This window comes from Sycon ciliatum, chromosome 13 (assembly GCF_964019385.1).
Source record: "Sycon ciliatum chromosome 13, ocSycCili1.1, whole genome shotgun sequence".
Taxonomy (NCBI): Eukaryota; Metazoa; Porifera; class Calcarea; order Leucosolenida; family Sycettidae; genus Sycon; species Sycon ciliatum.
In genome coordinates this window covers 24,649,043-24,721,131 of record NC_088655.1, presented here as the reverse complement: position 1 = coordinate 24,721,131, position 72,089 = coordinate 24,649,043, and the positions used below count along the sequence as shown (strand labels likewise).

The window sequence follows — 72,089 nt, the reverse complement described above, 5'->3', positions numbered from 1 at the left end:
GCCAAGCTCAACTTCTGCGATGGCCTGCGATGGCCCAGTTGCGGCAGTTGCGTGGGGTGCGACAAGGCTGCGATTTGGGGTTTTCCCAGGTTCGCGCCTGTTGCATCGCGTGTCGCATCGCAAAAAAGCTTCTGTGAATCCCGCTTAAGGCACTGGTCATGATTACTTCCGGCATTCCGTGCTCCGATCATAGGGTAGAATATGAATCAGTGGCATAGCATCGTTGGCAGATCTCAATCTGGAGGGAAAGGTTCAAGGACGCATTGGCCGAGTACTAGTATGCAAATTAAATTCGCATATCAGGGAAAATCTCCATTATGGAGAGGTTCATGCATTCAGTGACTTGTTTGCTTCATACGAAACAAGCCAATGGGTGCAGTCTCGTCTCGTGAAAATCTCGTACGATCGGATTTGTTTACTCGAGTCTGGGCAGTTTGATTTGTGAGTAGCGCCGAGATTGCACTGCCCCAAATAAAGTTGCGTGCCGGTAGAGCAAGAATTACGATCTGCAATCTGTTTGTAGTACTTGCAAGAATGTGCTGTACATGTATCGTATATTCTCTGTTGTTGTTTCAGTTGCCGTAATGTTGCTAAAGAAAGGTTCAGTGACTCATTTCTTTCATAAAAGACGAGTCAATGGTTTGGTCTGGCTTCGAATCTTTCGCTGCAGAAGAAATCTATTCGTGTCTCTATTGGAGAAATAATTGTATTCACTCGTTATAAAAATTAATAGGGTTAAGACAAACTCACAGAGCAAATGCCATCGGTCCCTTGATGTTCGTCCTAAAGAGGTTTGACTGGATATCATTCATACTCCCCCGAAGTCGTGTAACATGTTATTATTATGGTGTGCCTTGTTTATCTCTCAGTACCTCCAACGATATATCCTTGCCCCTTATATTCTATATATATTTCCATTGCTATCAGGTTCGGCCTCATTTCCTCTGTGCTGCGCTGATGAGTTCACAAAGAACAAAACAGCATGCTGTCCGCAGATTGAGTATATATACTGCAATGTATTTGTTTACATTTTAATACATGTTTATTGTTCCTATTTTGCTGTGTTGTTTTAGACAATCGTGGACTTGTAACACTTTGAAGTCATTGAACTGCTTCCAAAAAATTTATCGACATCAACAGGATTACGATTTCAGTACAATATGATGCCGGATGACCGTATCACGACAACCCATGACTACAATTATAAACACAGAATCAACAAAAACATCTGCGGCACGCACCTTGTTACAATTCTCTAGTAAATGTGATTTCGGGTGTGGACACCTGAATTTTCTGAAAGACAAGACAATTTTATGACAGAGTCATGAAATTCTGCAACATCCACAGAATGACCTGCGTATAAAAAAAGTATCACCGACACTACCCATATGATTCCCCTGCAGAAGAACATGAATACATGTATGCAAGACTAGTTCCATTTTCTGCAAGAAAAGGCTTGCACATCAATGCGTATACTACGGTATTGAATTTGATATGATACACGTACATAGGGGCTCCCGTAAGAAGACCATAGGTCTGTGAGAAACACCCTAGTAAAACAAAACGAGAGAGCTTGGAAGCTCAGGGCCCTACGCTATGCTTTTTTTGCCTTGATGACCTAGACAAAAAAAAGCATAGGGATGTTATAAATTCTTTAAATTCCTTTTTTTAAGACATAACCTGGGATTCGAACCCGCACTATCGCGCGCCCTGCATGCATCCCCCGGTACACTTCGAACCCGCACTATCGCCCTACATGCATTCCCCCATACACTTCGCATTCATACCCATTCTTCCAAGTTGTTTTACGTTATTATCTTGCGTTTGAAAGCCCTATTTGGATATTGCGGGCAGCTGTATGTGGCCAGCCGTCTTTGATGGCACGGTACGGTAGGGGATAGGTACGGGGCAGGTATGATCGAGGGTAATACGACACCGTCTCCCGTACCGTACCATCAAACACAGCTGGCCACATACAGCTGCCCACAATATTCAAATAGGGCTTTCAAACGCAAGATAATAACGTAAAGCAACTTGGAAGAATGGGTATGAATGCGAAGTGTATGGGGGAATGCATGTAGGGCGATAGTGCGGGTTCGAATCCCAGGATGTGCCTGAAAAAAAAAGGAGAATTGACAAATTTATAACATCCTATGCTTTTTTGCCGTCATATACGGATAGCGCCAGGCGTAACACAAACAAACACACAAACAAACACCAAATTAAAGCTGTGTGGACCCTGGCTAGAGCCAGACGTTACTGAAGTAACGTCTTCTGCATAGCTACGGGAATAATAATAATAACATGTAGAGGCGCTACATGTAGGCCATCATTTATTTGGGCATTCCATTGGTGACACAATTATATCCTTTAGCCAAAAAAACAAAAGAAATTATAGCAATAAAAACTGCTTTATGGCAGTTTTCTAAAAAAAGTTATTGTGTTCTAGTCCATGGACCCCGTCTAAAAAAGAAATTAACGAAATGTGATAGCCGAAAATTAAAATTTCACACAAAACCTCACAATAATCACACACAGAATGCGAGACGACCTTTTCCCCTCGTGGTCCTCTTTCATATGCATGTTCTTGTACAAGTACAAGTGTCGGAATAAACAAGTGTTGAAAGTGTCGTGATTATTGTGAGGTTTTGTGTGAAATTTTAATTTTCGGCTATCACATTTCGTTAATTTCTTACTTTTTAGACGGGGTCCATGGACTAGAACACAATAACCTTTTTTAGAAAACTGCCATAAAGCAGTTTTTATTGCTATATTATAAGTAAGTATCCGTCTCCCAACTACTGGGTGCGTCTGGAAGTGTGCTAATCTGAGGGGCTGAGCCGCTGAGGTGGCTGGGGCGGTACAACTTTTTTGGGAAATTTTTGACTGCATTTTTGAGATTATCGGCAAGGCAGAGATGAAATTCGAGAATATTTTCTGGTGAATCTCGGGAGAATACCCTTCTCTAGCTTCCTGTAGTTTTATTTTTACTTTTGGACAAAATTTGAAAACGTTTTATGAAAGGTTCGTGTTATTTTTTCACGGACCTTTCATAAAACTTTTTCAAATTTTGTCCAAAAGTAAAAGTAAAACTATAGGAGGCTAGAGAAAGCTCTTCTCCAGAGATTCACCAGAAAACATTTTCAAATTTCATCTCCACCTTGCCGATAAACTCAAAAATGCAGTCAAAATGTGATCAAAATGACCCTAAAAAGTTGAGGTTAAGTTACACGTTTTTTGTCCTTTTTCAAAACGCGGTGCAAATCTCACGTTACGTGTAATTTTTAGAGGTTAAGTTACACGTGCGACGTGACGTGAAATTTTGCCTGGCAGGATTCGGGTTTAGTTCGCACAAATATCAAATCTTCCAACAAACTTGATAAATCTCGATAAAATTCCGGAAACCCACACAAATTCGGTCGGGATAACCAAGCGAAACTTCCAAAAACTCACGTCATGAACTTACGTGCGGGACAGTCAACTCACGTAAAACACGTCAAATTTTACGTGAGTTTTTTCACTTTTGACGTAAAGGTTCACGGACGGAAGACTTTTACTTGAAACTTAACCTCTTTATTATTGGTTCAATACCCGAGTTTCATATTAATCTATCATACTATTATATTTTTCATCGTAGCCTAGGAGCTGTGGCATCATTTATGATCCACAGCAAGAAGGCAGCAATGCCTGTACCTATGGTAAAGTAAAATAAAGGTTACATAACATATTTATATGTAAATTGTGTGTGAATTATAATTATACTTTCGTGACATATGAGGAATAGGGTTTTTGAGGTTAGTGAGTGTATCAGTACAGCGCGAGTGTGTGTTGGTCAGGGGGGATGCCAGGAAAGGAGTTTTCTTCCTTAGTGTCACAGCCATTCGTATGTGTACGTTACTCCAGCGTCAAGGTTCATGCTTGGCTGTCTTCCTTTGATCAGGAATGCCTCAGTGTACTTGCGTAATGCAAGTTGGGGTACTAGTATTGGGCGAAGGATGATGGGATTTGCCCAATCAATTGCATGTCCAGTATCCAGGACGTGTTTGGCCACACCATTGTCTACTTTTCTGTTGTGGACGTCCCGTTGGTGTTCCTCCAGTCGTTTCTGTTAACCGCCTCCCTGTCTCTCCCACGTACTCAGCTCCACAGGTGGAGCAGTTCAGGGCATAAACTACACCGTGTTGGTCCTTGGTGGATTTTTTTATTTTATTATTTACTTGAAAAAGCACATAACCACCAGGAAAGCTGACAAAGAAAAAAGAGTAAGAAAAGACAGATAAAAAGAGAGCTGAGAGAGAGAGTTGGGGTACGGTTAGGGCCTATAGGGGAGGACGAGACATTGAATGGTGGTCGCCACAGTCACAGATAGTAGCAGTGCTGGTGAGGCTACAGGCACTCCACTGACCATTAGGTTTCAGTATCGCCATGGATGGAGGCGCCATGGATGGAGGCGCCATGGATGGGGGGTTCTTCCTTGTGAGCAGGTTCTTCAAGGTGGTGGATCGTCGGTGGACCATACGGAACGGTGCGTTCTTCGTTTTTTGTTTGATTTTCTCAGAGAGCCCACGGACATAGGGTAGTGAGAGCGGTCGGTATGTGTAACGGGAGGCCGGTCTTGGTTGATGATGTTGTTGTTGTTTGAAATCTTTGTTCTCACGATAGCCATTGGCAAAAATTAAAATTTCACCAGTTGTAGTCTTCGGGGTGCTGAGTCGAATGGTCGTGGTCTGAGGAAGCTGAGACGCTCCCTTCCTACTTGAATCCCAATCGAACTCGCGCACTTCCACCGAAACTGGGTGACTGCGCCCTACTAGATGGGGATTTGTATGCAAAATGTCACTAAAAGCGCCATTTCCTTCTTGTAAAAGCACGGATGACCGCGATTGGCCCATATATTGTAGTCTTTTGGACGCTGAGTCGATTGGTTTTGGTCCGAAAAGGCTGCAATGCAGCGTTCCTCCTTTATTTCCAATCGAATATGGTTGAACAAGCGGTCACGTGCTGCTGCGTACGCCAGTCACCTGGTCACCGTGCCTGCAGGGTACAACTTACAAGCCTGTTTGACCTTCTTTGGGTGCTGTCCTGTCACTCGAGTTGAACTCGAGTTGAACCTTGGTGTGAAAGTTGTCGCCTGCTGGCGTGGTGACCAGGTGATTTGGGCACCCAGGAGCACGTGACCGCTTGTTCAACCACGTTCGATTGGGAATAAAGGAGGAACGCTGCATCGCAGCCTTTTCGGACCAAAACCAGTCGACTCAGCGTCCAAAAGACTACAACATAATTGGCCAATCGCGGTCATCCGTGCTTTTATAAGAACGAAATGGCGCTTTTAGTGACATTTTGCATACAAATTTGTAACAGTATAGACTTGATTGATTGGAGAATTCGTCGAATGATGTTCAAACCAGAGGTTATAAAGCAAAGGAATGGCGATAACCGCAGGAGTGAGAATAGTAGGAGCACAAGGTGTTACCATAAGACAAGCAAGAAGTGTCAAGGTAAAACTATTACACTCTCCCGGCCCCATAGGAAACCCAAGGTTCTATTAGATAACACAATCCAGTTAGGAGATGCAATTTTGGAAAGGGGAATATCAAATAATCACTCATGCACATGCGTAACCACATTGAAGTGTAATCCAACTCAACTCCATCACTCTCACAAGGAGATGACGCAAAACTATATCAGTCTATACCATAATATTAACTATCGCAGTAAGGCCCCTTGCACACTACATAGAAAATCCCATTTTTGTTGCGTTCCTGTAAAAGTTACCATGCAAACGGTCTGCTTTTCGCGGGAAACCTATAATGTTGCGCAAACGTATTCAGCAAACTCCAGACGGGTATACAAAGGTACGTTTATGTTTTATTTGCATTTCTGGACCGAAGTTTGCTTTGCACCTGTCCTTCCGTGAGACTTCTTGAGTCTTGTCGTCAGCTCTTTTTTCCTTTCGATTTGTTCCTTGTTTTGAGTAATTGCACGTTGTTTGTTTCCTTCTGTCGCGTTGAAGCTAGTTTGAGAAGATGAAGTTCAGCATGCCGAAAGTTGTGTTCAATGATGAGATGGAGGGGAAGTTGATCGAGCTGTGGGCACACTACCAGCGGGAGAAAAGTGGAACGATGAAGAAGAGGTCACAGAAGGAAAAAGAGATCGCTGAAGACCTCAATCTGTATGCTAGGAGTGTTGGCCTGGACATGGCATTCGATGGGAAGTCGCAGATCCATGTCGAAGTGATAGCATTTCACCAACACTCGACAAACATTTCTGCAGACCAAGCTCGGAGAGAAAAGTTTGAAAAATTTAAAATTTCCCGCACTATCTCCATGCAGCACCGGTGAGGCGGCAGTTGCCATAGAAAATTTTATGAGTATTTTATTAATACGAAAATGTCTTTTCAAGTGTGCAATGCAACTGATCGGGACTTGCTTGAAAGTGACGCATACGCTAAAAAGCAACTTTTTACTTGTACGTAGTGTGCAAGGGGCCTAAGAGATGCATATGGCTCAGCCCAGTTAGATCAAGGCTGCTGTCGTTGTGAGGCAAGATAGTTCTGCAGCGGTTTAATATTCCGACAAGACTCATCACATAGGTTGCCAGCGGGCTCCCACGTAGCTTCGCTGCTGGGGTAACCCTTCCAATGCACCAGGAAGTGTTGCTCACCACTGCGGTGTCGGTGATTCAAAACGGCTTCGACAACATAGCGTGTGTGTCCATCTAGATCTGTGAAGGACGGAGGCGGGGGTTGGTGTCTTCCAGGAATCGTGTTCTCTTCGTAGCGTTTAAGAGCAGTGACATTAAACACGGGATGACAGCGAAGTTCACGGGGTAGTTCCAAGCGAAAAGCATTCGCTCCAATCTTAGCCTGGATACGATACGGACCAAACCACTTGGGTTGCAACTTCCGAGAGGGCTGGCCACGAGCTTCCGTGGTCAGTAGAAAGTCTCTGTAGACAAGAACGCTATCACCAACCTTCAAATCACTGGGCGTTCTCGTCTGGTCTGCGTATAGAGCTTGCCTTGCCTGGGTGTCGAGCATTGCATCTCGAGCTATCCTTAGTGCGGCTTCCTGCTCATGAAGCCAATCGACCGAATCACTCCTTTCCCCTCCCGTAAGAATGAATTCGGGCGGGGACTTAGGGTCAAACCCATAGTTCAGATAGAACGGTGTATTAGCTACAGATGACTGTTGTGAACTATTAATTGCAAACTTGCAGAGTGGTAGAAGCGAATCCCAATTGTCCTGTCTCAAGTTCACAAATGCTCTTAGAACATCTCCCACTTGCCGGCTAACTCTCTCTGTCAAACCAACCGTTTGAGGGTGGTTAGCAGTGCTGAATGCCAATTTAGTTCCTAGCTGAGAGAATACTTCTTTGAAAAAAGCTGCAGTGAATCGTGGATCGCGATCGGAAACAATGGTCGAGCTCAGCCCGTGCAGACGAAACACGTTTTGAATGTACAGTTGAGCGCTGCCCTTAGCATCAATCTTCGAGTTTGTTGGAACAAGATGTACGCACTTCGTAAGTCGGTCCACAAAGGTGTAAATTGCGTCGAAGCCACGAGAAGTAAGGGGCAATCCAACAATAAAATCCATTGAGATATCCTGCCAAGGACTATAAGGTATTGGAAGTGACTGGAGAAGCCCTGTTCGTGGCTGACCTCCCTTCGTTCGCAGGCAGAGATCACAGGTTTTGACAAATCTCTTGATATCGAGACCCATTCGGGGCCAGTAGAAAAAACGTGCTAGGCGGAAGTACGTTCGATCACGACCCGGGTGGCCAGCCGTTGCACACTCATGGTGGTCTTGAATGAGCTTTAACCGGACACCGCACTGTGGTATGCACAACCGGTTATTGGGGGATGCCTTGAGGTACAAGCGATCAGTGGATTCGTCCCAATAATAGCGATCATGCAAATTATCTCGGAGAGAATGCTTCAATCTTTCTATGATGGGAGTTAGCTCTTTGTCTCTCTGGTAGGCATCTGATATTGTATTGGACACGTCATCATTCATTGCTAAAGCATACTCAATAGCATTCAAACGTGGTACTGCATTCTCCACGAGGTTACTCTCATGGAGATCTGGGCGACGCGAAAGGGGATCTGCAGGGTTCTCTCTGCCGGGTCTGTGACGGACTGTGTAGTCATAGTCAGCTAGGAATTCAACCCATCGCGCCTCTCTCTTTGTAATGCTTGGTTTTGTTTTCAGATAAACTACCGCCATGTTGTCTGTACTGACCTCAAAGTGTTGAAAGAGGTAGATGCGCCAGGTCTTTAGCGCAAACACTACGGCCAATGTTTCTCTTTCTGTAGCTGTATAATTCTGTTCAGCAGCAGACAATTTTCGGCTAGCATAAGCCACTGGATGCCAGGCATCTTCCTCTAGTTCTTGGAGAAGAACACATCCCAAGGCGAAATCGCTTGCATCTGTAACCACTCTGAATGGTCGGTTCACATCAGCCAGCCGCAATAGGGGCGCATTCAACAAGGCATGCTTTAGCGATTCAAAGGCATGTTGCGGAGAGCTGGTCCACTCGAATCGTGCATGTTTTCCCGTTATCTCCTCTAAGTTCTTAGAGAGCGATGAGTATTGATCTATGAATCGCCTAAAATAATTCGTAAATCCAAGAAATTGCCTCATCTCTGTGACGGAAGTCGGAGCGGGCCAGACCTTTACTGCGGCAATCTTGTCTAGGTCAGGGGCGATGTGCAGTCCATCGATGCAATGTCCCAGGAACCGCACACTCTCCACGCCAAATTCACATTTTGACCGTTTGCAAAATAACTGGTTGTCCAGGAGCACACTCAATACCGACCGGACATGCTGCATATGCTCCGACCACGTTTTGCTGAAGATGAGTATGTCATCTAGGAACACGACTACGAACTCCCTCAGATATGGTTGAAGAATCGTATTCATCATGGATTGAAATGTTGCCGGTGCATTGGTGAGACCAAATCCCATGACCCTAAATTGGTAATGCCCAAAGGGAGTGTTAATCGCGGTTTTGGGCACGTCCTCAGCTTGAATGCGAATCTGATTATACCCTGATCCGAGGTCTAGTTTCGTGAAGTACCTAGCGCCCTGTCCGGTATCGAATAAATCATCCACATTGGCAAGCACGCCTTGTTCTTAACAGTTATCTTGTTTAGCTCCCTCCAATCACAGACCATGCGTAACGAACCATCAGCTTTCTTGACAAAAAACACCGGTGCACCAAAGGGGGACTTACTTGGTTCTACGAAACCCTTTTTCAAGAGTTCTGTGAGCTGTTTCTTCAATTCCTCCATTTCTGGCCTGGGCAGGCGATAGGCAGGTCGCGATGGGGGTGATGAGCCTTCCTCCAGGCGGATTTCGTGGTCTACAGACCTCTTTGGTGGGAGTCTAGCTGGCAGATCATCCGGGAAAAGATCGTCATAGTCACGGAACATGGCCTTGAGATCTGGGTGCTCGTTCTGAGTGGATTTGTCGGGAGGTTCCTTGCCAATGCCGTCTTCTACGCTGACCCACGCCAGAGCACCTTCGTCTCCACTCCTAAGAGCATGCCTAGCCTGACGACCAGATATGAACATCGCCTCCACAGGTGCGGTCGGTTCGCTTTGATTGGGCGACGCACAAGGCAAACCATTCGAGTTCAACCTGACTTCATTCGTCCGGAAGTTTATGTCTGGATTGTTACGCGTTAACCAAGGTTTCCCCAATATAGCGTCATAGCGATGAAGGGGGAACACCGTGAAGGTTTGGTTATCGCTGAAGTCGCCTACGATAACCTTCAATTCATGGGTCGTCTCCATGGGAAACGAGCTTGATGCTCCATCAGCCAGCGTGACATTCAGGTTTTCCGAGCCAATTTCGGTTGGCAGGTTAACTCTCCTGGCAAACTGTTCGGCAATGAAATCATGGGCCGAGCCCGAATCTATTAACATAAGCGCGCGACGAGAGTTGATTTTGCCTTCAACACGCAGGAGCTCATGTTCCGTTTCTACATTGACGCTGGTAACCTGGGCCTCAATAGTTGGTGTAACATCTCGCTTGAAATTGGCTTCGGAGCATTCAGCATCATCGTCAACATCCTCCACAGCGAGGCTACTGAATCGGTTACGGGTAGAGACGGAGCACACACTACACGCAGGTGATGCCTTTTCTTGATGCGTCAGTAATCGCATCGGCCTTACTGACGTCCACCGTTTGGGTGATCTCGATGCTGCGGGCAATTCTGGGCCATATGGCCTGGTCGACGACATGCGAAGCAGCCCCCCCCCCCTGGGCTCGTAATGTCTCACGTTCTCCGGGCTTAGTTTTGTTAGCTTTCTGCTACCTGATGGTGGTGCGAATCCCGGCGCGGTCGCCAGTGGTGGTCTGCGCTGAAATCGGCTGTCTGGGGCGACTGCTAGCGCTGCCTGAACGGCGGCTGACAGTGTAGTGGGGTGTTCCTTCACTACCAAGGTCCGCATGTTACCGTGCAGGCCGTTGACAAATAGCAAGGCTCTGGAGAGTTCGTCAAGTTCCGGCAACTGTAAACTTAGCCGAGAAAACTCCGTTACGTACGATTCAATTGACCCACGTTGTTGGATAGAGAACATATCCAACCGCACTCTTTCCCCGTCATAGTGAGGGCCATACACTCGCGCTAGGGCGCTTTTCAAAGAATGCCAATCCGAAAATTGCTCACCTGCTTCCATGGAAGAAATTAGCCAAAGACGCGCATTCCCAGCGAGGTAGCTAGCCGCAAAGTTAACTTGGCTCTCCGGGTCACCTTGAGGTGAGCACTTCAAGGCTAACTCGACCGTAAATACCCACTCTTTGAACTCGGAAGGGTTGCCATGGAAAACATTCGGTTCTCTGGTAACGAGTTTGACGCTCGGGCTTGTCTGGGAGAGAGAACGCGATCGACACGGGGCTAGATCCGTAGGACTTGAGCTTGATGTAGCAGGAAATTGATGTCGTCCAACTGTAGCAGCCACGTTGTCCCGAGCGCGGTGGATCTCACGGAAAGAGGCGTATAGCAGAGCAGTAGCGGCCAGTAGCACAAGGCACTTCAAAGGGCAAACGATGATCTCAACCATCCTCAAGCTACCAGTGTAACAGTATAGACTTGATTGATTGGAGAATTCGTCGAATGATGTTCAAACCAGAGGTTATAAAGCAAAAGAAAGGCGATAACCGCAGGAGTGAGAATAGTAGGAAAACAAGGTGTTACCATAAGACAAGCAAGAAGTGTCAAGGTAAAACTATTACACAAATCCCCATCTAGTAGGGCGCAGTCACCCAGTTTCGGTGGAAGCGCGCGAGTTCGATTGGGATTCAAGTAGGAAGGGAGCGTCTCAGCTTCCTCGGACCAAGACCATTCGACTCAGCACCCCGAAGACTACAACTGGTGAAATTTTTATTTTTGCCTTAACTTCCCCTTTAAGTGTACGAGCAGGGGTGGTCGCTACACGAGCATACAGAGTTGTGCAACAGCAGGCATGTCTGGGATTTGAAGATTTGAAACAACAACAACAACAACAACAACAACAACAACAACAACAACAACAACAACATCAAGGTCCATCAACACCCAGACCATAACACAACACCAGCAACGTGCAGACGGGGTGTTCCGACGTGGTGAAGGCCTATCCATGGCCTCGTCGGAACATCACGAACCTCGTCAGGACTAGGCCTTGGCGGATAATGCTCGAAAAGGTGGCAGATTCTGCTTTTTTCCACCGAAATTGGCAGAACCATACAAACCTTATGGCGGGCAATTCCTCGAATTCTGCTCCATTTCTTTATCCACATACCAAACATGCATGAAACTTACCAGAAAAAGTACCGAATTCTGCCAATTTTTCTGCCGGCATTATCCGCCAAGGCCTAGTCAGGAGCGAGCACCTTCTCACAACAGTTGTCATGGTGATGACTATGACTGTTACAGCTGATGAGCTGAGAGAAGGACGCCATGGGCAGAAGTTGGAAAAAGACAAAAAAGAACAACAAGAAAAAACAACGATTCCCACTTCTCTGTACTGTCTCGTGCCCGTTATGTCCAGCAGTTGAAGGTCCTTGAAGCTGTTTGTATTCGTACGCGTAAGCCCGATTTGTGTAAGCAAAAAGAACATGTTTTAGCACTTAGGTTATTTTCGTGAGTTTGCACCCCGTGTTCATGAGTTGTTTCTGCACTGTTCATGCCCGTTTGTCACACTTACTCTTTATTTTAGTTCTCACTTTTTGTAATACTTACCACAAGTTACCCGTCCTGTGTCACACTTCTTTGGATTTTTAACCTTTGTTTTTCCCGGGATCTCTTTAGTTCCGTATTTCCACTGATGATCGGAGCGTGAAAATCGATTTTGGAAACACACAAAACAAAACCTTGAACAAATTGTCATGTTGCATGGTGATGTCTGCGGCATTCATACTTTTCATAGCTATTATTAAACTTTTATCTCCACGTAGATTATTTGGAAAAAGAAAAAAGAAAGATAAATGACAAATTACAGAGAAAGACACGAAAATAACATTACAATCACAAAATCCTTTCCAGACGTGGTCCCTACAGCGGCAGCAACACGAAACCGTGAACAGTACTGCGGCGGCAACACGACGACAGCTACAACACAACAAAAAAAAACTTTCTAAATCCTTCCAACCCCTGGAGTAACGAGGTAGACCGGCAGCCAAATTTGAGAAATCGCTCGTATCAACAGGCGTGCTTCCTTTTTCTGCTGACAACCTGCAATTTCTACAGTGCATTGACTATACTGGTAGGAAGCTGAATCTTTTAGTTGGCCATGCTAGAGCTGTGCAGAAACAGACATACCGAGAGATTTTCTGCACTGGAATTTCACAAATCTCCGGCCATTGAAGCACCTTCTTCAAGCACTCAAGACCCTGAAAAATTCAAAAATTCAAGACGTTGCCGGTTCAAACCCCACATCGGGCGACTTTTTTTCTTTTGTTTGGAACTGAATTGCAGTGTTCTCGTGGTATTTAGCCAGTAATTTTAGCAGTATGTCAAGCCGATCGTAATTAACGTCTTCACAGAAGTAAGAAAATTCACTGAATCCCCATCAGGACCATCAATCCGGAAGCGTTTGTAAGAGCAAGCATGTTCAGGCTTTCCGTCTTCTTGCGAGAATAAAGTAAAGACAAGACAATACAAAAGAAATGTGAATTAGAGTGTCAACTGCCAGCACAAAGGATCACTAGCGAATCATCTGCCAGGCATATGTAATGGCCAGCTGTATTGATGTTTACACCTAGTCAGACATCAAAACCAGCAACAACTAAATCGACAACAACAACAACAATAGCAGCAGCAGCAGCAGCAGCACACACTCGTTTGACAACCCCACCCATACATGCACAAACACACACACACACACACATTAACACTACTACTACTATTACTACTATATACAGCTGCAATTGCTGGCCACGCCGCTCCCAAGATGTGGGAGACGACGTCACGGAAGAAGTTCATCAATGACAGTACGGCTGATGCCGTCCCAGATCCTGGGGACGCCGAAATTGCCTGTTGCAGCGTGGGCACTCATGGCGGAAACACACACACAATCACAAAAACACACACACATACACCTATCCCCTGTCCCGTCCTGTCCGTTGACCCATTGGCGTTAACCGATACTTCGTCCCATCCGGGTAGGAGAGATGATGGACAATGTTTCCGATGGTGAGTCTGGTCTTGGATGTGTCGAAATAGTCAACTGAAGATGTATACACACATGCACACAGCCGCACACACACGCACACGCACATGTGCACACACACTTAGGTACATCAAACATGTCTTCCATTAAATTTTTCTGCTAAAGTCAATTTCACACGATCTGACAGTTTACAACGGCCTGGTATAGCAGCGAATGCTATGCTCAAGAAATGAACCCATCCAGAAAATTGTACACGCACCTGCGTAGACTGTAGTAGTAATGATGACAGGCTCGTCATGTCGCTGCATCATTCTGATCAGCGGGCTCAGGATCACTGTCAGATCCACAGTCACTGGAATCGGAGGAATCCTCCACAGACTCCGAAGTGGTGGTGCTGCTTGTAAGGTGGCTGGAACCAGGTTTGGTGGAGCAAGTTCGACAGCCACATACATCTGTGCAAGGCAACATGGACTTGTGGCATGCACACCTCTGGCTGGAGCAGTCTCCGACCACGCAGTTGCACTTCACCATGGCTAGAACCTCCTTGGGTGCCACGTTGGTTAATAGCCAAGCAATCTTCAATACACCTGCACCACACGGAAAAAAAACGCCAGACATTGGGCATTGTCCAAAGTCTGAAAAAAAGGAAACCGGGGATACGGGATGAGTTCTAGGTGGAACTGTTTGAATACTCGCATTAAGTAGGGAACATAATATTATTAAAGTTTGAAGGTGGGCTCAAAATCTTGATGGTGAATGCACATTTGGGAGATGCACGGTGCATTATCGTTATACATCAGTAGAACAGAAAGATGACGGGGGGGGGAGCATTGGGTGGGGTGGTGGTGGTCGGGGAGGACGGACCATGTCCCGCCAATTTTGAAATGACTGGACATCGGGCCCGGCCATCTCACATTCCTTTGCATGCACTGACCTGCCTCGACAGTCCATCCCTGGCCATCAGGACTGGGTTGGTCGGGTTGGCGTTGCAACGCAGACTTCCAGATAGCTGCCTGGTAATTGGCACGACGTGCGTGCTGGAGAAGGGCGTCCTCGCAAGGTGGAAGTTGCCTTGGGTCTCGTGCCTTGCTGGCATCGCAGAACAGCTTGTACCGCAAGCCATTGACATCGGCAGAGGAGCCTGTGGCACCGTACAGTGCACATACAAACTGCTTGCATCCATTGAAAATGGACTCCTGCATTGCAAAACTCTGCCCAAGAGCTGCCATTGCACCCGCGAGGTTGCCATTTCCCTTAACAAGCTTCAGGCCACGGGCTTTGCCTTTCCCAGAAAAGGCGCTGATTGCATCACATCCGGTGAAAGCATAGAGCCCTATCAGAGCGCCGCAGACTGTCGGGCCAAGCTTGTCGGCAATTGCAGTGACATTCAGCACTCTTCTCTTGGATTTCTGGCCAGTGAGAATATAGACAGTTCCATGTAGAGATGCTGAATGCGCTAGAGCCAGGACAAAGACATCAGTGTCTTGCCAGAATATGCAGACGGAAGATGCACCACGGCAGAGGGAATGCTCGGCATGCAAGAACATGCGCGTGTCCGCTTCTTCATGCATGCACTCGAGCAACGGTTCGACAGATGCGCTAAACTGGCCATCATCCTTGGCCTCCCGACGCCAGGACTTCACGCCAACAGTGGCGCTGTGCTACGTGTACATGGCCTTTTCGGAGGTGGTGGCTGATCATCCTCATCTGAGGCTGAGGAATCAGAGCAAGAACTGTTGGCATTTGCTTGGGCTTTTGAGATTCTCTCGAGACTTTTCTTGTGCGTGTACTTCCTGTAACACTCTTCATGTACAAACCCACGAGGCCAAGTTCAGCATTCTCATCTGCGCAATTCTGTTGAACCAGGAAGGCACAAGTTGCATCCTGCCGTAACAATGCTGCTTTCACGATTCTCGGCCAAGACACATCTGTAACATTCCGCTGATTGGTAGCGCCAGGGCAGCAGTGGCACAAGCATCGCTCCCAAGACATACCAGCTGCAGGAACATTGGGATACATGCAAAGGCAGTCCGGGCTGTTTGTTCAAGAGCTTCAAAACTAACAAATTTAAATTACAAAATAAACTCACCTGCGTTCGCCTCATTTCCTCGTCGTGTCGGCTCGCATAAAACCAGAATGCTACTGCTGGGTGAGGGGTCCGCACAGTCCTCGTCCTCGGTGCTGCTCTCCTCACTCTCCATTCTACCTCAATACACCTGACGATAACTAAAAACTGTCGTGTGGTCGAAAGGCAAGGACAATTGTCATCTACTTCGAGTGTTGAGAATTGAATTCAAATTTTCCCGGGGGCCGGCGTCGTCATTCACATCACCTGCTCAGGTATTCAAATTTATGCGGCTTTGAGCAGCGCATGGGGGGTATCCCGACGGTTCACCGAAAACGCGTTCACAGAACGACCATTCACAGAACGACGTTTCACCGAAAGACATTTCACAGAGTGTAAGATTTAGCGACTGTTCATTTCGCCGAAAATCAGGTTCACAGAAAACAGGTTCATCGAGAGCATGTCCACCGAATATCGGTTCACAGAATAGCAGTTCTGCCGAATAGCAGCTTCACCGAAAAAAGGTCGCTGATGACATCGATATAATAATCGCATTCGAATCCTCTAAAGAATAGCAGTTTCACCACATAACAGTTTCACCGAAAACATGCCACTAATTCCAGCGACTCTGATATACATCGAATTTGAGTCCTTTTACTTGTGAAACAAGCCCTTGCTTTCATTCTGCTGGGAGACGTTGCGCATTACTTTTAGTCACTGGAAGTCGACTTTCCTCCCGAGGCGGAGGAAGTATTAACGTGTACTTTGAAACTTACTACATAGGCAGTCTAAGAGCTAATGGGACCAGAAAAACCGCCTTTGTTCCGGCATGATTGGTGGAACGCGCACACAAGAACGGCTAATGGAGAACACAGAACGAACAACATCTAGGAAGGTTGACATCGCCGATTTTCAGCTGAAGAAAACTGCCATCATCCGACATTGTGGAAGCTGATCGAGAACATAAGGAGCGAGCAACGAAGCACTGAAGAAAATCTGGAAAGAATGCATGCTGGGCAAGATGGACCAACAAAGAATGAGCGGTACAGGAAGGTTGATCAGCGCCTGCGCACTGCACTGACCACATTTGAGCAATGCCCGCCACTGGAGTTTTTGCATGGTATTGCCCATAATCTGGCTTTCTTTGTGGAGCCGTGATGTGATTATTTCCATCAAATTGCACCACAAGACTTAGTCTTCTTCTCCAGTGTTGTTTTGGATTTTATTTCATTGTGTTAGTTTTAGCCGATAAGAGAGGCTTGAGTACCTTTCACTACACATTTTATAAGCGGCCATGATTTTGGGTCCGCGCAGGCCACTCAACGGAGGATGCCCTGGTACTTATGCTAAATCGTATTCTTAGTGCACGGGACAAGCGTTTGTGTACTGGCATATGCCTTCTAGATATGTCAAAGGCATTCGACAAGGTTCGCCATGAACGGCTACTCCAGGACCTATTCAATATCGGCATAACAGGGACAGCCCTAAAGTGGTTTTCCGCCTATCTGTCGGGCCGTACTCAGCGTATCTGTATTGGACGGGATCAGAGTGCCATTTCTGCACCATCCTGTGGCGTGCCACAAGGTTCTGTTCTAGGACCGATCCTTTTCAGTATCTACACCCTCGAAGTTCCAACCATAGCTAACCAGTCTTCATCAGTTCAATTTGCCGATGACATTGCGCTGATCAGCAGCAGCACATCCCTGGACACGGTATCTGCTACGCTATCGGCCTCGGTTTCTGCACTTGTTGACTGGTTGCAGACCCGTGGTCCCATTTTGAATGCAGCCAAGAGCCACGTGATCCCTGTATACCCCAACAGGCAGCCTCAGCAGCCCCAGCATATGATCAATGTAAACTGTCATGAAACGCCTATTCCTGTCGTTACTACGGCCAGGTATCTTGGAGTGCTCCTCGACTCGGATCTGTCATGGACGCCCCATGTTGATCGCTGCACAGCTCGACTGGCCCAGAGGATCGGAGCACTATGGAGGTTGCGTCGCTGCTTGACTCATCAGAGCCGAGTTCTCTACTTTAAAGCGATCATCATGTCTGACCTGATGTACGGATCCAATGCGTTTTCCCCGCTTCTTACTGCCAACCAATTGGATCGGCTACAAGTCATGCAGAATCGGGCGGCAATGGCAGTTTTCGGACTCTCGCATCACACCTCCGCGCGTACCCTCCTGCTGCAATTGGACACCTACAGAGTATCCGAGATATTCAGGCAGAAGTTCATCGTTCTGGTCTGGAGGTCTCGGAATGAGCACGCAAGTTCTGAACTGCAAGCCCTCCTAGTTCCTTCGTCAGCTGGCCCAACTAGGCTGCACTCCACCATGGGTCTGCGCCAACCGCCAGTTTCCACCAGGTTCGGCAAGGGTTGCCTCGCGTTCCGGGGCGCCCAGCTGTGGAACACATTACCCAGCGATATACGTGCCATCTCCACGCTCCGCCAGCTCCGCGCCAGCATGATCCCGCACACACTTACTGGCCTTAGCACCTAGAGTACCAAACGTCCTGTTTGATGATCAGCTGGCTTAGTTTTTCTCCACCTCTATCCTAATTACATCAGTCCCCAATTTCATTTATTACTGCTTTCTATCTGCATTCGCCACCTTTTCATTGGGCAGATCTGCCCGTTTGGTTTGCGAATTAAAATAAACACAACAACAACAACAACAACAACAACAACAACAACAAGACCACCTGTACTACACCAGACATCAACACTACCCCTGACATCAGTCATACTCTAAATACAATCGCAGCAACAGTGGAAGAGGTCGAGAAGATTCTAAGCAGTCTAGACACTGGCAAGAGCCCAGGCTTTGACAACATCCCAACTCGGCTCCTGAAAGAAACTGCAAAGGAAATCTCCCCATCTCTCACTAGTATCTACAATCTGTCCTTCAGAACCGGAGAAATACCACAGGATTGGAAAGACGCAACTATTACACCCATCCCCAAGTCGGGCAACCCCTCCCATCCTACCAACTACCGACCCATCTCCCTGCTCAGTATAATATGAAAAACGCAAGAAAAAATAGTCCACTCTCGTCTGTACAATCACATAGTACCGCACTTACCCTCCAACCAATCCGGCTTCAGGAAACAAGACGGGACCGAACTGCAACTCGCACGGATCGTCCACCAGATATCCACAGCTAGGGATGCGGGGAAGCATGTTGTAACGTGTTTCTTTGATCTCAGTAAAGCCTTTGATCGTGTATGGCATCAAGGCTTGCTGAAAAAGCTGAGCCACTACGGTGTCGACGGCAAGGCTCACAATTGGCTCGAAGCCTATTTGACAGGACGCAGACAGCGGGTGCAGGTTGAAGGCACAACATCCGCCTTCATACCAATATTATAGCAATAAAAACTGCTTTATGGCAGTTTTCTAAAAAAATGTATTGTGTTCTAGTCCATGGACCCCATCTAAAAAGTAAGAAATTAACAAAATGTGATAGCCGAAAATTAAAATTTCACACAAAACCTCACAATATTCACACACAGGATGAAAAGTGAGAAGACCTTTTCCCCTCGTGGTCCTCCTTCCTATTCATGCATGTTGGCGCAGTACTCGTACAAGTCATCCGTGAAGTGTCAGACCAAGATGGTATTATGGACTCTTGGTGAGACTAAACAAGTGTTGAAACCAGTATTTTTTTTAAACCAAGATCCTAAAGTGTTGTGATTATTGTGAGGTTTTGTGTGAAATTTTAATTTTCGGCTATCACATTTCGTTAATTTCTTACTTTTTAGACGGGGTCCATGGATTAGAACACAATAACTTTTTTAGAAAACTGCCATAAACCAGTTTTTATTGCTATAATTTCTTTTTTTTTAAACTAAGGATATTATCAAGAGTTCATTATTATTATTATTATTTATTACAACATCTCAAGACTCGGCGGAAACACCGGCCAATGTTACGAGAGTGGGTGATTGCCAACCACGGCGATAAATAGAAATAAGGGGAGGGAAAAAGAAAGAGTAGCAAAACGAACAGCAACAACAACTCCGTAAAGAAAGATAATGTCAAATAAAAACAGTGAAAAACACAGAGACGCAAAGGACATGTGGATAATGAGCTATGTATGTCGTAGTAAATAAGGGGCGGCACGGATCTTAAACAGGCGGAGTGAGGTCAGGTCCTTAACTTCTCTGGGTAGAGTGAGCCAAACAGAATAAGCAATAAAGAGAGGGGAGCGCAAAAGAGTGGATGAGTTACACTTAGGGAGTAAGAGCGAGTTTCTAGTTCTTAGAGAAGAGAACCAATTAAAACACATGAGATGAGGTGGGCACAACTCAAGCTTAATAGAATGGACAAGAGAAGCCAGGTGTGCCCTGCGTCCATGTAATAACGGGGTTGTGTGAGCGATTTTATAAAGGGCGGATGATGAGAGCATTCGGGGTTGACGGAGGAGAATTTTAAGGATTTTCTTGTGATGTATCTCAAGCTTTGCAGCAGCGGAAGAGGATAACCCAACCCAAGACGTATCTGCAAAATGAAATATTGGGCGAAGGTAGGCTAAATAAAAAAGAAGCTTGCAAGAAAGTGGGAGGTAGGAGCAGTGGGGGAGAGAATTCCTAAGGATTTACTTGATTTTTTACAGATATATTCGATGTGAGGTACCCAAGAGAGTGCAGAGGCAATCACAATGCCAAGGTGTTTGTGAGAAGACACTATGTCAATTGGATTTGGAAAGTTGGCATGGATGAGGGTTGTGAACTCCGGCTGGGGCGGGAAGAGCATGATCTTTGTTTTTGATAGATTTGAGGACAACCTCCAGGACGACATCCAGGAAAGAACTTCCTGAATGCCAGCACGCAAGTTGTTTTTCAGGCCAGTGAGGGAAGCTGATGAGGCGAGAAGGGTCGTGTCGTCAGCAAACAGAGACGTTTCAGGGAAGACTGCAGGTAAGTCGTTTACGTAAATTATAAATAGTAGGGGACCAAGAATTGATCCTTGAGGAACGCCTGACAATACTGGCTCTGCAGCCGAGGATGTGCCAAGCACAGTTACGTACTGATAACGCCCAGAGAGATAAGATTTCAGTCAGGAGAGTGGTTGTTTGCGTACCCTGAATGCATGCTCGCGCTTTGCCAAAAGTCCTCGATGCAAGACGGTATCAAAAGCCTTGGCCAAGTCAAAGAAGCAAATGCCAGCAAGCGCTCTGTTATCCCTATGCCGGCACACCTGCTGCACGATGCGGGTCAGTTGAAGGGAGGTGGAGTCGCCTTTACAAAACCCAGATTGTGCGGGACTCAGAAACGGCGAAACATGTCTGTATAAGTGGTCATAAAAGATGCGTTCACATACTTTAGACACGCAGGGAAGAAGAGAGATAGGGCGGTAGTTTGCAAGTTCGTGGCAGGAACCTTTCTTGAATACAGGTATGACTTTCGTTGTTTTCCATGCGGAAGGGAATATGCCCGTGGTAAATGACATGTTGAAAATATGGCACAAAGGGAATGCTATGGATGGTGCCAGGGCCTTGAGGACCCGGTTGGGGATGCCGTCAGGACCAGACGCCTTGCACGTCGGAAGCTTCTTCAGATGACGCCGGACAGTGGCAGTTGTGGTGATGACGGGCGTGAAACAAGCTGAGGGCTCCGAGGGGGTGAGAATAGGGGGAATAGAGAGCAACGGGTCATCTGGCCTAGTCACAGAGGCAAACTGGGCGTTTAATGCCGTAGCTTTGGCCAAAGGGTCAGCCGCCTGCTGAGTCCCTGTTGTGAGTGACGGAATTTCCCGTGATACGTTTCGAATTCTTGCTTGTCTCACAAACTGGTGAAGCGATGGACGGTGTCTACCCTGCAAAGTAGTTTGCACTGAGCGAATATAAGCTCTGTACTTTGTCCGCGTCAGGGTTTTCACTATATTTCGCTGCTGTTGGTATGCTTGTTTGTTTTGTTGTGTTGGGTACTTCTTAAAAATGCTATAGAGATCATATTTCCACTTGATTGCTGTGCGGAGATGGGCATCAACCCAGGGTGGCTGACTGGGCCGTGGGCAGCGGTGAGAATACGGCTGCTTTCCGAATGGCCAGAGCTGCTTCTCAAGGGCACTGTTGAGAATGGAAGAAAAGTGCGAAAGCGCATCATTGACGTTGCTGGCACGCAGGTGCCATCTCCAGTCAATATCAGAGAGCTCTGCATTCACACTATCCCAGACGGAAGATGGCACGGATTTAAAGTCATATTCCGGCTTTGCAGGAACATTGCTGAAGCGGCTTCGGGGTGCTGTAGCGGGATGTCCGCTTGCAGCAGATTCCTCACGGTAAACAGCATCAGTAGGCAGTGGGAAATGACTGAGGATCTGTGCGTGGTCAGATGCACCAAGAGGAGCAACAGATGTAACATAGAGTAGTAGGTGAGGATGATCAGTGAGTACAACGTCAATACACGATGTTGAGCTGTGGGTGGTAAAGTGTGTGGGGATTGTCACCATTTGCTCAAGGCCAAAACAAGAGAAGAGGTTACGGAACTCCCTTCCAGCACGATTCGTGGTGTCACTAGGAGACCAGTCAGAGTGGCGAGCATTCAAGTCTCCTGCAAGTACAATCGCCAAATTGGGGAGGCTAATATTGGACAGACAGTCCTCTAGAAGGTCACCAAATGCCTGGACTTGGGAGATGCTGTCTCCAGGGGGTCTGTAAACAGAGCAGATGATGAGGGGGAGTGAGGGAAGGATCACTGGCCGCAATTCGAGCCAAACCGCCTCCAGTCCACAGCGCTCAAGGTCGAAGCAGCGCTTGATGGACATGAACGATCTGTCAGCTACAAGAGTAACAACACCGCCATAGCCTCTTGCTGGCAGGTTATCAGAGCTGGTCGTGGGTGGGCGGTCCAGGCGGTATGACGTGTAGCCTGGAATTGAGACGTCTATGGCAGCTGTCAGCCACGTTTCACATAGGCAGATTATGTCTGGAGAATACTGCTCACAGACTTGACTAAGCTCAGCTAACTTATTTACTATGGAGCGGCAGTTAAGTTAAGTGAGAGCACTGAGAAGAATGAAGGTAATTGGGGCGGGTTGATTGGGAGTTTTATTAGTTTGTCGTCCAGAATCAGGAAGGAATGGTGGCGCAAGTGGATTGAGCGACGCACTCAGTTCTGTTGAGTGATGCGGTCTGATTTGAAGCGCCACTCACGAACCGAAATGCCACTTGGCCAGAAGTCTAGACTCTGGACCTTCTGCCAATGCTCCTCCGAAATAACAAGGTGGGCATACGCCAGACCAAAATACCGTGCCGCAGATACTGAGCATTTGATTACAGTCACACTGCGGTCCTCGCACCATTTAGCGATTGAACTTGCCGAGCAACCGACATCAACACGGCCAACGTAGACGACCTTGCACTTTAGCCGACTGGCACCCCTTAACCGGTCGTGCTTGCGTGCAGGGCGCTGATAGCAAGATGTCACCGTTGCCTGAAGTGCGGGCTCCTTTACTGAGCCTGCATTCGTCCTGTCTGGTGCAGCCTGGGCAGCCTTGGCACGAAAGCACGAAAGCCATCGGTAGCCGGCGCAGCCGCAGCCCTGGAGTAGGAGTGGGGGTGCATCTGCACCTGGCACGCACCCACAGCCTGCGCGGGCCGTGGATGTACCCGCGGTGAAGGACTGGTACAGACTGGTTGGGTACCGGCCAGGCACTCCTCCAGCTTCCTTACTCGACTGCAAGTTACGTCCGCGCTAGCAGCCACACGTCGGATTTCTTCGCCTTTCGACCTGATCGCTTGCTCCAAGGGTCCGGTATCCGTCTTCTCAAGCCTTCTTTCAAGAATATTGAGTCGAGTATCCAAGCCATTGAACGAGTTACTGACGGCTGACACCTCCTCACGGATACGAGCAATGGAATCTAGGACCGTCTCCATGCGCTCTTCTAAAAGATCGCTCATGCAGGTGCGGAACTGTTTCATGAGGTGGTCTGCATTTACGATGCCAACAGAGTCCGGTGCGGGGAGCTGTGTCGGCGACTTTCGACCGGTACCAACGCCAACGCTGGAAGCAACACTCTCAGGTGACTCCGACAGCTCTCCCAGCTCAAACACAGGTCGAGGCTGTACATGTGCACCCACAGCCTGCGCGGGCCGTGAAGTGGTGAAGGACTGGTACAGGCTGGTTGGGTGCCGGCCAGGCACTCCTCCAGCTTCCTTACTCGACTGCAAGTTACGTCCGCGCTAGCAGCCACACGTCGGATTTCTTCGCCTTGCGACCTGATCGCTTGCTCCAAGGGTGCGGCATCCGTCTTCTCAAGCCTTCTTTCAAGAATAATGAGTCGAGTGTCCAAGCCATTGAACGAGTTACTGACGGCTGACACCTCCTCACGGATACGAGCAATGGAATCTAGGACCGTTTCCATGCGCTCTTCTAAAAGATCGCTCATGCAGGTGGGGAACTGTTTCAAGAGGTGGTCTGCATTTACGATTATGTACTCTTGATATTATTATATTTTTTATAATAATTGTCTCACCAATGGAATGCCCTAAATGATGGCCTACATGTAGCGCCTCTACATGTTCATCATATCAAATTCAATACCGTATGATACGCATTGATGTGCAAGCCTTTCCTTGCAGAAAATGGCACTACATTTATAGTCTTCCATATTCATGTTTTTCTGCATGCAGGGGAATCATATGGGTAGTGGCGGTGATACTTTTTTATACGCAGGCCATTCTGTGGATGTTGCTGTTGCAGCAGAATTTCATGACTCTGTCTTAAAATTGTCTTGTCTTTCAGAAAATTCAGATGTCCACACCCTAAGGGGGCGTTCGTTTTTGATCTACAGGTTTGGGTAGAAACTACTTCTTTCGGTAGAGGTGTTCGTTTTTTGAAAAAAATTCTACTCAAAAGGGTATATTCTACTTTCCTCTACCGGCTCTACCGGGAAAAAATTGGTAGAATCCGGTAGAAGTTGGTAGAGCTACGGAATTCCCAGCAAAATAAAGGATTTGTACACAACTCCATTCAAAAAAGAAAAATTTCACGTACACATCGCGTAAACTACTAGATCTGGTAGAACAGCGTTCGTACACTTGCCTCTACCATCTACCTCTATCGGTAGAGTGACTCTACTCTACTCTACCAGGTAGCTAAAAACGAACGCAGACTAAATCACATTTACTTGAGAATTGTAACCAGGTGTGTGCCGCAGATGTTTTTGTTGATTCTGTGTTTATAATTGTAGTCATGGGTTGTCGTGATAAGGTCATCCGGCATCATATTGTACTGAAATCGTAATCCTGTTGATGTCAATAAAACTTTTGGAAGCAGTTCAATAACTTCAAAGTGTTACAAGTCCACGATTGTCTAAAACAACACAGCAAAGCAGGAACAATAAACATGTATTAAAATGTAAACAAATACATTGTCCGACACCTCGTTCCATCAACTACACTGATCCCGAGGATATAAGGGGCAAGGATATACATGTATGGTTGGAGGTACTGAGAGATAAACAAGGCACTCCATAATAATAAAATGTTACACGACTTTGGGGGCGTATGAATGATATCCAGTCAAACCTCTTTAGGACGAACATCAAGGGACCGATGGTGTCTGTTCTGTGAGTTTGTCTTAAAACCCTATTTTATAACGAGTGAATACAATTATTTCTCCAATAGAGACCCGAATAGATTTCTTCTACAGCGAAAGATTCTAAGCCAGACCAAACCATTCACTCGTCTCGTATGAAACAATTGAGTCACTGAACCTTTCTTTAGCAACATGACGGCAACTGAAACAACAACAGAGAAAATACGATACATGTACAGCACATTCTTGCAGGTACTACAAACAGATTGCAGATCGTAATTCTTGCTCTGCCGGCACGCAACTTTATTTGGGGCAGTGCAATCTCGGTGCTACTCACAAAATCAAACAGCCCAGACTCGAGTAAACAAATCCAATCGTACGAGATTTTCACGAGACGAGACTGCACCCATTGGCTTGTTTCGCATGAAGCAAAAAGTCACTGAATGCATGAACCTCTCAATAATAGAGATTTTCGCTGATATGCGAATTTATTATGCATACTCGGCCAATGCGTCCTTGAACCTTTCCCTCCAGATTGGTAACTGCCAACGATGCGATGCCACTGCAAAATTCAGATTCTACCCTATGATCGGAGCACGGAATGCCGGAAGCAATCATGACCAGTGCCTTACTTGTAACGCACCAATGTACAATGAACATGAGTATTTCGACAACACATCTAAGCCTCAGCAGCAACATAAGCCTTACCGTCAAGAAGGTGAACTCGCGTTCTTCGCACACTGTTGGCAAGGGCAAAGAGATACGAATGGATCTAAATCCGAATAAAATCAGCACACGTTTCCGTAAATGAAAGGGTGAGCATAAGCAAATGAATCGAAGGAAACTGGTCAACTCAGAGATCACCTGTCATTGAGTATTCCGTAAAAGGAGGCCTCGACAGCAGAAAAGCTAAATTTAGAAAAGAGATCCTTTCAGCTTTTCCATTATTTATTGTATTCCACCTAAAATCAGCGCACTTTTCGTAAATGAAAGAGTCAACACAAGCCAATGAATCAAAGGGAACTTGTCAACTCACCTGTCATTGAGTAATATTCCGTGAAAGGAGGTCTCAGCAGAGCCGAAGCGAAAAAAGCCAGGACACGAAATATCCGAAACAGCTCATGCAAGAAGCAGTTCCAAAGAAGGAAGTTCCTCGCGCATGCACATCCGAAAACGGACTGCACTGCACTGTAACACAAAACTAATTCAATGTCTGCCGTGCACGTGCACAGCACGCGGCTACCACTCGTTGGTAGATCTAATAGTACTAGTAGAGAGGTTCTGCTATACGTGAAACGTAGAGAAATCACGTAGAGACCAGGGGTCTGGGTTAGAGTATACGGCTTCGCGTGTTTTGGCTCCAGATTTCTACGTGGAGATGAGGTTCTCTACGTTGTGGCACATGCACACGCAGAGAAAATGCGTACGGATTTGTTGGGTATCGATCACCTGCATGCAGAAAACTGCCAAATATGGAAGTGGAAATTCCCAGTACTCTTTCCACGTGACTTCTCTAGGTGAAACGTAGAGCAGAACAGGATTTCTTTACGTTACGGGAACGTGAAGAAAGTTCGCGTGATTCTTTGCGTCGCGTTCCCAAAACGTAGAGCAGAACCTCCCTAGTTTTTTTTTTTTTTTTTTTTTTTAGAACCTCCCTAGTAATACCGAGCACCTTACGTAGAAACTTACGTAGCCTAAGTGCAATACCGAAAACCTTACGTAGAAACTTACCTAGCATAGCGATGTCGTTTTTTCTGCCATGTGAGCACAATAATAGAAAAGCTGACAGGATCGCTTTTCTTAACCAGCGGGAGTGCCCCTGTCTTCACTAGCTACTGTCTCCACTAGGTACTGTCTCCACTAGCTACTGTCTCCACTAGGTACTGTCTTCACTAGGCACTGTCTCCACTAGATACTGTCTCCACTAGCTACTGTCTTCACTAGCTACTGTCTCCACTAGCTACTGTCTCCACTGGGTACTGTCTCCACTAGCTACTGTCTCCACTAGCTACTGTCTTCACTAGGTACTGGGAATATGCCATGTCTAGTATCACTAGCTACTGGGAATTCCCCATGTCTAGGGGTATCACTAGCTACTGCGATTTTTAGCGCAAGCATAGAAGCACAGATTTTAGCATCTCGTGCTGAATGAAGTTGGTGTTGCCTGCGGGGGTAAATATTGATGTTTCACTGGGAAGAGACTGCAATCCGGAGCTCATGAGGAGTATGCTTTAACTCTTCACTCCTTAAAACCAGGGAGAGCGCATTGCTCACTGTTGAACAGACAGTGCTTCATTGCCGTCTCACACTTCTTCCTGTGAGCTGGGCGTGAGTACGCCAATGGCATTTGTGGTCAGGGCTACTGGTCCAAACAACACCACTTTTACAAACTCTCAATGGCTTTCCGATTTACGCGCCACAAAAGCAAATGTGGGGGGTGGTCAGTACAACCTTGATCTTGGTCAGACTTTATGCAGAGAACATATAGGTAATACTTGGGAGGTTGTGGATGAAGTGGACGATTTGCAAACATGCTGCACAGTAGTGGAGAGACTTTTCTTGTCAGGTTCAGGTTCAGGTTCAGGTAGGAGGGCTTTGGTTAAAAAAAACCTCGTTTATCTTCATGCTTCACTAGCCAACCAGTCGTGATTTTTTCTCTTTTTTCCTTTTTTTCTACAAAAACCACGTATCTCCAGACACTGGGGTGGATAATGGAGTGTGGTGGTGGGGCCCATTAAGCTCAGCCGACCAGAGGTCTGCTAATCCCAGCATGTGTGCACTAGCATGCGTGCATGTCAGCGAAGTTATGAAAACACAAATTATCTTGTTATAGCAGGCAGAACATAGGCTTTTTTCAATTAGTTAAAGCTATTATTTTATGTGTGATGTCCACCTTGCAAGTGTTGAGTTTCGGAGAGAAAAGAGCAGTACGTGGCATGTGGCCTCTAATTTCCTAATACTTTGAAATTCTCCGTGACGTCCAAATTTGAATATGCAAGATGTGTACGTGTTTGCTATTTTTGTTGCAGTGCCAAATCACGAACAGAACTACATTGAGCAGTGCGCTTGTTGAGGTTGTCTATGATGATATTGATGCGCTGCACGATTGCAATGGATCACAACTACATTGCCATCACCCCAACAGTGCTATGTTAGACAGCAGTGAGCAAGAGGATGCGCTGCACAACAAGGTATTCCTCTAACTTGTTAAGGACAGGGAGAAGGGCATCATCTTGCATACCGATTACGAACTTTTTCCTTCGATCCCTCCCATTTGTTGTTTTCCTTTACTAAGGTAAGGTGTCCTACTATTTGTATCAGAACTGGCATTTGTTGGTATTCCCTATTCCAGGTATGCACCACCAGGGGTAACGTTTCTCCAAATCCGCCGAAAAATTCGCCAAAAGCGAGACATACATGTATCGTGCAGTCGCAAGCTTTTCGCCAATTTTGGAGCGTTCTGTGGAGAATCGCCGAAAATGTACCAAATATTTTGCAATGTGCATTTACGAACGAATGATGTTGCTGCAAGCATGACCGCTCAAAGGCTCTACTTCAGTACTCAGTACTTGCACTCGTAGTACTAGTGTGTTAAGGTCATGTGACTCGTGTCCTTTGACCTCCTCTCAAGCAAACATTAGCCGTAGGAAGATTGTTACTACAGTCTGTTTCAAAAAGATTAGCAATCAAGTTTAGGTCTTAAAAAGTATGAAGATAAGGGAAATCTGGACAACAAAGTACATAAAACGGCTTGTTAGGGCACGGCAAATTGTTCTGTGAAGGTTTCGGAACAATTGGACCAACCGTTAAGGAGTTAGTATTTCGGCCAGGTTTCTGGCCTTTTCCCATGGTTTATACTTTGCCCTGGAAGCCAGTATCGATTTGTTATCAAAACCCACGATTTATCCCTTCCTTTTTGGCCTAGTGGTTATGAATGCTGTCTACTGACCATGAAGTTGTGAGTTCAAATCCCAACAAATCTTCAAGTCAAACATTTTTTCTTCAATTTTTTTCATTGTTTTGGTACAAGACAAAGAAGGTGGCTGCGCCAAGCGACTTGTTGTTGGAGCTCGCGTTTCCTGCCGAACTGACTGACACTTGAATGACTGGCTCACGCCATGTGAAGTTGTGAACACACACAACACTGAAACCGTGTGAGTGAACACGGAAGTCATTGCGCTGTAGCTACGTGTTGTTGAATAAACCGGCACTTCGCGATCGATCGATTTCTGTTTGAGAATTATTTTAGTATTTGAAGATCGCCAATTTATTAATTTAGGAGTCAACGCCGTCTTCTATCAGCTTTCACAGACGTCTGCTTTCTCAAAATGTCGTCGAAGTCACACGGATAACTTTGCCACTTCAAGGCCTTGGGAATGAGTCTGTGTCGATGCCGTTTTCGTCACATCGTGAGAGTAAATTGCATCCGCGGCAGCTCAAAGAATCTCTTTGGTCACAAACGGACGCATCCCGCTCGTCAAAATTTACCACACTTTCGACATGTCCTCTCTGACTCCACATCGATGCGAGGAAGATCGTCAGTGATCAGTAGTGAGTTGTCATTTTTCATGCTTTCGCGCGGAATATTTCTTCGAGTTCACAGTGAGTTTTTCCAGGCAGCGCTCGAGCGCTCATACGGTAAGACGGCAAACTCCCCGGGCGATCACCAGGATTGCTAATCTTTTTGAAACTGACTATAGTAGAATCCACAAATCGGCCGGCGGAAAAATTCGCCGAAAACGAGAATTATCAAAAAATCGCTAAGCTTTTCGCTGATTTTGGAGGGTTCCTTTGAGAATCGCAAAAAATCTACCAAACCTTCCAATATCTGGCCCAGTATCTGCGGAAATGGACCTTAGGGTGATTTTTCACAAAATGACTTTTTTTCTGCTGTTGTCATCTATAGGTATCTAGTGATTACATGTCAAAGTATTAGACCGAACAAAGCAATATTGATGACCCAGAAGCTTATCAAACAAGCATAGGTACATATCAGGAAATACAACAATTTATCACAGTGTTTTCCACATCGGACTACTATGTGTTACAGTGAAATAAATAAAAATAGACAGTGTAATAAATCATAAATCCAGTTTTTGTTGTAAAACAACTCTTGGGCAACCTCTGGCATAGAGCATGGATGGCCTTGATCCTCATCACTGCATACCAATGAAAACTGTTTGAACGCCATCCCAAGTTTGCTGAAAATCCACAGAAGTGCAGAACATGAGGCCGAGGGAGGGTGGCTACAACTACACCTGGAGTCCCAGTCTACGTCTGTGCATCCCACAGGGAATACGACACAGGCACAACATTCTAACACCCCACACTTCATCTCATACACGATTTAGAGGTACATGTAGTCCATCACCATGATCACTGCTGCACCTCTGTGAAATTTGAGCTCTGTGGGAATTGGCTGCATGCGCGTCAGTGCGCCATGATTCCAGCACTGAGCGCAGAGAGTTCGTAGCTCATCAATCAATGCTCAGCTCTTGCCCCGTCCAAGGGGTTTGGTGTTCACCACGGAGTCCAGTGTGGGAGCCTGGGAAAATTCAGATCATGTCACTAGCGGCAGCGCTCTTTCGTTCTGACTCGAGTTGATCCAGGGCGTTTCAGTTCGTCTACCTCTGTTGCCGTCGCCTCACTAGTTTCTCCTCGTTGAGTATTTCTCCTGAGCGGAGCTGTGCTAAATTCAGAAGGGCCCTACAAGGATTTTCAGATGCCAGAAAGTACTTTTGCCAGCAGAGAGTTCCTTTGGCGGAGCGCCTAAATCAAGTTGAAATTCTCGTCGCTAAATAGGAATTGCGCGTCGACGAAAACATCTTCTGGAAACTGTCGTCGTTCGCTATCAAACGCGACGATTCCTGCCTAGGAAATCCAATGACTTCTAGCTATTCTGGCAGAGCCGGACGGCAGCTAGCTGGCCATCGTGAGCGAACCCTCCTGCTACTGGGACGATCAAAAGCATTCATTGTTGCGATGAACTAATTTTTTGTTTGAATGTGCAGAGCGCGAAGCAAGAGTTTTTTTCCGTTGCAGAAAATGACTTATTCTGAAAAAAATGATTTTCACCCGAAGGTCGATTCTCGCTGATACTGGGCCAATTCTCACCAATTTTGAAGCCAAAATGCCAACAATTCTATTGGCCGATTTTCCAATGTGTTCCAATTTTGCAGCCGATTTGTGTACAATCGTCTGATTTTGAGGCCGAATCTTATGTGTTTTCGAGCCGAGCGAAAAGGAGAAAAAAGGCCGATTTGGAGAAAGCCTAATCAGCGGAATCCCCTAATCCAGGTGTGGATCACCAGGAAATCCCCCGATCCAGGCATGCACCGGCGAGGAATCTCTTTGACTGCTGCCAGGGCTCTAAGGACCAGCGAAAACATATCATTTTTACAGAGGACAAGGTACAAGTCTGTACATCGGGCGTATATTCTCCAAATCTACCGAAGCAGAGAGAACTATGAGTTGAAGCACCAGCCTCCACAAGGCTGGAGACAAGTTTTGAAACTAAGGGAATTTATGCCTACATCTCAAAGGGGGAAATCCCTCTTTTAAGGATTATAATCAACAATTGTCTTCTTGCATCTGACCTTTGCATATCCTCAAATATTCCCAGACGGGGGGGGGAAGAGAGAATGAGAGAATGAGAGGAGAGAGAGAGAGAGAGAGAGAGAGAGAGAGAGAGAGAGAGAGAGAGAGAGAGAGAGAGAGAGAGAGAGAGAGAGAGAGAGAGAGAGAGAGAGAGAGAGAGAGAGAGAGAGAGAGAGAGAGAGCGAGCGCACATTCATAGCCTCAGCTGACGACTTCGAAAATCCTGCTTGATCACATCATTCACTTAGTGCAAAGTAGGGAGAGTAACATGCACATTGCAGCTGACTAAACATGTTTTGAATTCATTCCATTCTGAAACCATTACTGCAACAAGCGCCACCGCAGATGCAAGAACGATTTTTTTAAACCAGTCAGATTTTTTGACAGAATGATGTCTGTTATTCACATCATAAGACATGAATAGCACATGCGGCATTCTCTTTGCTCTTCCATCTTTAACCAAACACTAGCATTATGTGGCCCAACTTCTGCGAAAACCAGGCTTAGGGTGAAAATCATTTTTTTGAGAAAAATGATGTTTTGTAAAAAGGTTGTGTCGCGTCGACGCTCGAGTGCAGTGAAGTGGAACCAAAGAGAATCTCGCTTGTTTGAAGAAGTAGCAGTCATGGCAGGAAGGGTTTCAGCAGTCAGGGAAGTCAAAGGGCTTCCGGTAGAATATTCCCTGCTACTCCTCTAGTCACAACGAAGAGTTTTTGAGCTGATCGAACGGATTCCATCTCCTTCACTCAGGAATGGCGAAATTTCTGCGCTAGCTGCTGCTTGCGGAAAATGGTGAAGAAATCGTCTCCAGTTAGAGTCGTGATGGTGATAGCGAGGAGAACCTGGACGACATCGATCCAGCCAATCGAAGTATGGAGATACTAGCTGTTTCTGGGCCTCACGCAAAGGGAACACGCGCAGCAGAGCTCATACGTTTGCAGCAAGTTCACGAGGAAAAAGGCTTGAAGCGCAGTGTGAAAACTGTTTTGAATTGAAGTCCTTGGCGATGAAGTGCTACTGAATGCCAGGCGAATGAGCGAGCAGATCGAGAGGCCTCCACTCGAGACTTTCCTCGCTGGACAGCTAGCTGCCAGGGATTGTACGGCGTGCCGAGATAATCCCTAGATTTCACTTGCTGGTCAGCACCAAGCAGACACTGCAGCACGCCAGCACACTATGCGCATACTATGAACAGTGGAACAGTTTGAAAGGCCGTGTTCTTTCTGGTTTCTGAACAGTTGTACTAGATTTACCCTTCAAAAGGTGCCATCTCGACTGGAGTCGGGTTTCCTTGTGGTGTGTAGCGCCAGAGCATGCCAGTACATGTATTCAGCCCCAGAATGTGCTGAGTGAGGAGCAAACAAAACATGCAGAACTGTGCATGGCGGCTACAGCCTGCAGCACCAAGAGGCCACAACAGGCCTGCCCCCACATGCCTACCTTGTCATGTCACCTAAACAAAAATCATCCATGTCTCTGGTGGATCTCTCTTCATTTCTTTCCTGTGATAACAACTATTTTGTGTTTTTTTTGGATTTTTTAACACAATACCCTGATGTGTTTGAGATACTTTTAATACCACTATGAGTCGACACACACATGTAATATTTTGTTTCCTGACCTCCCATGCCCAGTAGAAGCTGAAAATGGGAAAAAGTCATTTTGTGAAATTTCACCCTAAGCCTGGTTTTCGCAAATTCTGGGCCATGTAATCCATACTGGACTATTTGTGCAAATACATGCACGTGCGTGCACACACACACACACACACACACACACACACACACACACACACACACACACACATACACACACACATTTTCTATATGCACACGGACAAAAGTAATAAAAACTTGATTTGTGAACATGTTTTTGCCACGTTTGAGACCGGTTCAGTAATGTTCCGGTGGCTCAGCAATGCAGGAGAATACATTGGAATTCTTATTGAAATTCGTATTGGAATTCTTATTGAAACACTAAAGGGTTTTAAAACACACTTGTTTGCTGTCGTCTCTATAAAACTCTTACTTGCTCACTCAAATTTGTTTAGGAGACTGAAGAGGTTGGGGAGCCTTTGGCGATACTTGGAGTGGGGGTGTGTTGCTCCCTCCTCTTCTTCACATTGTTGTCCCATTGGTTGGAGGCAAAAACGTCGTGAATGACACTGACTCGCGCTGCTAACTGGTGTTCACGAGGTGTTTGTCGCCCTGGAAACAGAGCGTCTCTGCAAGTTTGTATCCCTGGTGACGGTGTGGTCTGGAGAGCACTTTAGTTCCCATGTTTTCTGTTCATCTGTGTCTCCTTTCATCTGTGTCTCCTTTCATCTGTGCCTCCTTTCATCTGTGTCTCCTTTCATCTGTGTCTCCTTTCATCTGTGTCTCCTTTCATCTGTGTCTCCTTTCATCTGTGTCTCCTTTCATCTGTGTCTCTTTTCATCTGTGTCTCCTTTCCAAGTTTTCCATTTCTGGGTTACTTGGACCTCATTCGCTTCCTTGTCATTGGACATGTTCAGTCCGTTCGGTTTGCGAATTCAAATTAACACCACCAAAAAAACCAAAAAAAACACTTGAAAATATCGCCATTCCGGCAACAGGCTCTCAGCTGAACCAAATAGATAAATAAATAACTTTGCCAATATTTCGCCCATTGGGCAGCATCAGGGCATTGAGGAAGGGGAGGCAAAAACACAAAATATAAAGACTAATAATGCAGGCAGATGAATGTCCTTGAACTAACACATCGTGGTGACACAATTGGCAAGGCCAGCAAACTAAACAATCATCACTTGTTAGGTGACCTAAACAGAACGAAAGAAGTGAAAACTCACACATACATGTACACACAGACACAATTTGGCATGAAGGCAAGAAAACTAACACTAACACTAAAGTTTACAATCATCACCTGTAAGGTGACCTAAACAGGAGAAAGAAGATAAGACTATCACAGCATGTAGAAGAACACTTTCAAGTGTGGGAATGCTAAAGGCGATCTATTATATACCACAAGTGTATGTGCAAAGTATGTGTATGTGCTGTGTCAGGTGGTAAACAAAACAAAAAACACAACCACTATAATAAGGTTATTAGAGAGGTTCCGGGGTACGATTTTCCGTGCCAAAATCCGTATGGGCGCTACGGATTTTTTCCAGGCGTGCTCCATACGATTTTTCGGCACGGAGAATCCGTGTGGACTGGCTTTCATACGAACCATGTTTCGTATGGAGATTTTGCGTCATCGGGTGCAGAACGATTTTTCGCGTACAAATTTGGTACGAGAAACATCGATTTTTCGCGGGAAGTTTTGATTTCGGTACAAAATTTCAAAATAAAAAGGCATAGCGCGGGAATGTGACATGTTTGCGATCGTAACCTAGGCAATGACGGCAAACACATAAGTTCCGTACCCCGGAACATTTCACTGCTCGAAAACGACGTATAAAAAATCCGTAGAGCCTCCACGGATTTTGGCATGAAAAATCGTACTCCGGAACCTCCCTATTGCACTTTCTGACTGTATAAAGTATCATGTTACAGTGATGGAGAGTTGCTCTTAACTCGTATCCATAATGTCTTTTTCCTTTCTACTATAATAAGTGGTGTTCTTTAGACACAATCGTCCTCAGCCTACTCAAGCTCAACTGATGAAGGTTGAATACCCCGAAACACTGTGTATTGAGCAGAGAGTGGTGCTTTCTTGCAGGTTTGCCGAGTGGAAAGTTCGATGGACTTCTCGTGTGCTCTGGGTGGCAGTCGTAAGTCAGTCAACTGAGAATTCAAGTCGACAGGAAAAGGGCGAGGTCGCACGTAGCTAGAAACACACCATTCCTCATATTTGGTTATGGAAGTGCTACAGTCAAAAATTTTAGGATTAAAAAAAAGTATTTTCTTACTTTCCTTATTCTTTGAATCCCCCCCAATGAGTGGTACCTGGTTTTCTGTTTTTTTTGCAATAGCTACTTGAGTAGGTTCTTGCTGCAGACCGTGAAAAACTCAGTTGCATGTGGTGTGAGATGAAGACATAGTTCAACTCCTTCAAATCCCCAATCTGTGCAGCAGGTTAAATGGTGTACGTGTGCTCAACATGCATTGTGAAAAAGGTTCATTTTGCTTTTTTCTCGACCTTCTGTGGTATCCCTCCAAAAGAGATTGGCCAAGAAATCAAACAAGAAATCAAACAAGAAATCAAACAAGAAATCAAACAAGAAATCAAACAGGAAATCAAACAAGAAATCAAACTTCCCAACACACACTCTAAGCTGCAGGTCACTATCAGGCACATGCTCACTAGGCTCCGGCGGATTATGCTCGCGAAATCATGGAATTATGCTTTCATGGATTCTCGCATTATGCTCGCAAAATCCTCATATTATGCTTGGCACGCGGCGATAGATATTCACTTTGTTGTACTTATGGAGCTCGGAAATTGTGCTTTTTTCGTACCGGTACTTGCAAGTGGCCATACTTCCTCCGTATACAAAAACTTCGTGACTTTTTTGCACGGTGTTTTTGAGAAAGAACCTGCTCAACGAAAGGTGCCAAAGGCTGTCATCGACAACCCACGTCCATGTCGAGGTGAGTTTGGTTGATCCCGAACAGATTCTCCACGTACGCCATGCGTGTGAGGACGTTGCCGACAGAAACTCAAGAGTCAAATGAAAAAAAACTAACACTTACTTGCTCGAAACTGACACAGTGACGAAGTGCAGCTCGTGGCTGGAACACGAAGTCACGCGGCACTCGCTGCCTTGAAACTGGCCAGGCTCGTACTTGCGGTGCGCGGCCCCATATCCATGATATCTACGCAGCGTGAGAACATCGATTTGTTTCGCTCGCACGGCAAGATGAAACATTTCAGTCGTCGTGCAACCAGCGCAGACTCAGGATCAGAATGTCGATGGCCTGGCTTTCTTCGCCTCTCTCCAGTCAGACGCCTCCTTTGTCGCCAAGGGGAATCGCAGGGACCTCCTCGAAGCCATTGTAGAATGCTTGGGAGGATTTTCCTGGCGAGAAAATGCGAAGCGTGGGGATGTGCTTGTACGACTCGTTTCACGGCATAATGGAGGTTGCGGGTTGGAACAACTGAATATAGTTGACACCGATTCGTACACAGCTCTAGAGATGAAGAGGACGTAGCCAAAGTCCAGCGTCGGATCATCACTGCAGGTGACAAGAATCTGAACGAAATGCGAGCGGAAGCAGCGACTGTTGGCGATGCGGAGTCAGCGTGGTCAGGTGACAATGACATGAGCGACGAAGACTCTGAAAAAACTCAATCTCATTCACCGGAGTTGCTTTTTTCTTTGTATATAGCTTGTAAACAGGTTAGACAATGCCACGAGTGTTATTCCAAGTCAAACGGAACAATTTCAGAGCTGTGCGCAGCTTTCAAAAAAAGTCACGAAGTTTTTGTATACGGAGGAAGTACGTACAACAAAAAATAATGTTACATGAGTATCGCTATACCAAGGTGTTCCTGCATGCGAGAGATCAACATGGAAAAGAGAAAACATTACTTCTTCTCAGTATTCATTAGTGGACTTCTTTTGCAAAAAGAGTTTTAGTTACCTTTGAAAATCATGTTCAACTGTCTTCGTGAGCGCCATACTCGTCCAACCGATGTCACCCTCACCCTGGGAATAATCAGTTCATCTCTCCCGTAGCTCCACCTCTACTTCCGTCATGACCCAACTACATTAACTATAATATTATGTATACCGCTTCAAGTTTTTTTAAAATTATTAGAGCAATATCCATAACCTCGGTGTTAGGCTGACTGCCTAGCTTTCTTTTCTTTCTCTCTCCTTCTTCTCTTTTTTCTCCTTCTTATCTGACTGTCAAAGCTTGTGACATCTAACGTTTCAATAACTTTCAATAAATCTTCTGAAAAATGATACCTTGGGGGTTTCGTTTCGCCACGTTCAACGTGCGCGGACTTTGTTCTGCGTCGAAGCAACAGCAACTAGCTCATGACATGGACGCCTATCGTTTTGATTTCTGCGGACTTCAGGAGCTCAAGATGACAACGACCGTCGATAAGCCTCTCGGTGATTTGCATCGGTTTGTCAGCTTCGGTCAAGCAGAGGGCAGACATGGAGGTAGTGGATTTATCATATCGAACATGCTCAACAAATTTGTATCAACATTCAAAAAAATTCCGACCGAGTCGGAACTGTCGACCTCTCCATTCCGCAAGGCAAGGGCAATACCTTGCCTGTTCGTTTCGTTGTGGCATTATGGCCCCACAAACCCAGCAGCGCAGAGTAATCGTGAGGTTCGTGAAAGGTTCTATGACGCCTTGTCCTCAGCCTGGAACAAGTGCAGTGGAAGAACACTCGTGATTGGGCTTGGTGATTTTAACAGCAAAGTCGGAGCAGGTGAAGCAGCGTGTGTGGGTCAATATGGCAAAGGTGTAAGAAATGACAATGGTCAAGCGCTGCTAGAGTGGGCTAACATGCATCATCTGGTGTTGGCTAATACGCTCTTCCGCTACTCAATGCGCTATAGAACCACATGAACTGGATGCATGGCATCCCCTGATGGCCTCAGGAAAATGATCCACAACATGATTGACTACATCGTGATCCCAAAGCGCTACACGCCACTAGTTGTGAGAGCTCGTTCGTATGCTAGAACCGAGATATTCAGTGATCATAAAATAGTCATTGCGGACATGGAACTTACTGGTCTATACCGTGTACACATTGCCGGAGCAGGCAAGGCCGCTGCTCCCATCGCAATCCAGAGACTAGAAAACGCTGACGTCCGTAAGGAATATCAGTCCAGCCTCTGCCAGAAACTGCGTGAACAACCTGCATTTTGTGGGTCATCTGACAGTGGCTCCGTGATCAGTACCTGGGACCCAACAGCGCAAGCGGTCATCGACGTGGCAGAGAGTACTCTTGGACGCATGCACAGAAGCGGTTCACGCAGGGTTTGTGTACCTAATCCAGAGGTTGAAACCCTCTCACGGCGCCAACGGGAAATCAGATTACTTCACCAATCAGGCCATCACAATCCAGAAGAGCTAAAGAGGGAGCGGAACTGCATCATGCACCAGATCAGAAATATTCAGCGCAGCGATGCCATGGAACGCCTGGATAGGATTGCAGAGCGGGTTGAAAAGGCACCTACATCTGCTCAGATGTTTACCGCAGCAGCGCAGCTAAAGAGTGGTAGTGGACAATGATCACCATTGATTGTCGAGCGAGCTGATGGATGTATTCTTGCTCATGCCACAGACAAGGCCAGTCGAGTTCGAGATCACTTCTCCTCACAATTCAGTGCCAAAACAGCAGGTGAAATATCACCGCCATCACCACACTCCCTCGCCACTCCCATCTCCGAATCTGAAGTCACCACTGCCCTCAAGCGCCTGCGAAACGGGAAGGCCTGTGGTCCGGATAAAATCCCAGCAGAGCTCCTGAAATCCAGAGATCCGAGGTGCTAGCGCCGTCATAGCAAATTTCGTCAACGCTGCGCTCTCGCAGGCTGCCAATTTATCGACTGCTATTGGACCAGGAATACTCATACCTCTCGCTAAGCCTAACAAGCCCAAGGGTCCTGTAACCAGTCCGCGACCCATCACTGTATTTTAAAAGCTCTATCCGCAAAGTGATATCGATCACTGTGCTTCGGCACATCACGAAATCCGGGGCACTCTCTCGTCATCTTGGTGCTACACAGTCCGGCTTCCGCCCAGGCCGTAGTACAGCGGACGTGGTATGGACCCAGCGGTGGATCGCTGCAAGAGCCATTCGTTACCGACAGCAATTTCACATTCTAGGTCTGGACATGTCCAAGGCGTTCGATACGATTAACCGCCTGAAGCTACTGGAGGTGATGTCTGCAATCACCAATCCAGATTGCACATGTCTCATCCACCACCTACTCTTCAACACAACTATCACTGTTAAGGTTGCAAGTGCCACAGCTGAACCGTTTGAGAGCACTATCGGAACACCACAAGGCGACAGTCTCAGCCCAGTTTTCTTTATCTGCTATCTGGAGGCTGCACTACAGGAATGCAGAACTCGTCTCGCGCCCCGCCCTGCCGGCGACGCAAGTCTACGACCAGAGACGGGCTATGCAGATGACATCTCCTATGCCTGGCCCTCCGCAGCTGCTCTCTGTTTTGCCACCGCGCCATTTCCCCTCATCCAGCCCCAGAACTCGCAGCGAGCATGGTAGCGTCATTGGCCATGACCACCAGCTCCAACACCAGCTGCTTGCATCTGTCCCGCTGGCATTAAAGCGCTCGTTCCTACACTGCAGTATTAGTGACTGGAACTCCCTCCCCGCCGCTCTTCTGTCCCAGCCTCCCCACAGCAAGAGAATGCAAGCATTCAAAACTAATGTTTATCGCCATCTGCGAAGCACAAACTGGCTCTGGGCAGTCGACTCGCTATGATGATGCCCTCGTCGTTCTCCTCTATCCCTATCACCACAACTGGCTCAGACAACCGACTCGCCATGATCAGCCATGGTGATGCTCCTCTCAGTAACAGCCCTTGTAATTTGTTAATAGTCTCACAGTTTCTCCCGCACACTCGCTGATGTTAGCCCTTCCTTTCTTTTCATTTTGCTGACTCGTACAGCTCTATCTTTTGTTTTTGGTGCGTGTTTTTGGCCGTGATGCCGAGACCTCAGGTCGGCAGAGCCATCAATGCCCCACCATCACTGCTGCGTCTCGGTGCAGCCCCTGCTCAATAGTTGTCACGTTCGTCCTAGTCTCAGTATCATTGTCTTTCTTTATTATTTTCGATCTGGGAGTGTGAACATAGTAAAAAAAATATTTTAAAAAAATATTCAACCTGCAGGCTGTGGCTTGAGAATGCTCTGCCTGTAATAGCAGACACACTGCACGATTGGTCATTAAAAGTAAATCCAGATAAAACAGAGTGGATCCGTGTGTCACCTGAATCCGAGAGCTGGCGGACATCTAGGCAGCTTGGCTCGTTGATGGGGGAGGAAGAGGATGTTCGGCGCAGGATGGAACTTGCCTCTCGCCTGTTTGGCCAACTGTACGCCCTGTGGCTGCGTAGAGATAAAGTAGCGGAGAAGACATGCTTACGCCTGTACAACGCTATCGTACTGCCGACATTCCTGTACAATTGCGAGACCTGGGGATTATCGTCAACAGCAATGGCAAAGGCAGACGCATTCCACTGGCGTCAAATGCGATCACTACTTGGAATACGATACCCAGACACAATCTCAAACGACGACCTATACCGCAGAACCAAGAGCAACCCTATATCAGACACAGTTGCATGCAGGCGACTACGAATGACCGGTCATGTGCTACGGATGAACACGGACACGCCACCGCAAGTAGCCATGAGCGGCTATTTTGACAAGGGCAACAAAGCACCTCGTGGACGGCCAAGGTTGACACTGGCCACAAGTCTGGTCGCTCAGCTGAATAAGCTGAGTGTGCCAATGAAGACCATGGAAGACCTTTCCAGGTGCCGACAACAAGCAGCAGACAAGACAGACTCGAAGAAACTGTGCAGCTCGACACCCGAGGAGAAATCAGTATCAGCAGCTACTACACCTGGCTGATGATGCTCACAAGACAGAAGCGGAAAAACACTGAATTTCTTTATTTAGTGCTCTACTACGCGAAAGGTGCTATTATTATTAATATTATTATTATTGTTGAGTCACCTCCACCATTAAACTGCGCTCTTTAGCCGACTAGACCCTCCTGCACACAACCACCACCATTGCGAGGACACTTCCGTGGACGATATTGATAAACTCCTTCAGACAGCTGTTTCGCTAATACATAGCTCATCAGTGAAGGTAGATGTTGAATGATTAAAACTATAGACCAAGCTGCTATTATATAGGGGGTTTCCACATACAAAACTGGCATAGCTGAGGTGATAACGCGGGAAAAAGAAAGGTGTGAAGTACTGTTGACGCGCATTGGACATGCATGCAGCGTCGGAAATTCGGCGCGGAAAATCAATCACTATTCAATGCAGAAATAACGTGCCAGAATCAGAGTACTATGTAGCTAGTGAGAGTCTGTGCACTAGTATTGCAGTTGTCCGAGTGCTGGCATGAAGGCCTGCGAACGCACCTCAAGACCCGCCGACGTTGACAGCCACAGCAGCCCCTGGGGCATGACACGGTACTGCTCGCCCGTCGCGCCAAGACGCTTGGCAGTCACTAGGCTTCATGCCATCCATGTTGTCCGCAAGCTACCTTGTTATCTGCCCATCATCCACTGCCGCTGACACGCTGGGAGGCCCGCGGCATTCGCCCAGTATATCGTCGTCAGAGCTGTGTCGACGGTACAATAATATGAGGCATGGGCAGCAAAAACCAGGGTGAGGTGATAATTGGCGAAAATGAGTTTTTGATGGCTTTGAACTGTCCACTAAATGAGTGATCTATGGGCCAAATTTGGAGCTCTGGGCACGTTCCAAGATGGTGAAAAGAACGCCCGAAATGATGGGTGACGGTCAACAAAAATGTTAAGCAAAAAGGCAAAATGGAACGCAGTTACAGCTAGGTCTAATGGAGTGACTGAGAACAATTTAGCATATTTATAGGTCTTCAGCGTACTCTAGTTGATATTATAGTAACATTGTTGCCTGCACTTGCTGCAATGTTACTTGAAAACTCAATCCCTGTCATGTACAAGTCTTTTGTTGTATGCAGACTTGTCAGACAGAAAGAAGCCAAGCAACTGACGTTTTACATGGCTGGGAAGAATCTGCAACTTAGTACAAGACTAGATATGCATGCTGGGCCAAGCCAGATACATCCACCAAGCATGTCTTGCTCTCCTACGCACAGCATGTATAATACTGTGACAAATTTCATGCGCACCGCAAGCGTGCATGTATACTTGCAACAATTTTATTCACAAAATCTCTTGTATCAAGAAAGGGTTAGTTCATTCAGGGCTGTCTCCGTATCTCACCAACTTATCCAGCTGCGAATAGTCGCCACGGAGTACTGAATCTCGTTCGTCACTCTCAGCGCTGCTGTCCGCATCGCCGCTTCATGTCACGGAGCTCTCAAATTCGTCGTCTGCGCTGCCTCTGCTGATGGCTTGTCATCTGAGCGAAATTTCTTCACTTTCACCTTATTCTTCTTGCGGAGGACTATCACAGGCAGCGGAGTATCTCTGGAGATCCAGCTGCCAAATATTCTAGTCGCTCGTGCTCCATCAAGAATTCGTGACGGGATCGTACCGCCAAGAAATTATTTGTTCTCTATCTTTTCAGCACATGATTTGCAGACACTACCCAGAGCGCAAACGCCTCCATGGTGGCTGAAATCGCCTACCTGAACGTCCCAAGTGCTTGGTGGATAAACTACAACTGTGATAACAACAAATTATAGCGAAGCCACCAAGAGGAAAGTACTTTCAAAGCGATATCACAAGAAGTCTTTCCGCTTTGATCGCGGTGACTAAAAAACGACATCGGTTCGGTTTTTCGGAAATATTGGCATTTTGAAAAATCGCCAGGACCCCGGTTCTTGCTGCCGATGCCTCATATTATTAATATTATTATTCAACGCAATAAATAGAGTAAGCTGCGCACTCAGTACAAACAACATTAGCAAAACTCATTTTCATGTAAATAAAGAAGCTTGTTCCTAAACGTTTTCATCGCCATCTCATCAGAGGATTACTGGCAAATGAACATTAGCTCTAATTATTATTATTATTATTTTGCTTGTTCGCGTTGGCATCAACCTGCATTAAGCAGGTATATAGCCTTCGCTTAAGCTGCCATAAAAAAGAAAGCTCATCCTAAGCGAGAGGGCTAGAGGAAAAGATAACGATAACGAGATACAGAATACAAAGTAATACAATGAGTTAAACATACGTATACAGTTCAAAACAAAACAGAGCAGAGCCGAAGTTACTAATCGGAGTGACGAATGCGTTGGTTCCGATTGATCCATCAATCGACAAAGGGGACTAATCCGTTAATATTGCAAAGTAGAAACCGATTGCAGTTGCAGATCTCCAGACCAGGGCCAGCATATTGCCGATTCTGGATAGGTCTCTGCAGCATTTGATGTGGTAATTATTATCATATTTAGTGATAAAATTGTTAGAGTATCTAGAGTATCTAGTGTAATTGTATCCGATATTATGTTAAGAGTATCTAGTGTAATTGTATAACTTCAGCCACTACACACAGCACACATTAGTTCCTTCCACTTTCGACGATCCTGGGCGAGCTGCCTCAGTGCAACTAGATCCTCGTGTGATGTGAGGGAGTTTGTGGATCTGGAATTTTTCAGGTTGTTGTTGATAGCTCGCGGGAGTGTTGTTCTCGGGCGGCATCGGAACCCTGAGCTTCCTGCTTGAAAGTATGCTGACATAGCCTGCTGGACAGGGGATGAGGTGTCTAGTCGAAGCATGTGGCCAAGCATTCTCCACCTAGCAGACTGGATGATTCTGCTGAGTGGCTTGGAGCCAGTGCGCTTGTACAGTGCTTCATTGCGTATTATACGGGGATATTTGACCCCTATGACTGCTCGTAACTGCTGGCGGTGGAACGAGTCAAGTTTCTTTTCTTCAGTCTCTGTCAGGCTCCATGTTCCGCAGTTATAAAGAAGTATTGGAAGAATAAAGCTGCTGTATAACCTGATTCGAAGGGGTTCAAGGGCATGGTTACCTCTCAGCCATATCACCCACAGCTGATGCAAGGCACATGTTGCTAGACGTTTTCTCCGACTGATATCTTCCTCCACTCCAAGCATCGATCCTAGTTTGACCGTGTTCCGCCATCGCTCGTCTACTCTGTCCTTTTCTCTTTTAATTGTAGTATATTCTGTTTTGGCTTCATTCATTTTTAAATTGTATTCCGCTAACGAGGATGATAGTATGGGTTGATTGTCGTGCAAATATTGTAGGCTGGTGCTGATGAAGTCTACGTCATCCGCATACGCTGTTTAATTAGGCAATTGAAGCTGAATATCCAATGCTGGTCGCGGTGAGAGTCGCTCTCGAATCAACCTCAATGCAGCCTCGAGGTAGACAGTAAACAGGACCGGCGATGGAGAATCACCTTGTGGGGTTCCATTATGTGTGACTAATGGTTGGCTGAGAATGTTATTCAGCTTTACTTTTATTGTGGTGTCTGTCAGAAGGCATCGGATGATGTGCAGCTCATTATAATCAATGACTGATGACAGTATATCGACCAGCCTGACCCTTGATATAGTGTCAAATGCCTTTGACATATCAATGCCTAAGATTGAGATCTCCGACGCAACCCGTTGGCATCTTGCTGATAACCACCGATAGCTATATACCACGTGTCCAGTGCTTCTCCCCGACCGGAACCCGCTCTGGTTCAGTGACAAGTACCCGTTGATAGCTGGCTTGATCCGCGTCAGGATGACCAATGAAAGACGTTTACGTAGGGTGTTCAACAGGGTAACTGGCCTTACATTTCCAGGAGGACCTCTTTTCTTTCCCGGCTTTGGTATCGGGATCAGTAGCCCATCGCCTAGCTTGAGTGATTTGTCTCTGGCATAATTGTTGAATGTAGTGGCAATGTTTGAGAACAGTGCTGGTGTTCCATATTTGATAAGCTCAGCAGGTATCCCATCTGGTCCCGAAGCTCGACCATTGTTCAAGCGCTTAGCTGCGGCATGTACCTCTGTCTGCTTTATAGGGTTTTTAAGGTCTTCCTCTGTCCGTAAGAGCCTAGATGACTCCAGAGCAGGATCACAGAATATAGCACGGAAGTGTTGCCTTAATGCTTCGACTGATTCACTAGGTTGTGCAATGAGTTTGCCATCAGAGTCCTCCACCACAACTGGTGACTGCTGCTGTCGGCGCAGTAGTCGTGTTGCTTTGAAAAATTTTCGCGTCGTCTTTCATTTGGTCTATTTCAGCTACACGTTCGTCCAGTCGAGTCGTTGCTAACTTGAGGCATTCCCGGCGAATTTGCTGTGCCAGCCTGTTGCGTCGCGTTTTCATTTCTTTTACCTTCGTTCCATCTCTACACATCGTTATGTCGAGACGCAATTTGCGCTTCTCTGCTGCTAGCTTTTCAATTTCAACGTTGAAGCCATTTCTATGCGTCTTGTTTGTTTTAGGGACGCGGCCCACTGATGTGTTTGCTGCCTCACTCATAGCGTTCACAATATACTGCAGATGTTGCTCCGCACTTGCACCTCCTTGCTCTCTGCCGAGGTCCTGTAGATGTTCGTTGATAGCCTCTCTGTACTTTGCTTTCTTGGACAGGTCACTAAATTCCGATATATTGAATTTTGCGTTGCTGGATATGGATACGTGGGGCTTCTTGAGCTTCTTGTACAGCTTTGTCACGTTGAGGTTTGCCAGCACAAGACGGTGATCGCTTTCTAAGCTTGTCCCAGGGTATGATCTGGCATCTGTCACCACAAACCTTTCACTGTGACGGCAAAGGATATAATCTATTTGGTTGTAAATGGGTAAAGGTGGACCTCCACTAGGGTTGTGGCGCCAGCCTGTCCATGTGGTGATATGTTCTGCACGGTGCTGAAACGCCGTGTTACAGGCAAAAAGGTAATTGCTGGACGCGAAATCAGCCAAAGTCTGGCCGCTGTAGTTGCGATGGCCCCTTGAGTGTGAACCAGCATAGGATATGGAGTGGCAGTCACTGGGTGGTCGTTTCCCAAGTTTCGCGTTGAAGTCTCCCATCAGGAACAGCAGGGATGAAGACCTTAGTTTTTGAATTGTTTCCAGCAAGCTGTTGTAGAATTCGTCTAGGCATGAATGGTCTGCTGCAGCGCGTGCTGACGTCGGGGCGTAGACATTTACAAATGAGCACAGCGTTCTCCCGGAGAGCCATAACTGTAGAACGGCGATACGGTCCGACACCTGCCAATATCTATATATTTTGGCCAGTAACTGCTTTTCCACCACGAATCCGAGTCCATAATGTCGACACGACGACGAGAGACACAGTAGACGGTAGTTGTCAATATTTCCATCGTAGCCCTCGGAGATTTTAGTCTCCTGAAGACAGCAGAGTCCAACTCTGTATTTGTTGAGGTCTGAAATAAGTTAATTTTTTTTAATTTGAAGTTAGTCCACGAACGTTGAACGTACCAATGCGAAACAAGCCCTCGCCTTTCGCTCCGCTACTCAAAATACTTCCGCAAGCTTGCCTTTTTCCTGGCGAAGAAGACATTACCCATGGGCCAGCCGAAGCTGACGGCCATGACCGAGCGGCGTCACTCGCTCTCCAAACGCTCTAAACTTAATATATATACGCACAATGCAAGTAATATTATTATTCTTTATTTACATGAAAACGAGTTATGCTAATGGTGTTTGTACTGAGTGCGCAGCTTAAACTATTTATTGCGTTGATTACATTTTTATCTCCACGTAAGCTTTTTAAATATTATTATTATTATTTGGAAAGGATTGGGAGAACTTCAAATTCAAATCGTCCTGGTGGGTCTGGCGTTTTTTCTCTTTTCAGGCAGTTCACTTCCCCGACAGATCCTTTGAATTATTATTATTATTATTATTACTATTCACTAGTTTGAGGGAAAGAGAGACATTATTATTATTATTATTATTTTAACTGGTTTGAGGGATAGAGATTATTATTGGTACAAAAAATGTATTATCTACGCATGCATCTACGCAAGAGTCACCACCAGCCTATTAGGACATGTGTCAAAGTGAGCCCGAGCGCGCTAAAACATGACCACAGCTTTTTTTCAAAAAGTCGAGATAATCGCGATTTTAATTCCGCGGCAAAAAATACGAAGTGCAGTGCAACGCGAGTCGCTGTTGTTGTTCTCCTCGGTCGACTGGACTGTTCCGGATGCAATTCTTTGTTGCAAGTAAGTTTATTTGTTAGAGTTTGTATTACATGTTGCGCTGAGTCGCCTAAAACTGATCGTCATCGATGTATCGACAGAAGAGCCTAGTAGTAGTAATGTAGCGGAAGAAGACGACATCATCGCACTCCATGCGCAGGATAAAATATTTTGAGGATTCGAGTCGGAAACAGAAGGAAGACGATGATGGCTACAGCGACGAGTCATTTGAGGGCGACACTTTCATCGAGCGTAAAAAGAATTAATGCTGGTAGTCCCACGATCTGCAGTGACGAGGAATTCTACTCTGATGACAACCTGGCAAGCGATTGGCATCGACACTGACTTGGGAGGTGAGTCGGCCGATGATTTGGCCAGAATGGACATCGCTGCACATATCCGGGACAATGCCAGTATTGGTTGCAAATGCAAAAACAATCACTGGAATCTGCTGCTCCCTCAACTAAGTTACTTGCTCAAGTCGATAATTATTTGAGTACCCTTATGCAGAACATCGCTAGCATGAGCAGTATGCAGCGAAAGCAGTACTCTCTGGTGAGCGGAGAAAACCGTGTGCAGATGGGCTTTGGTGTGGGGAATATGAGTGCGACGTCTAGTATGTTGAGGAACACTGTGTGCAGCAGTGTATACTGTATATCTGAAAGTACAGGTGGAGTGTGATGGAGAGGACATGGAGTGCCAACTTCTTCGGCCATCTACAGATAATGACCGTGTTTTCGCTGGCGGTTCTCCAGTGGTGCTCCAAACAGGAGGTATTTCGGACACCCAGCTCAGCTGCCTATAGACAATTTGGATGTGGCTGAGTACCTGTCAGCTTATGCTATAAGACACTGGACAGAGGAACTGACCCGGAAAGGATGAACCAAGGGGCATATCAATTGTGTACAAAAATGAAAATCCCATTGCTGTACATAGAATTTCACCATTTCAACAGTGCTGCATATAATACCATTGTAGCAACACTTAGACATGTCGGATCAATTCAAAACTTTCAGACAGTGAACATTAGGTGTGTTAGATCATTTTTGAACAAAAAACTGAAAATCGAATTTTTGGTCTGTGGTCATATTTTGGCGTGCTCTGGCTCAAGTATTGAACGCTTTCGTTCCCTTCTTGTCAAAATACTACAGGGAATGATGGGAATAAGCTAAAAGACTACAACTATAAGGGAAAGAAGTTCAGAAATATATCACTCCAATTATGTGTAGAAGTGACAAGTAAAAATAGATGTGAAGAATCAAGAATCAAGAAAACAGCATGCAAATCCAATAAGTGACAAAAACGTAGTGACAAGAAAAAGAGAGAAATATCAAGAGATCAAGGGATCTATTTCGCACCTTCACGACGAACAGTACCAAACAACTGCAAAGACAACACATTCTCCTTCTGAACACAAAGCTCAGGGTCTAACTTACGTATGTACAAAGCTTCCAACACGGCAAGATGTAACAAAGACCTACCACGCGACAAAACGGAGGATACATCATCGGAATACCACTCGCGACAACTAGCACTGCCCGACAGGTGACACTTGATCTCGACCGAGGCAATCGGAATTGCAGGGACGCAGGGCGTAATGGGAGAGATTCGCAAGCGGCAGGATCAGAGGTGACAACGGCCAAGTCGTCGGGTCAGGGAAACGGTACCTCGGCAATCAAGTGTCACCTGTCGGGCAGTGCTAGTTGTCGTGAGTGGTATTCCGATGATGTATTCTCTGTTTTGTCGCGTGGTAGGTCTTTGTTACATCTTGCCGTGTTGGAAGCTTTGTACATACGTAAGTTAGACCCTGAGCTTTGAAAGGAAAAGACATTATGGATACGAGTTAAGAGTAACTCTCCATCACTGGGAGGTCATCCCACAACAGCCACACCTCAAGCTCCTCGGAGTTATGGTTGACTCCAAGCTATCCTTTTCCATGCATCTCCGGTGAGTTGCTGCCAGGGCAAATTCACGTATTGGCCTCCTACGTAGAGCTGCTCGCGTTCTGGACTGTCGTGGCATGCTGGCCTTGTATCACGGCTTCGTCCGGCCCCTGCTCGAGTACGCTCCCCTTGTCTGGATGGGAGCTGCTCCCACCAATCTTGATCACCTTAACCAAGTGCAGAGGCGTGCCCTCCACATCCTGGGACCCAACATCTTGCTACAGAGCCTCGAGGCCCGACGGACAGTGGCGGCGCTGACTTTCGTCTACAAGCTACTGGGCCAACTGGGTCCTCCTCTGCTGAGATCCATGGTCCCTCCTCTCCTTGTCCACCATGCCGCACCTGTAACCCGGAGACAGTGCCAACAGTCTGCTTCACAACCCTACCAACTGGAAAATGTTCTCCCTCCAGGCGCTCCTAACTACCTAAGACGCGCCTTTCCATACAACATCATCAACACCTGGAACGCGCTGCCATCCTCCCTCTTCAACAAACCACCATCTCCTAAGGGTCTACAATCCTTCAAAGCGAACGTCCACTACCATCTTCGCCGAAGCCAGTGGCTTTGGGCCACAGACTCCCTCTAACAGTTCAGAACTATTTCCATCTTGAAGCTCCTCCCCCCCAAGCATTGCATCATGTTCACTGCATCTGAACTGCCTTTGAATCTATTCTTCTCTCTTCTTTTTCTCTCTCCCCCCCCCTCTCTCTCTCTTTCTCTCTCTCTCTCTCTCTCTCTCTCTCTCTCTCTCTCTCTCTCCTCAACCATTCTACCTAACCTTCTCTTGTCTTTATCGCTAAATCACGCCCTTCTTTTAGGCTATGGTGCGCAAGCTCACGTTAACGCCGAGACCATAGGTCGGTGTTGTGGGCTTGCCTCACCAGCACAGGCTTGCTTTGCAGCCCCTACTCTCCCTGCTGTTTTGTTTTTGTATACTCTGTTGTCTTCTCCCCTTCTGACGAGTAGGTTGTGTACTAAGTAAAAAAAAATTAAAAAAAACTTCAGTTCACAGAACAGGATGACGTGTACGAATATAGACAGCCTCCAGCACCTGTCACTGTACTGCGTAAAGAAACGTGCACAACAAATAACACTAAACCAGAAATCATCAAATACCTTACGACATAGGTATTTGATGGGAGGCAGTATAGACCAGGTACCAAGACTTTGTCTACACTCCAGCTACGTGTTCAGGGCCTCTTGGAGTATTGGTCATGCTGATGTAGCGACCACCCATTTGATTCCCGATGTCTATTACTGCTGGCCTGCCAGCACATGGAGTGTCGTCAATGTTCTGGAGGTTCTGCAGCCTTGGGGACCCCAATCCTCGTTCATCTCGGAGCTTCGCAGTCAGTCCGTATTCAACTGCCATCAACTCCCGAAGGTAAATGCTGTATTCGACCTTGCCTCCGCAAGCAAGAAAAATGTCTAGGGTTCCAGATCTAAGACTTCCTGGTTCCTTGGTTTGCAAGGGACAAACTTCTTTGTCCACATTCCTGTCTCAAGGAATACATTCAGTATTTCGACACAGCCTTGCCATGGTGTCGCAGTATTGTGTTGTGTGTCCTGTGCTAGCCATTGTTAATTGACTGTCACCCTTTTCTCCCTTCATTTCTCCGACTCGAAGGGCACATGTACATATAGTGTGTCCTGTTACGTTTCTACTGTATGTCAGGCACTCTGCGAGATGCCAGTTCCTTCACTCCACATCCGCGATTCTCCTTCGCGCATAACGCTTGACCATGCCCTTGGTTGAGGTGGTGGATCACTTTAAAAGTCACACTGTCACATTCGAACCTGAATCTCCGAAGTATAATCGTAGATTCCGCTAGGACCGGCAGGGTCCGATGTGGAATCGGGGTTACACGAGGAGTGAAGGCGAAGAATGTGACAGTGTGTTCCCGCCCGTTGTGCTGGTGTCACCCACCCCTCACTGTCACTACTCTTGATTGCACTATCCTTTTGGTCGCTCAGAAGAGGCCAAAGAAAGCAAGAAGTGCTAGGTCCAATCAAGGCGTGGATTTGCATGTTTATCTTTAAACCGCTGGGAATTAATGGAACACTAGAGCAATTTGAGACCAAACACACTGTCACATTCTTCGCCTTCACTCCTCGTGTAAGCCCGATTCCACGTCGAACCCTGCGGGTCCTAGAGGAATCTACGATTGTTGCACAACCCGGCAAAGTACAGCGGCCATGTTCTAGGCACCGTTCAACTGCGCCACCAATAAGCAGTCAAATATAAGTAGTCAATATAGCCCTAAGGAGTGAAACATGCAGGGATATTTGACTGCTTAGGTATAGCGAAAATCAATGGGAGTCAATACTAAGGCAACGATTACACGACAACGATTGAAAACGATTTGCGTTTACACGACAACGAAGTACGACCTAAACGGAACGAAATCGTTGCGTTTACTACTATCGTTTACACGACAACGCCCGAAAACGATACCTAAAAAGGAACGAAATGGAAACGCACTTCAAAATGTTTTGAAACGTTTTCAAAACGTTTTCAAAACGTTTTCAAAACGTTTCCGTTCTCGTGTAAACGGTGAAAACAGTGAAAACGATTGGAAACGGAGCACGGTCATGGAAACCATTCAGCGCGGGACTATAATTCGCGGGAAATACCTGACCTTTGCGACCACCAGCACGTATCAACTCCAACTAAGTTGTTACTTCCCGCCCTTGCGCCAAGCCAGCACGTGCTAACTCCAGCCTGGTCGCCAGTTTTCCGTTTTCGTGTAAACGGTTCAAAACGATTTGCCGTTCTCGTGTAAACGGTTTGAAAACGATTCGAGGCCAGCCCGTTTTCGTTCCGTTTCGTTTCGTCTCCGTGTAAACGCAGCCTAAAGCGGGATTCACAGAAGCTTTTTTTGCGATGTGACACGCGATCTGCGATGCACACGTGCGATGCGAACTCGCGAAATACCATTCACAGAAGAAGTCAGTGATGCGACAACATCTTGCTGATTGGGCTACGTCACCATGATATTTGCGCGGTTTGATACAACTTGTACAAATTTATAGGCAACTCTTTTTTTTTTTGGACAAGCCTTGAGCCTCTCGTACGGGCAAAATAACACATTTTGTGAAGAATCAACACAACTCTTGAACCTTTGTACAACTTTGGCTGTTCCGAGTGCGACATTTATCAACATGGCGGCGTACCGTAGCAACCCGCATCGCAACAGCTCGCGTACGCACAGCGTGCCGACGCGTGCAGTCTTTCTGCACATTTTTCAAATTTATCGAAGAAAGTTTTTGTTTTTGGGGCGATGGATTCGGGCCTTGGAGAGGTCGTATGAGGCCATGCTGGAGGAGAATAAGTCTACCAAGACCTGGAAGCCTCCCTTCGGCGAAGTACTGAAGTTAGTATGTCCTGGAGTCAATACAGGAATTGTTTTCAAGACGATGCAGTGTGATAAATTTTAGTAATGTAGTGCATCATGGAATTAATTGTGTTTGAAACTTCGGAACAAGAAGGGGGCACGTTTGCTTGACTCACTACCATCATGACGTGAACAGATGGAACCCCACTGCTCTTATTCTAGAACATGTTCTCCCCTGAGGACAGCTTACAGCCAGATTTCCGTGCATAAGAAAAGAGCACAAATAAATCGTTAGACTGATTGCAATTCATCTTGGAGAAGGAGAAGGATAGAATTCGATCGTCTGCTACTCTCTCAACACAAAGTTGATGACATAGCAGCTACATGTACGTCTCTTCATGCGTGTGCTCTTCACCTTGGGATCAATGTGAGGATATTAGGATTGCTGGAAATCAGATTCTGTATACTATTGGACAGCAGTTTCTGCATTGCACATGCTCCACAGTGCTCATCGGCAAGGATGTTGAATTTGCGTGTAACCCTTCACCACCCTACTCTCCATACTATTCCAGATCAGCACTAACTGAACATTGAAGTGTTTCATTTCCAGTAGAATGTGCTCCTCCAATATGTGCGGCATTGGAGGCGGTGATATTTATTGCCACAGTTGCACTGCTGATCTTCGTCATGAAAGTGGCAATGGATGATGATCAAGTCAACCAGTGGGCTTGCAGTGATAAGCAAAGTACCACAATACATCATCAAGTGTGATAGCATGGCGGAGTTGGTTGCCCGCAACGCTTCCATGTTGGTGTTGTTAGTGTACAAATAGAGGATATCTTCCAGTCTCCAACTTTTAAAGCACATGGACCTGCTATAGGTGTTATTCTTCTATCAATGCTTGTTTCAAGTCACAGAATTATTTAGCTTCTTACAGCTTTGATTTAATTCGCCGTATTGTAATTAATGTGAAGAAGAGGTTGATGCGACTTCGGCGATACTTGGGGAATTGTGTGTTGCTCCCTACGTGGGAGCTTGCGCTATTCCTGCCGACTTGAATTCTCACTTGACCGACTTGTTATTTTAAAATGAATCCATGGACATCTGTCAATTCAGCAGGTGAACTGCATTGCCATCAAGCCCTGAGCCAGCTCCATAGGAATGGCACGGTCATGAAGATGCGTGATGCTGTGTATCTTATTCGCATCAGAATAATAACCTGGTTGTTTCGGCTACACACTCCGGTAGCAACAGATACTCAGTACTCTGCATAATGCAGCTTGTACAGTAGTCCTCACTAAAGTAGAAACCAGTTTAGGAGGGACTCTAGTGAGGAGTGTACGAGGATAGCCTATTAGTGTTCTACATAATCATTTGCATATTGAACATGTTACATGTAATTATCATGAACGCCGAGAGTGGTAAAACCAGGTACGGCCATCACCAGCGGCTGCGGCCCTGTCCTGAGTGCCATGCTGTGCTTAGTGCTGATGTAGTGCAAGATATATAAGCTGCATCATGGTTGTCGTTTGTTGTTGTTCAATTACTTGAAGTATTTCAGTATGGTCTTTACGCATGCAAGTGTGTGCTTTTCAGCAGGATCGTCGAAAGACTACATTGTGCGTGGCCTAAATCTGCAGTAACACTAGTAATACAAAAAACCCATGCCTATGTGTCTACACGTAAGGCCTCAGACAGATGGGGAATCTTGCATCTCTGACATTTAAAATCTCTACACAATGTCCTGTTTCTACATACATTTCGAAAGGATGAATTTCAAAAAATGTTCATTGGATGCATGTCTGATTTGTACTTGCTAACATCCAGAACGAAGCATGCACGAATCCCTCCTATGGCGGACGAAACCGGGGTCTTCGTTAGACATTGAGGCAGGAGACCACACTTCCACTCGTCCTGCATTATCAGCAAACACTTGCAATTGACGTCCAAGTACGCCACGCAAATCGACTTGGGCACGAAAACGATAATCTGGGCGGCAATGAAAATATAACTACGACGTAGGAAAAGGACAAACCTTTCAATGAAAATTGGCGTGAAGGCTGCCAAAAATTCTGCACCCCTTAGGAGGAAGCCTCGAATGTGAGCCAATTCTGATAAACGCCAATGGCCGGCACGACGAGGAAGAACGAAACGAAAAAGATCGTAACTTCACTTTCCCATTGCGCATTTTGACGATCAAAATATCTGCTTGCGCAGCTTGAAGGCAGGAAGGTGAATTCGCTTAGACTTCGCGAATCCAGCGTAGAAAACGGCTGGAATCGACAGAAACATAGGCGAAACCTTGCCGAATATTTCCAGAGATTTGAAAAAGGCAGCAAGGTCGCGTACGACAGCATCATGGATCACTGGGGCGACGGGAAAATGTCGTACCGTACATAATGTCGCTGGATTATGCATGCATAACAGCAATTTGCTGTAGAAAAGGTCAAAATCGTACGCCAAATCGCTTGTCGCATCGCATCGCATCGCAAAAGTTTAGCCAAGCTCAACTTCTGCAATGGCCTGCGATGGCCCAGTTGCGGCAGTTGCGTGGGGTGCGACATGGCTGCGATTTGGGGTTTTCCCGGTTTCGCGCCTGTCGCATCGCGTGTCGCATCGCAAAAAAGCTTCTGTGAATCCCGCTTAAAGCGGGATTCACAGAAGCTTTTTTGCGATGCGACACGCGATGCGACGCGATCTGCGATGGATGCGTGCGATGCGAACTCGCAAAATACCATTCACAGAAGAAGTCAACGATGCGACAAAGTTTTGCTGATTTGGGTACGTCACCATGATATTCGCGCGGTTTGACACCACTTGTAAAAATTTATAGGCAAGTCTTGCACCTTTGTACAACTTTGCTGTAGAAAAGGTCAACATCGTACACCAAATCGCTTGTCGCATCGCATCGCATCGCAAAAGTTGAGCCAAGCTCAACTTCTGCAATGGCCTGCGATGGCCCAGTTGCGGCAGTTGCGTGGGGTGCGACATGGCTGCGATTTGGGGTTTTCCCGGTTTCGCGTCTGTCGCATCGCGTGTCGCATCGCAAAAAAGCTTCTGTGAATCCCGCTTAAAGCGGGATTCACAGAAGCTTTTTTGCGATGCGACACGCGATGCGACGCGATCTGCGACGGACGCGTGCGATGCGAACTCGCGAAATACCATTCACAGAAGTCAGTGATGCGACAAAATCTTGCTGATTTGGCTACGTCACCATGATATTCGCGCGGTTTGATACAACTTGTACAAATTTATAGGCAACTCTTGAACCTTTGTACAACTTTGCTGTAGAAAAGGTCAAAATCGTACGCCAAATCGCTTGTCGCATTGCATCGCATCGCAAGTTGCATTGAACACAGCCCTTCTTTCACTTCGTGAATACAATAAACCAATTGAAAATTACCAAATTCTGCAGTGATCGACCTTCTCTGTGGTGGAGCTAAGCCTTTCGTACGTCATCACTGCGCTGGTCGGTATGGCAACGTGAGTATACAATTGGCGATTTGGCAAGTTTGGCTTATCGTATGAAAGCGAGAGATATGCCATTCGAACCGATATCAAATTGTCTTTCTTCTGGACCATACTCGAAAAATCAATGCACATCCCCTTTAAGAGAGCGATAAATCATAGCATCGTAAAAATCATGTTGCTGATCAACCTGATCATCCAGATTTTGATTCTGATCTTGATTGTCGATCAACTCGATGAAATCTGTCGACCTGCTATATCACGCGGTGGTCGGGCACGGCCAGTTTCAGGACGCAAATATGCCATCTTCGATTGATCAAATCGAGGTTTGTTCAATATGTTTTGCACTTCAGATCAGAGCTTTCCTGCCAGTGAAAGTCGGTTCAGGGAGGGAAGTTTTTTATTTTTTATTTTTTTTTACTATTGACACAGCCCTACTGGAAAACAGGTGGAGAACAAAAGAAACGAGGAAAAGGACAAAACATAGGGGATGTAGGGACGACGTGCTGATGTGCTGGGAGCAACTCAACCGACCAGAGGTCTCGGCGTCAGCGTTGCAACTAGGCATCGAAAAAAGTGTGTGTGTGGGGGGGGGGGTGCACAAGAACAACTGCAAAACAAACAGAAGCTAGAGAATACCAAAAATAATAACTTGGTGCGAAACAATGAGAAGAAAATAATGACGCCCAAAAGCGCTAAATACGAAATTAATAAAAAGGAAATAATAAACCACAAGTCATAGCGCTAAAGCTGCACCAAATAATAATTTAAATTATAACTAAACCGGGTGGAAAACCAAGAAATCATAACAAACTAAACAAACTAAATAAAAAATTAATAATAAAAAATTAAATATTAAAAGGTAAATGAAGCCCAATATCATCAGCAGAGCCGAACCAAGGAACATGACCCGTGCCCCAGTCAGAAGTTCATCCATAGAAGTCGGTAGCCATCAGCCAGTGTTGGTGCGTGAGGTACTTATGGACATCTTCTTTGAACGTGTGGAGCCGCTTCAAGCTGAGTGGAGCCCTTACAATTTCGCTTGGCAAGCTGTTCCATACTGAGACTACAGAAAACGGGAAGGAGCGAGAAGCATAGGCAGGTGCTCTCCTGTCCAGGACTTGCTGCAGCTGCACATGGTGCTGCTGGCCAGGAGGGGGTTGACTCCGGGTGCGCCGAGCTTCTACATGGTTGGCTGGAGGGGGGATCATGGCGGTGAGCTGGGGTGGTCCTGGGATGCACTGGAGCTTGTACAGGTATACAAGCCCAGATACAATCCGGCGGTGGCACAGGCTTTGGAGAAGGGCACCAGGGCCAATAATGGCCATTGCACGTTTCTGTACACGGTCGAGTCGGGCGAGGTGGCTGGATGCAGCTCCCATCCACACAAGGGGAGCATACTCGAGGATGGGTCGCACAAATCCCTTGTACGCACAAAGCCGGCCATGGTAATCTCACACCCCGCAAGCCCGACGGAGAACACCCAGTCTCTGGCAGCCACGTGTTGCAATTGAGTGCAAGTGATCCCGGAATGACAGCTTGGCGTCAAATGTCACTCCAAGAAGCTTGATGGTGTTGGCTTCCGGAACCGCGATACCTCCAAACTTGATGTCAGGGACAGCAGGGTGTGTGGCTTTCGTAGTCATCAGCAGCTGTTGCGATTTAGAGGGCTCGAATCTGATGCGCCAGCATTCTCCCCACTCTTCAAGACGCTTGAGGCTGGATTGCAAGGCGGCAGTCATGTCATGCATATTGTCCTGCGTGCGGATGAGGCTGTAGAGTGTTGTGTCGTCTGCAAAGGAACTTAGTCGCGTCTCGGGAGACAGGCACTGATCCAGGTCAGACACATACAAGAGGAAAAGTGTCGGGCCAAGGATACTGCCTTGGGGCACACCTGCTGTTATGGGCGCCGGAGAGGATGAGTCGCCGTGGACCAGGACTGATAGTTTGCGGTTCAGGAGGTAATCCTGCAGCCAGTGCAGCAGGCAGCCACCAATGCCAACGTTCTTGGCTTTGAAAATCAGTCCAGAGTGTGATACCCGATCAAATGCTCCTGCTATGTCCACCGCCACCATGTTAGCGTACCCTCCATCGCTGACAGTCTTGACCCACTCAGTGTGCAAAGCAGTGAGGATGTCGCACGTGCCTCTTCCTTGCCGAAAGCCATATTGACTGTCGGGCAGAATATTGAAACGCTCCAGATAATTCACGAGCTGCTTGTTTACTATGCTCTCCATTACTTTTGACAGGATGGATAGTAGTGAGACTGGCCGGTAATTCTTGGGATCCGAGCGGGGGCTCTTCTTGAAGACTGGAACCACATGGGCCAGCTTCCATTTGGTAGGTTGAACACCGTGGCGAAAGCAGAGTGAGAACAGTTTGGTGACTGGTTCTGCAAGCTCACTGGAGCACTGAGCTAGGACTCTTGCTGGAATATTGTCAGGTCCTGTTGCCTTCGATGTATTCAGCTTGGCTAGACGGCGGCGTACATCAGCAAGCCGGAAATGGATGCGGTCAAGACCATGGCGGTCCAAATGCTGCATTTCTGGCAGATCGTCTGGAGAGATGTCATCATCTGCAAGGCTACACTTCTGGGAGTAGTACCTGGCGAGGCAATTGGCCTTGGCTTGGCGAGTTGGATACTCTGTGCCGTCGGTGTCCTTCAGCAGAGGTATCTCAGAGGCACGTTCCATCCCAGCAGCTCTCTTCATGTTGGACCACCATTGCTTGTCGTTAAGTGAGCCTGAGCTGAGCTTAGCTTTGACACGAGCATCATGTGATGATTGGGCGCGCAGCAGAATAGCAGCTGTTCGGGCCACTAGGTCGATGAATGAAGCTCGCAAATCTCCATCATCGGGGTGCTGACGCCACCGTTTCCATGCACGAGTCTTTGCTTGAACTACAGTGCTGCACTCAGGTGTCCACCAACAAGGGTCTGTTGTCCGTACTGTCAGGGTCTTAGATGGTATAAACGTGTCCATTCCATCCAGAATTACAGCTGTGAGTTGTTCACATGCAAGTTCGGGGACATCGCAGACGACAGCAGCCCAGTCAAAGCTGCGGAAATGTGCCCTCAGTCTGCCCCAGTCTGCTTGGCCATAACGCCATACTTTCCTGCTTGTTGGCCGCTCCAGTACAGGAGTGATTTCCTGAAAGTTAGACAATACTACACAGTGGTCAGAGCGCCCAATGGGAGATGATACTGCTGTGTGGACAGTGCCAGGAAAGTCGGACAAAACGAGATCCAATGTGTTTGGCCCACGGGTTGGCTGGGTCACGTGCTGGACAATACAGTGTGTTGCGCTGATTTCTTCCAAGAACTCCCCTGCGATTGTTGTTCGAGAGCTGCCAAGCCAGGACGTGCTGTGAACATTAAAATCTCCAGCCAGAATCATGTGCTTACCATGCTGCCGCATGGTATCTATGTTTTGGTCTAAGTGCTCGAGTAGAGCCAGATCATTGTCAGCGCAGGAACCAGGGCGATAGACTGCACCTATGACAGTTTTGCTGTTGCACTGGCCAACTGTGAGCCAGGCTGTTTCGAATTCAGCAGACTGGTAATGATCCAGATGCTGGTACGCGATGCCGGCTTTGATCCAGACTCCAATGCCACCTCCGTGTTCTGTTCGGTCTCGGCGAATCGGGCCACAGTATCCCGGGATCATAGATGCACTGTGAGAGCATTTATCCACTGTTAGTTTCGTCTCAGTCACTATGGCAACATCCGCACCGGAGAGCAACAGGGTGTGCTGAAACTCTCCGAATTTGGACAGCAGCCCGCCTGCATTGGTCAGGAGGAGCTTCATGATTGCTGGTTGTCTGCATTCAGTTGTTGTTGCTCGGCAGACTCTTGCTGCTGGTGGTCTTCGTCCAGTTTCTTGAGCAGTGGGCTGCCGGAGTCAGGTGAATCCCCATGCCGCCGCTTGCGGTCGGGAGGCAATGGTGTCAGGTCAGAGCTGTGAGTGGCTGACTCCTTGCCTGACTTCTTCGACAGCACAGACTGTCCATTTCCCTTTCCTGGCACTGGCCCATGACGTTTTTCATGGAATGTCCACTCCCTCGCATACAGTGGTCTAGGCCAAAAGTTTACAGAGGTGACTGTGGGGAGGGCATCGGCATCAACAGTTACTCCTCCTGTCATCATTCCCTTCTTGTTTTCACGGACACTGCAATCATGAACTGCAACTGTCTGGTGTACTGCGATGGAGCGTGTTGTGATGAACTCGCTTAGCCGTTGGTCATTGCACTGGGAACTAAGATTGCCAATAAAGACAACTACTCGCTTCTTGCGGTGAGGCTCTTGAGCCACCAACTGCCAAGAATCATCATGGATGGCCTCCAAGTCCAATGCAGGGGTTGCGTTGAAGTGCTTGTTGTTCCGAGTGACAAGGGTTGTCAGTTCATATTTCTTGTCAGACTCGGTAGAGGTGACCACGCTGCAGTGTTTGGCGTGGTGGCGTCTGGAGCGGCGCCTTGTTTTGGCGCTTGAGGAGGCGCTTGCTGTCGTCGGGTAGGAAATTGGAAATGCTGCAATGTGGTGAAGTGAAAATATTGAAATTTGTTTATTTCCAGAAAGCGTGGGACCCTTTTTACGAGACATGTACATGGCCTGGGTGGAGACATGGCCTGGGTGGAGACATGGTCTGAGTGGAGACATGGCCTGGGAGGAGACATGGCCTGGGTGGAGACATGGCCACTATCATGCAGTGCATGGTTCAGGGAAATAGACGCCGTAAATGGTTCACGCTAAGGCCCTTTAAATTTGGCTATTTTAGCGATGCAATTGAGTGATATTTGGAGATGATGGCCATTGCTTTCCTCGATGTAGCCATGGCTCTATGTGGTGGTGATGTGAAGACTACTCAGGTGAGGTAATGTTGGCATGGTGATGTGAAGACTACTCAGGTGAGGTAATGTTGGCATGGTGATGTGAAGACTACTCAGGTGAGGTAATGTTGGCATGGTGATGTGAAGACTACTCAGGTGAGGTAATGTTGGCATGGTGATGTGAAGACTACTCAGGTGAGGTAATGTTGGCATGGTGATGTGAAGACTACTCAGGTGAGGTAATGTTGGCATGGGGATGGTTTGTTCTTAGCTAGTGTACGCTGTACCAGCGCTCGTTTTTGGATCCAAAATTCAGTCGTATTTTGGGCCCATTTCGAGGTGGTCCCCAGTTCCAAGGTGTCCGTAAGTTATGCCACAAGCCCTTTCGCATGGTTGTTGTAGACCCCAAAGGAAACCTACTTGCAAAATTTGAGCGAAATGGGAGAGATGGCCCCGCCCAGCTTTTCTGGTTTTCTCCGACATGCTTCCTTAGAGTTTCATGCTTTTTCCATAATCAGGCAACCTCAGGACAGTACTGGTGATGCCGCTCGCTGCTCTATGTGCCAGGAGAGGGCGGGCTTTGTATGGGTGTGTGAAAAGCTGTTTGTGAATGCGGTGCATAGGTTTCAGGGCTAGCGGTGTCAGTATTCTAGGCAGGAGACTGTGTGTGTGTGCAGAGTGTGTGGTTGTTGAAGGCAGGGGAGCTGTAGAGGCAATGGCAGGGTTAGCAGTGCAACATCAGCGCAGAATATGTGGCTGGTGTGGGCAGGAGGTTGTACGCAAGGTGTGTGGACGTTGTAGGCTGGAGGCTGTAGAGGTAATGACAGAGCTAGCAGTGTGGTGTTAGCACAGAGTACATGCATGACATGGCTGGTGTGGGCAGGGTGTATGTGTGGGCAGGAGGCTGTGGAGACATTTCAGGTGACACCGTAGTTTTTAAGTAGACACCTGTTCTCATGTCGTCACTTGGACACCATATTTGGCTGCTTGTTGAGGCTGGACTGTGATTTTAGCGGCAAATATAATTCAACAAATCCCTGTTGCATGGTGATACCTATATTCCGTCACACTGGCATGATATCACTCTCAGCAGACTTTGAGGTTGCAGATTGGTTTGAATAATCTCTTGATCAAAGGTTGATTATATATATGTATTACCAGCGCTATAAGATCAGAGAAGGGAAGAGTGAACGAAAAGGAGAAAAGAATATGAAGAAAACGAAGAAACGCCTTCTAACAAATGTAGTCTAGGCATGTGAGATAGGGTTGTATTCTACGGTTCTGTTGCTATCACCCATCACTATACAGTGACCATGGTTACTGTTGGTTGGTTGAGGTAAGCAGACGGGACACTAAGCATAGCGAGCAGCAGATACAACCTGCAGAGTATGTTGCAATATCTACTAGATATCATCACAACAGAACAACAAGGACAATCAAGGCTTGTTTGCTGCTACTTTAAGTTTCATGCTTACGCAATCATCAGGCAACATGAAGATCGGGTGCCGACCATGCCGGTATATATGCCAGGAGAGGGTGGTATAAAAAGCTGTGTGAGACTGTGGGGGCTAGCGCAGTAGCGGTGATGTTTTAGGCAAAGGGCTGTGTGCAGAGTGTGTGGTTGTTGAAGGCAGGGGCTAGCAGTGCAGTGTGAGCGCGAAGTGTGTGGCTGGTGTGGGCAGGAGGTGGTGAACAATGCGTGTGGATGTTGTAGGCAGGAGGCTGTAGAGCTAGCAGTGTGATAATAGCGCAATGTAAATGGATATGTCTGGTGTGGGCAGGGTGTTATGAGCAAGGTGTGTGAACGTGAATGGTGTGGGCAGGAGGCTGTGGAGACATGTTTAGGTGACACCGTGGTAGATATCATCTTAATCTTTCACATCATTCACATCATCATCATCATCATCATCATCATCAGCCCTTTCGCGTTGGCATCGGCGTTAGCCTGACCTTCGCCCGAACCACGTCGCATCTCTCACTGCCACCAGAAAAAAACACAAACAGACACACGCATATGCACACACACACACACACACATATGCACACACACACACACACACACACACACACATGCACTCACAGGCATGCACGCGTGCACACACACACATGCATGCACGCACGCACACACACACACACACAAACAAAAAACGAAGCTTGCTCCTGTGCTAGATAGCCAAATCCACCAAATCCTCGCCCACGGAAAGCCAGACCAGATGACCACAAAACAAACTCAGTGATTTCCAAGTGCTGAACATGCTCTGTGAATCCCTGGCAACATTGTTAAAGGGGAAGTATACCCTAAAATCAAATTTTCACCAGTTGTAGTCTTCGGGGTGCTGAGTCGAATGGTCTTGGTCCGAGGAAGCTGAGACGCTCCTTTCCTCCTTTACTCCCAATCAAACTCGCGCCCTTCCACCGAAACTGGGTGACTGCGCCCTACTAGATAGGGATTTGTATGGAAAAAGTCACTATAAACGCCGTTTCGTTCTTATAAAAGCACGGATGCAGGGCCTGCTGGAGGGCCGGGTCAGCCGGGTCATGCGCCCGGCTGGGGAACTGCACGACCTGGCTGAGCAGAAAACACCGGGTCCAGTCTGACCCGGCTGAAAAATGTCTCAAGCTGACAATGGATTCCTAAAATACCGGTATTTTGCGACTCGCGGACCCGATCTGTTGCAAATCTAGCGCAACCGTAGATCTACACACTACAGTCTACAAGCGACAGAAACTCAGCTAGGGTCAACTGGGGTGAACTGAGGTGAACTGGGGTCAACTGGTTCGAGCGCGATCTGGCCAGCTAGCGGCGAGCAGGAAGTCAGGACATTCAAAGTCGATGGGGCAGGCAGTCAAAAGCGTAACTTTGGCTATAGCTTTTGACACAGTTGCAAGTTTTCAGCCGACTGGTGATTTGGACGATGGAGCCCGCAGCGAAGAGAAAAAGAACTCACGCTTTCCAAGACTCTTGGAAGAAAGGTCGACCCTGGCTGGACTACGACCATGCCAGTCTATCCATGTCATGCGCTTTGTGCAAGACGCATTTCCGATAGGAAGACGAGCGGCGGTGGATTTGGTCGCGATGCGGACTTTGATAGTTCGCCTTGTTCTCTAAAATTTCCGATTTACGATAATAAATTCGCCTTTCTGTTTTCCAGCGTTTTGAGCAGGCGTTTTGGTTGTTTTTCTGCCGGATGATCTGACCCGGCTTGACCCGGCTGGCCTGCATGCGCCAGGTACACTCTGGCCGGGCTGTGTTGAATGTCTAGAGCAGGCCCTGATGCATAATGTGTCATGGAAAGTCATGGCAACTATAGTCAATCGTCAAAATGATGACCCCTCTCAAACGCCAGCAGCTCCTCACTCCCCACCAGTTTGGGTTCGTAAGGGTCTTGGTACGGCAGACGCACTACAGGCACTTCATAAAGCCTGGGTGGGCATCGTTGGCCAAGCCAGCAGTGCGGCACGAATTCTCGCAGTTGATATAGCCGTGGGCGTTGGCCGGGTGTTCCACGTGAGCCTCCTCTACAAGGTCCGGAATTACTGGCACTCTTCATAGCTAGCGATGGCCGTTCACTCCAGTGCTTAGTCGGCTAGTAGATTTCTTCTCTCTACACAATCTCTGCAGGTGCAGCCCAGGGCAGTATATTGGGCTCTACGCTGTTTTTAATAATTATATTAGAGAGGTTCCGGGATACGATTTTCTGTGCCAAAATCCGTATGGGCGGTACGAATGTTTCCAGGAGTGCTCCATACGATTTTTCGGCACGGAGAATCCGTGTGGACTGACTTTCATACGAACCATGTTTCGTATGGTAATTTTGCCGATTTTCAACGCTGATTGGACTATTCTTGAAGCCACAGTTGTCCGCAGAACTAGCTGCACTTCACATGCTGATACAGTAGTTATCGGGTGCAGAAAGATTTTTCGCGCACAAATTTGGTACGAGAAACATCGATTTTCAGCGGGAAGTTTTGATTTCGGTACAAATTTTCAAAATAAAAAGCATAGCGCCAGAATGTGACGTGTTTGCGATTGTAACCTAGGCAATGACGGCAAACACATAAGTTCCGTACTCCGCGACATTTCACTGTTCGAAAACGACGTATAAAAATCCTTGGCGCCTCTACTGATTTTGGCACGAAAAATCGTACTCCGGCACTACTTGAATCTCAACTTTCGACATGGGCTGTCACGGATGCTATCCCCGGAGGAATGAACACAATATGATATAGAAAAAATGGCGTGGCCTTAGGGACATGGGCTGTCACGGATGCTATCCCCGGAGGAATGAACACAATGTGATATAGAAAAAAATGGCGTGGCCTTAGGGGGGGGGGGGGGGGTGGCCTTAGGTATATTTGTAGTCTTGAGGGTTTTTCGTCGAGTGCTTCAGATTCTTTTACTGAACGAAGTAGTTTTTCAAATTTTTCTCGCTGTCTGGTCAGCTTAGCTGCAGTGCATGCTTAGCAGCTATTGCTTCTTCCAGCGAAATATCTGTGCCAGAAGTGCCAGTCCACCCAACCACTTCCTTCGCGTTTCCTCGGCGGGAATTTGGGAAAAAGACAGTGGTGAAGCGCTCTTGTCAGGCGTCATATTTCAAGACATGGTCTTCGTTGACCTACGATGAGCAAAGAGACGTTGTGTTGTGTCACACGTGCGCAAGTGCTGTGCTGACGAAAAAACTTGGCCGGACCAATCAACAATTGCTTCCGCCGCGCCTGTCCACTCTGCCATGCATGTGTCCCAAACACAGGCGGCAATGATGATTGTGTGACTTGCGGCCCAGCTTTTTGCACACACATCTACATGTACACGTGTGTGAGCTGACTCAGCTGAGTTACATTTTCCGGTTTTTCCGGGTTTGCATTAAATTTGTATTGCATTTTCAAAAAAAAATGTTCTTTTTTTAAACTCCGTCTTTGAAATACATGCGCGCGGGGACGCGAAACATAGATAAAAAACGGTGTGGTATAATAATATAACTACAAAGGTCAAAAAGAATGGTTTCACCAACTATATAAATGTAGAAAGTAAAAGGACATAATGGTAACTCTCCATCACTGTAACTGGATAATAAATACAGTCAGAAAGTGCAATAATTAGACACAAAACTGACAAGAATACTGAGACATTCGACGTCCTGACACCTAGCTTCAACACATCTCCGTAGCGATAACCGACAGCCTTCCAACTTGGAAGGTTCAAGGTTCTGACTGTATATAGTATCCAGTTACAGTGATGGAGAGTTACTCTTAACTCGTATTCATGTCCTTTTACTTTCTACATTTATTTATGGATCAACATCCGAGTTTCAAACTGCACACCTGATGAGCCGCCACGAACCATACGGCGAAACGTACGTCGTGTGAAACAACTTGTTTTGTAGTCAACTAGTCCATTACTCTGTCATGCATGAGGAGTACCGTAGGAGTTTGGCTTTCGGCTTGTACAATTCGTTTTCGCAAAGCTCCCCTTTCTTTACTTATCTTTGATATGTATGACCCACCCAAGTTGGGTGGTGTGCTGCTTTGCTGCTTCGAATTGTAGTTAGACCGCTTTGTCAAATCTCGTACTGGTCTCGTCATCGTCCAGTAGCAATCGACATTCTTTGTTCCGTTGGGACTGTAGCTTTTGCTCGTTTTCGTTGCGCTTGCCTTCCCCTCTTTGGTCTTTCCGTAACCTTGAACCTTCCAAGTTGGAAGGCTGTCGGTTAGCGCTACGGAGATGTGTTGAAGCTAGGTGTCAGGACGTCGAATGTCTCAGTACTCTTGTCAGTTGTGTGCCTAGTTATTGCACTTTCCGACTGTATGTAGTATCAAGTTACAGTGATGGAGAGTTACTCTTAAGGAGGCTCCAACCTTCTGCGCTGCGCAGCCGGTCTTGCACTCTGTTTTTTGCAGGCAAAAGTCTTGTTTTTGCCGATAAGTGCGAAAAGTTGGGAAATTCCCATCTCAACTTACTAAAATTTGAACTCCACGATCGACAGTCTTATCAGAGAATATTGTTTCATTCTTCACCTGTAGTCTTCCCTGGGCCCCATCGGGGTTCCTGTTGTTTTTTCTTCCATTGTGTCAGTGGGTATCAAGGCATGTTTTCAAAAGTATCGCTGGTGTGAGCAAGAAATTGACTTCACAGCTCGATTTCTCGAGATCCTGAACAATTTTGCTCGACGAAAAAATGATCAAGGAGAACGGAGCCAAGCGTCTCGATGGCTGTGTAACACCAGGGACCAAAACCTACTGTAAGCGCGTTTTGGAGAGAGAGATTGAAGTGGGTGCACAGACTCTGGTAAGTGGATCCACTTCTAATTCTCAAGTGGCGAAATATATTGCTACGCTGAAAACATTGCAGTCTTGAGTGAGTGGTAAATCGTTGGTGAGCTACTGCTCAGTGACTTGGGCTATTTACGAAAGCTGTGACCTGTCAGCTGCCAACGTCGCCAGCAGTAAGTCATCACCTGCGTCCACTTGAATAAAATGCAGCACTGAAAATTGAGTATGTTGTTTTGCAGTACTATTCTCTATTGTCAGAGTGTGAAGTATTTTGTAAATGTTGTGTTGTACAGCACCAGTGATTTGAAAATATTCCTACACTACTCGCACCAGTTCTATTATGATGAATGCATGCACCTGTACCCATAAGCACTATGTGCATGCACATACGCAGGCACGCGTGTGAGCCTACATGTTGTGTGTGTGTGCGCGCGCGCAGTGCATGTTGTGTGTGTGCGCGCGCGCGCGAACGTGTGCACAAGTGCATGGACAGCAGAATATGGTAACTAAGCTCAAGAGCATGCATTTTGCATGTTGGTGTATGCTATTGCGGGTGCGCGTATATGACGTACATGTATTTGTGTGTGCAAGGGGTACTTGTTTCTGAGCATGTGCATGGAAGCGTACATGTATGTATCAATGTGTGCAATGCGCATGCACCCACATACACTTGTGGTTGTTCCATGTCATTGGGAATAGTGTTATGATTATACCTAATGGGTGCTACAATTACTAGCAGTCGTTCATTGCCAATATTGAGTTGAACCTGCATCTACATTGTACATGTACTACAAACATGAAACTGCCCCCCCCCCCCCCCCCAGAATATAATAATTGTTATCCTCCTCAAGCTCTTTGCCTGTTGCTTTATGAGAAATACTAGGAGTGAAATATTGCAAGAGTTGTGATACAAAGCTGGTCTGAACTGCGCTCAGGGTCAGTAGGCCTCGGCCTGGATCATGAATAACGTTGTGCATGGATCATGCCGATATCCAGATCAAGGGCTAAAAAGCCCAGGAACCATGGCCTCATCTAGTCTCCATGTATACTATAACAATCTGGGGGACCATTCAATGCTTTTGACACAAAAAATTGGAGTAATACCACAAGGAATGCATAGAATGATCACCTTACCTGAAAAATAGCAATTCCAAGAATGGTGGAAAATCGGCCAATTTTCTGTCCTATTTTTATTTGTGGAGATCTAAAATGCACGGTAACCCCCCTAAAATTATATATTTCTAGTTTCTATGAAGTATGAGGATCCCAAAAATAAAATAAAAAGGGCATGTCCATGAAGAAAATATGAAGCTGTGCACCCAATTGTACTTTGCGGACGGGCATTTCTGCGAAGTTCATTTTTGTACCAAAATTACTATTTTTCTGAGTAGTCAATGCTGATTGCCAGATTTTCTTGCTCAAATGCTTCACTGTGATGTGTGCAAGGACTTGCAATCACAAAGAGAAGCCAGACAACTGGTAAATCTGAAATATGACCCCAAAACAAGCAAATTTAGGCCGAAATCGATAAATACACCCACCCCTAGAAATACACCTCAAACAGCCTTATCTCCGCGGAAACACCCCCTGAATTTTTTTGTGGAGTAACATGGGATGATATAGAGCACACTCATCCACAAAAAGGAGAGGGTTTATGAAGAAAAAAAATCACCCCCAAAGGGTTGGAGCCTCCTTAACTTGTATCCCTATGCCCTTTTACTTTCTACATTTATTTATGGCTCAACATCCGAGTTTCAAATATAAACTTATGCAATAATATAATTATGTGTGCGTGCGTGCGTGCGTGCGTGTGTGTGTGTGTGTGTGTGAATGCTAAGAGAATAGTTTATGTTGACTCTTCCTTCGCAGTTTTCACACACACACACACACACACACACACACACACACACACACATACACACACACACACACACACACACACCTTTGACCTTTTGACGCCCATCGCCGGAGGCGATGATAGCAATGCTGCGGCAGAAGCCATAGCAACTTGTGCCGGGATTGCACCATTCAACAGCTTGCAAGGCTGACGAATTGACCGTCACTATTCAGCCTGGTCTACACCATACAGCTATTTGAAGTGACTTTTTCTGGCCAGTGAATCTCTATTTTTTGGTCTTTTCAGAAACTAGCACCCAAACTACATCTGCAACTAGGTACCGATTTGGCTCGAGACTTGCCTGCCACGTTGGGAGTTCCTCGGTCATGTCTTGGAGTTTTCAGCCACTGAAAGGATGTGCTGTCGATTTGGAAAAGAATCCCAGATCTTATCCGGAAGCACAGTTAGGTTGGGCCAATCAACCGGGCATACTTGCCGGGGCTCGCACCTCCAACACACGCTGAACAAAACGCGGAAAGTCACTGCTTGTGTGATATATATAGAAAAAAGCAGACTTTGGCTCTTTAGTTACGAATTCCATTGATAATTGTGACAAGAAAACGTTCTGGAATACATTATTCGTCCCCATAGTTGTGATATGAGTGCGCATTTAGTTATATTTATTGCATTACTAAAAGTTAAACTAAATATTAAGGCTCACATCAATTGTCACCACTATACAATCTCAATCAGAAACACGCAGGATATCTTACCGCATTTGCCCACCACAGTCACCTGGCCATAACGGTCGCAAGTCGCCTTAAGCACTGGTGAGGGTGTGTAGCCATTGTCACACGTTCCCTCCAGCTGATTGTCTATGGTATTCAATGAACCTTTCAAAAAAGCTCCGTTTGTTACAGTTGGTTTTGTACATATCTTGGCTACCAGCAACACAGTTCAGAGACAACATATAGAAAATAGTTGGTGGGTTGTTTGGTTGGTTTATATGCTACTTCCCCGAACAATTCAAAACCTGCGCTCAGAACTACAGCCACTTTTGCAAACAGTGGAGAGGCCCTCTGGAGAGCGCAGAGTTGCTGTAGGGCTTGATGGGGGAAAGGTGTGGGATACACAACATCCTTGTGTTTGAGTACGGAGGCTTTCCCCACCTCAGCAGGTAGCTATAGTGGGGCGGTCCAAGACCATGATTGAGAAATAGAGGGTACCAGGTTCAATTCCTGCTTGGAAGCAGAAGGGCTTTTTTCCTGCCGTGCTGCGACCCAGAGGTAGTTGGGAACTCGTGGCCTGGAATGAGGGAAGCAGTGATGCAGTGAATGGGATTTTCGTCATGGAAAGTTGCATGATTCAGGCAAACAGTTCACTTTGCTTATGAACACTGACCTCGTATTAATATTGCTGCCTCGCTAAAAACTGACGGAGACATGAAAGTTTATCAATTAATCAAGGAAATGTTTTTCAAAACTGAAAGACGAAAAGGCACCACGTTATCTCCATGGATATCTGTGTATTTCCAAGTGAAGCGTGCCACGCATGTGTAATGCACATTCCCTTTGCTCGACTGGGCAAACCTTGCTCTGACCTAAACACCTAAGCTCTCTCTCTCTCTCTCTCTCTCTCTCTCTCTCTCTCTCTCTCTGTCTGTCTGTCTCTCTCTATCTCTCTCTGTCTGTCTTTGTCTGTATGTCTGTCTGTATGTCTGTCTGTCTGTCTGTCTGTCACTCTCTCTCTCTCCCTCCCTCTCTTTCTCTCTCTTCTATTGGCGCGCCTGGTTGTGATGAAGGCGAGACCCAAGGTCGGCAGAGCATCCCTGACCACGCCACCACTCCCCTTATTCATGGCTCACACATGACGGGTTTACGTGGCTCTGGTAAAAAAAAAACTCTAAAACCAGATTTGCTAATCTATAATACCCTAGAGGTATTTGGTTTTACAAGTTTACATACTAGTGTTCATACTAATACTTAATAGGGTGACACCATACGAGAACCGTAATTATACAAATGGAGACAACAGCAGAATTTTCGCCCGACCATGCGATGACAGTTCTGTATGGTGGTAAGTGAATTCATGCAGCAAATGCCCCAGGCCGGGGGCCTCTTGCGTACTTGCAGTGCGATGTTGGAGCGCAAAGGACTGAACTGTCGCCCCGTTCTTCAGTATGCTACATGGTTGTATCTCGAAGTGCTAGAATCTGTTATTTAAGTATCGATGATGTCCGCAGTATTTTGCACCTTTTCTCCATGTGTAAGCACTTAGCACATCCTGCCTGTCACTTCAAATTAATTCTAGCCATTCGCTATTCTCAACCTTCACTGATCAGACCTTAGTGATCCAAACAGCGTTGCCTGGAGGAAATTATATCTGTCAGTACATGTATATACAACCTGTAGTAATGTTGCTGATGTCATTGTCGGCCGTAGAGCGTATGTGGAGGAGGTGGAATTGCTTCATTGTTCATACTACAAGACAGTACCGTTTAAACTGGTTATACACTCCTCGGGGCAAAGCCGATTTTCAACGCTGTTTCGACAACTAAGGTCTCATCAGTGAGTATGATATAGCTCTATCCATACTGAGGTGCATGGTTAACAATGGAATGGCGATGCTGTCTATTCGAAGCACGTCCGATTGTATTTCGTATTTTTTTTCAAACAATGAAATTAACACACATGCACCCAAATCAGTCAGTTGCTGGGAACAAGCTCACGGGGATACTG

At 46.6% G+C, this 72,089-nt stretch overlaps 1 long non-coding RNA gene across 1 annotated transcript; it reads right to left on the bottom strand.

Moving 5' to 3' along the window:
* Positions 1-62,685: 62,685 nt before the first annotated feature.
* On the bottom strand, positions 62,686-70,189 carry LOC135829979 (uncharacterized). The gene is made up of 2 exons (XR_010555962.1): positions 70,125-70,189; positions 62,686-63,222 (listed from the first exon to the last, which is right to left on the bottom strand). It is a non-coding gene; the product is annotated as an uncharacterized LOC135829979 (long non-coding RNA).
* Positions 70,190-72,089: the final 1,900 nt, after the last annotated feature.